General features: G+C 42.6%; 1 protein-coding gene across 3 annotated transcripts; it reads left to right on the top strand.

Annotated features, from left to right (window-relative positions):
- Positions 1 to 21284: 21284 nt before the first annotated feature.
- TBX20 (T-box transcription factor 20) lies at positions 21285 to 68628 on the top strand. Of its 3 annotated transcripts, none has more exons than XM_030010289.2 (8): positions 21285 to 21657; positions 23808 to 24042; positions 25295 to 25459; positions 30691 to 30799; positions 36375 to 36533; positions 40200 to 40276; positions 52062 to 52171; positions 55076 to 55560. In XM_030010289.2, exons 1-8 carry the CDS (start codon positions 21531 to 21533, stop codon positions 55123 to 55125), a joined length of 1032 nt encoding a protein of 343 aa, XP_029866149.1. In that variant the 5' UTR covers positions 21285 to 21530; the 3' UTR covers positions 55126 to 55560. The 3 variants fall into 3 exon arrangements, with proteins under 3 accessions (XP_029866149.1, XP_029866150.1, XP_029866148.1); XM_030010290.2 differs by lacking the exon at positions 55076 to 55560 and adding an exon at positions 68401 to 68628 and having other exon boundaries at positions 21286 to 21657; XM_030010288.2 differs by lacking the exon at positions 55076 to 55560 and adding an exon at positions 56103 to 61767 and having other exon boundaries at positions 21288 to 21657.
- The last annotated feature ends 3094 nt before the right edge of the window (positions 68629 to 71722 follow it).

The following is a 71722-nucleotide window of genomic DNA, read 5'->3' as shown; positions in this document are numbered from 1 at the left end:
GGGAACAGGTATACCAGGCATGATGCTTTGTGACCTCTCTCTTACATGCCTTTTTTTTTTTTTTTTAAAGAGTTTCCTGAAGTATATTGCTAATGCACCTATTGATAAAGTTCTGCAGTAAAGTCTCTTGCAAGACTGTGCTGATGTGAATGTGGAGGAAGTTGTTGATGAGATAATATTCCCCTATTTAGAATATTCCCCGAAGTCTAGACCACAGAAGGTTGAAACCCCATCATTTAAATGAAAATAGGGCCTACTGCAGATGCAGACAGTGAAAATGAAGCTGTTCTGCTGCTAATGTGCTAAAATAGAAACCCTGTGCTGTCAAAGTATGAAAGCAAGGATGTTTTATTACTTCCAGTGTTGTGAGTGAAAGGTGCCTGAGGTGAATTTTCACTTGTGCTATTCCTTTTGTTCCAGACCAGACAATCATCCATAGCAGGGCTAAAGATGGTAGCAGGAGAAAGACTGCATGATCTGTTATATGGTAGCCCTTAACAGATATGCTTGTAGCAAGTTTGAAAGAGTCTGCTGTTACCTTGAGCCCCCAAAGTTTGAAAGACTGAGATGACATTTTTCTCTTGAGGTATCACAAGAAAGCAAGACTGGAGTAGTCACCCTCTTACCCACACTGGTAGGCTATTAAAACAGCAATGCAAATTCTTTTGAACTGCTCTAGAGAAGTATTAAGAAAGGTTTGGGGGTTTTATATGCATTAGCCTCTACCTATGTCACAGATTTTAAATTGGGTTGGTCCCGCGACAGTGCTTTGCCTGTCTGGAGTCTCCCTCCTTTCTCTGGCTTCTCCCACCTGTTTGTGGAGTACACTTTCTCTCTTCCTTACTTGGCCAGTCTCACTGAAAAGGGAAGCATATCCTAAGCAGGAAATTTTTTAAATGTCGTAAATTGAAAGAAAATTTGAAAATCACATTATGAGTGCTGTTCAAAGCTCTAAACCCCTTGTAACTTAGCAGTGACTTTTACCAGAAAGCTGTCGTTTAGCATACTGTACTGATTAGTACATGTTCTTAGCATATCTCAAAGACATTTCAAAGGCTGGAATTTCATAGAACTTCAATAATTGCTTAATTCTTGTCCAGCCAGTTGAACTTCTGCAGAATTAATTTCTTGGGAGGTTGAAATGTTCTATCTGTATCCCTCCCACTTGGTTATACCTCCATGCACTAAGGTGAACAGAAATATTATCTGAGCTGTGTCCAGAAATAAGCTTTCCAGTTGTCCAAATTCTACTGAGCAGCAAATTAAGAACTGGAAGATGTATAGGTGTGTGCATATGTGCCTATGTAGAATGTATTTAATTGAAGGATGATGGACAAAAGCTGCTGAGCAGATGATAATCACTACTTTTTCCAGTAGAGATCCAACAGAGATTTCCAGTAGACATGATTGTTTGGGGTTTCTTTTCTTCTTGCTGTTAACATCACAGCAAGGTCTTGTTTGATCTTTACCTCCAAGACACGCTGGATAGTTGAAATCTTCCTGAGACCATCGTGTCTGAAATCAGACCAAAAGAGTCCTCATTTGGCTGAAAAATCTCCCGTTTCCCTCAGATGTCTATGTATAGTTTGGTGGGAAGTCTGTTAGTTAAAGTTGCACAATGCCAACTTTTTCAAGTCTGCTTCCGAGGATGCTCATACACACACACACGCGCGCGCACACACACACACACACGCACGCGTGCGCGCGCACACACACACACACACACAGAGTGTTTTCCAGGCTGTCTTCCCCTGAAATCAGAAAGCTATGGCTCTGCACTCCTGAACTCTTTTACTAAAATTAAAAGCATCAGAAAGAAAAGGACGGAAAGCCCAACCAACAAAATCAAAATATTTCTTCCCTCTTTTGAAGAGTTGTCATGGCTCGATTGTAAATTACAGTTGTAGGACTTTAGAGGGGAACAGAGCATTTGGCTGCCTCATTTCATGCTAAATCAGAAAGAGCATAAGAGAGTACTTATTTTGCAAAGAACGGAACAGTGACTACTGCCCAGAAAACTGCCAGTTTTCTCCTGCCTTTGCAGCCAAGCCCTTGGGCCCCTTTCATCTCAGACCCTGCTGTAATTGTAACACCTGCTCTGGAGCTACACTGAGAGCTGAGCCGATGGAGGTAGCAGTTTGCAGACCTGTGCACGCCGGAGCGCCTTAGCTTTTTGGAGGGCCCTGCTTTCTCTGGCCCAAATCCAATACACCACTTAGACATCTGCTTAACTTTAAGCATTTGAGTATCCCCTTTGAAGTCCTCTGTATATTGTTTTGCTGGACTGAGGTCAATGAGCTCAGTACCTTGCAGGACTGAGCTCCTGAATGTCGGATTTGATTAAATGCTCCCCTTTTCTTCCCTACCCCCCCCCCCCCCAAAAGCCTGACCAGAGCCAAAACAGCCTCAGAAAAAAAGGAAAAAAAAAAAAAAAAAAAAAAAAAAGGCAGCTGGTGGGAAGTGAGCCTGGCTCAGCTGTGGTAGCTTGGTCTTAAATTGTTGCAGATCAAACCAGAAGAAAAGCAGAGCAAAAAATCCAGTCGAAGATCTGGTTAAAAATTAAACCATCTACACTTTCCTAAGGGAGCTGCAGAATCTCAGCTAGAAGTGACTGCTTATCGATCATGCTGCTTTTTCCTCCTCAAACTCTTCATGCTGTTGCTTAAGGGGTACGACCACCCATTTTATCTAACTGCTCCCTGTTAATTGTGCTCCTGCTTCTTTTTTTTTCCTGCGACTCCAAAATGCACTCTCTCTCTCTCTCCCAGTCTGTTCCTTGTCAGTTTGCATCAGTTTAAGGTCAGGAAAGCTAACCGGGAACAAGGCACTGCAGCATTTGAACTCAACCTTGCTTTCCCAAGGAACAACCTGACAATTAGTACAAGGATCAGCATCAAAAAAGAGCAACCCAGCGTGAAGCCTGTCTAATTAGTCATATGAACGGAGGGCTTCCCCTCCACTTCCTCAGGAACACATGCCTGTCAGATCTGATACAAAGAGACTTCTCTCCCTAACATAATACTGAAATTAGGTTGAGAGCAGGTAGCCCTGGCTGAATCGCATCTTTAAGCTACGGGAGGCTTAGCTGCAACATATAGTTGCACACCCGTATCCACAGTTGCAGCGTGCTTAGGACCATGTGCTTTGCAAGTGATGGCAGGATGTTTCTTTCCTTGCAAAACACAGGAAAAAAAAAAAAAAGAAAAAAAAGAAGTCGATCTTGTTGCTAATCTTCTCGATTTAATAACACTTCTGTTTTAGATGGAAAAATGAACAAAGGGAAAAATTAGAAATGAAAGCTGAATGACAATCTCTTAACCTGAGGGAATTGTGCTGGTTGAGACTCCATGTGTCTGACTTGTCTTTTTTCTTCTTTTTTTTTTTTTTTTGCTTTATGAACCAAAACATTCATTTATCTCCTACAATCTCCAAAACAAAATAAGTAGCAGTAAAACTTTGTGATTACTGTTAATTTTGCCCTAGTATCTGGGTAGTGGCTAACAGCTTGAGCTGAAATTAAGATCCTGTTGCATTTGCTCTGTGAATGAAAACAATGACCAAAGCTCATGCAGTCTAACAGTTTGTCTATAGAGGGACACACAGAAAAAAACAAGCCAAACAAACTAGAAGTATATATTTTATGATTAGTTGAACTGCATTTAAATTCCTGAGTCAAACTCCTAATTTAGAGTTTAAAAGTCCTTAATCTGATTTTGTTGAATTTACTTTGGAAGTGAAGCAAATGAGATAAAATAAAAGCTACTTTAAACATGTCCTGGAACTTTTATGATGTGGGCTGCAGAATAGATGTGGCATGCTAGCAATTCTGAATTTTCATTTTGTTCTTGAACATCAGGTATGTTTTATACTGCATGACTTATTTCTGGAAGGAAAAAGGAATAAACTATTCGGACATAACAGGCTTTTGCATAGAGGTAAAGAAACATCTGCAGAGGGGCATAAGTAAAGAAAAAAACCACCCCACCGCTGCCACAGTTTTATCAGTGCATTTGCTGGGTCTTCATGATGGTGATGTGTTGCAACTGGTTTCCATACAGATTATAGCCTAGATTGGGCTTTTTTTCCTTTTTTCTTTTCTTTTTTGTTTTCTTCATTTCTTTCTGGAGCCAAAGTGCTTTATGCCTTGGTTTCACTGACACGACTGTCCCATCAGACAGAAACTCTCAGTTCCCTCTATAGGAGCTGCCGAACAGCCATCAGAGAAGCTTTGCTCCTGCAAGGTACCTTGGGCTATTTGTTTCTGACAAGAGACTGACAGCTGCATCTCCAGATGTGGATTTCTAACATGGCAGGAGAATGTCAGTACCAGTCCAAGCATCTGTATTCAGGTGGCTCCTTTGTTTATATACCAAAAAGGACCATAGATATTTTCTATTTGATATTGCACTGGGCTGAGTCTCAGGAGACATGCATGCACTTCTTATCGCGGCATTTACCTTCTGGTACTTCAGAAGACAAAGCTGAAAGAATTCATGTAGGTCTTCCTTTCCTACCTATCACAATAATATGCTTATTTGCAAAGCACTTGATTTGTACCACTGAAAAGTGCGATAAAAGGCCTTTTCATCATTACTGTTATTACTGTTAACGCAGAAGCACTGGCAACTATAGCTTGAGCTAAGTATTGGTTCACAAGGAGCACCGCTGTGCCTAAGCAGAAAAGCCCAGAAACTGAGACTCTGCAGCTGAGGTCTTTGTTTCCTCATGTACCAGAGAGAGGGGGCAAAATAATGATTCCTCTGATATACTGAGTGATGCAGAAGCAATGCCACATGCTTGCCAGTGAAGCTGCATCTCTGTAGTATTCAAATGAGCACTCTCTGCTTCCTTCATGCAGATTCTCCATATATTAATTAACTGAAATCAGATGCTTGGTGCTTCTAGCAGCTTGTGTTTGAATAGACACTTGGTGGCACACTTTCTCTGAAGAGTGCTGTGGGATAATGTAGCTGTTTTGCTGGAGTCCCTTTTTGTTATCTTCCCTTGTCCTTGGCATGGTGTTCTTACAGGCTGTCAGCCGTGTCCTCTGGCTTTTGCAGCTTACCTGGGGAACATGGGCAGCTGCTTTTAAGAAACACACAAACAAAACGCTTCCCCACAGATCTCTCTTCAGCTCCCGGGAAAGAGAAGAAAATTGACCGCTACAGTATTCTGCAGGTTTCAGTGACCATCTGCATGGTCCAAGCTCAAATGAATTTCACTGTATTCTGGGGGTGCTGGAAACACAAAGTCCTTCTCTCACGGGCTTCTTGGGCGTCCTCCCCTACTCCTGCATGGCTGCTTTCTAGAAAGCACAATAGTAGTCAGTATTTGCATATACTCAACAAAATGCCATCAGCTTTTGCATTAGCTAGTCCTGGTGATACGTGATTACATTCACATGTAAGGAAGAATCTCACCGTATTAAAAAAAAAGTACTTGTACAAGTAGTAAGAAGGTAATGTGCTTTATGATTTTTCCTCAGACGAATATTCATGGCTCATGAATGGTGTTTATCCTGCTGCCCTTGTTATATGAATACTTGCCTAATACTATTGCTCAACCATAAAGCTCACATTTGCTTCCAGTAGAGTTCAATGGTGTGAGCTGGCTGATACTGGCATAATTTCTCTGAATCTGTGTTAATGAGTCATTAAAAGAAGAATTGTGCGTACATTGCCCTGAAATTTTACAGTTTTACATGGCACACTGTTGCCTTCCTGTGCTGGTTGAAGACATTGGTTGAAGTGTGAAAAAAGTATGGGCAGTACCCAATATCTGTTCACCTTACAGCTCTGATCATCTTTTTTTCATGCTGCTTCTACTAGCTGGTGCTTCAATAATGCAATACACTGCACAGGATTGGGCACAGGGCCCACTAATGACCCGCACTAATGAACACTGCCAAAATCTACTGCCATTAGAGCACAAATGTGGAGAAATGGCCATGGTGGCAAGCCTTGCACATACTTAGTGATGGACAAGAACTGACGGGGAAAAAGAACAGCAGGACAATAGTATGTTACATGTCAAAGATGCCTGTCATATGATGATGAACTGGTGACTGGTTCCCTGGTGCTTTTTCTGCAGTTCCCCCAGCCCTGCAAGCAGTACTTTAATTAACAGGCTAGTTGTCCAAAGCCATCTTTACTTTTCTGCTCACTCTCCTTGCTCAGCGTATTACAGCATTTGCTGCTCTGCAAAGCCCTGAGGACTCTGTGAGTAGGAAAAGAAACAGCAGATTCTGTTCCCAAATGCTCTAAAGCTTCATTTGAAACCAGAGAGCAAGTCAAGCCTTCCCATCATTCGCATGGGAAGGTTTCGGATGATATAATAGTGTCTTTTTCATCCTTTACAGCTCTGGTTCAGGTCTGTTAGCCATTTCAGCAGTGTCACTCTGAAGGAACACTAGCGATGCTGCTGACTCACAAAAGGCTCCACTTCCTTGACGCATCGCAGTGACTGCAGAGAAAGCCTTTCTCCGTGTGAGCCATGCTGCAGCTCAGCCTGGTTCTCATTATGTTCCTCTCTGTACCATTATACTTCTGCATAGACACAGTACCCACCCAACCGGGGTCAAGTCTGCTGCTAACAATCTGCTGACATATTAGATAAGTTATATGGGTTTCTTCACTGCTGCGAAGGGCAAAATATTCCCACTTCTACAGTATTTCATTATCTTTTTTTTTTTTTTAACCAGATGCTAGTCAAGCTGCAAAAAGCAGGGAAAGTTCCTGAAGTACTGTGATCTTACCTTATTAATGCTGCCTGTTTGCCTCCCCAGAAGTGTAGGATATGAAACAAGTAGGAAGTAGCAGCCAGGATTTCTCCACTTGGCTTGCCCAAGGGGTCTCTTGCTTTTTGCGTCTTCCTACCCGCACCTGATGTGGCCCCTCTGCAATTTGCTTTCAGTATCTCTTTTAACTGATGGAGATCTAATGGAATGAGTCACCTGCAGGACCTTCATCTTCAACACTGAACACATGGGCAGTTTGCAAGACACCTTAATGTCTCTTCCATAGTTTTTTGACCCCAAAGCACTGTCTTTGTTTATAAAACACAAAACAGATACGTTTTGTCATTGGAATATTGCCATGAGGGAAACAATGCTAGTTGCCTGTTTCTTAAAATCAGCTTCCTTAAGCAAACAAGGCTGAAACAATTCTGTCTGTCTGTCCATCCCACCCCTCCTCCAACAAAACTTCTGAACTACTTGGCCAATTTCAATTTCACTTAAAAATAAGGATAGGATGTCAATGATATTAAATGTATACTTGTTTTGTGAATATAGATGGACTAATATAGGAGGCGGAGATTCTCTTTATGCCTCCACTGATGGAAGAATCACAGCATGACTTGGTTCTCTTGCTTATTAGGTAATTGCTGACATAGCATGGGTGACCAGCCTTCACAGATTCTGTTACTTTATGCAAAGTATTTCTTTTTTTTTATGTCCCCTTCAATACATGCTCTTGAGAAATTGTACCTAAATTTGCACGTACTGCCCACTCCATTGCATCGTAGAGGAATGGCCTGGTCCTCAGGAAACCCAATATGGGGTAGATGTATGAGTAGGCTTTTTCCTCAAGCCTAGGAAGTGAGTCCGGTTTCCCAACACAGAGTTTTGTGAGATCTGACATGTTCTTCCTTGCTTTGATTACACAGGTTTATGCAATTGTTTCATTTGTCATAAACTTCTGTTAAAAAAAAAAAAAACAAAATTGGTAAATTCAAATTATACCAGAGGGGGTAAAATTAACTTTAGCTGTGTTGCATGTACTACTATCTCATATATAATAGCTTAAACCTCTTCCAGTCCCTGGCACTTGGATAGCTAAACAAGCTTGTTAGGAGCTTCCCCATAAGCCTTCAAACAGGACCACACCTAGACCCGTCTAAAGTTATTTGGTATCAGTGTGGCACATTAATATAAAGTCTGCTGAACAGATAGTAAATCTGGTTTCTGTCTCTCTTCTGAAGATGGGAACCCAGCTTTTGTAAAATCTGGGTTCCATATGCAGGGCCAGCTATGAAGTCTTTCCTTTCACAGGAAAAGCCTGCACCAGTGTCCTCAAGTTTCAACAGCTCTCTTATGTCTCTCATGTCCCTTCCTCCCACCCCTCCCCAGGAGATTCAGAGTACCAGTGCTTTGGTCAGGCCTGCCTCTTCTTTACTAGAGACAGATGATGATAAGTAGGTTTTATGTCCCCCCTACCTGTTAATAAACAGAGGCTCAGGGATAAAAGTGATGGGCATGTTGCAAGGACCTAAGTAAAGAGCCTAGCAAGGAACCGCAGCTTCTGGTGTCAATCATATGGGTCAAGGGAGAAAATGTGACCAGGTTATGGACAGCCTATGAGTATAATTTGCTCTTAGTTTGGCTGCAAAAGAGTTTGTTGCAATCCTTCGCCCTTGATTTATGGCTCTGAGGAGAGGTTATTTTAAGATACCAAGAATTCAGTTCAGGAATATGGTTAACTGCTGAAATGACCCCGTCTTTGCTAGATCGTGTATGGCTTGTTTCCTGCGGATAGCTGAGCTAAGTTCACCAGTAACTCTGGGTGTTAGCAAAGCTCAAGCTAAACAGCGGCTTAAGAATATAAAACAGTGACACACCGCAGGAAGAGCATTGCAGAATGATCACTGTTTATTAACTCCTCTGGATCTGGGGGTGAATGTGACGTTGTTTCAGCTTTACCTCAAAGCTTATGTGCTCTGAGAGAGAGCTGGCATTTCACAGCAGAAATTGGTTTTCCTTTAAAAAACATTTAAAAGTAAAATGAGAACCAAAGTGAATTACAGATGTCAAGGACTGTAGGCTGCCAGTGATGGCCATGAGAGCATTCAGATGACCTAGGCAGTGCTTGAATAAACTGAAAATTCTTTTGTTTAAGACAAGACAGGAAAGAGAAAAGATGGCTTTCAAAAGGGCGAACCCTTCCTTTTTTTCTCTGTGTGTACAGCCTCCCTTCTCTATGCCTGTAGCCCATGCAGTTCTCACTTATGCACTTCAGATCCACTCGAAAGTTGGTTCTTTTGGTTCTCGATTACCTGTGAAAGCCCTCATTCCCATGACAGGTGGTTTTCCAGCCTTCAGCGCGATGCAGCTTTAAGAACACACACTTGTGTCAACAGAAATAAAACAGGGTAAGTGGCAGGGATACATTAGAAATCCCACTCTCTGTGCAGTCTGCTTCTCCAGCCCTCATCACTACCATCTACACCGCTGTCGGTGAGACAAGTGCATGCTGCCCTGTCATTCCACCATCACAGCCACTGAAAGCACAACAGACACAAATTTTCAGGCAAAAGAGCACCGTCTAGAGACAGACAAGAAATACCAAGGTTAACATGTTATTCGAAACTGTATATGCTCTGGTTTTAGTGAAGAAGATCAGCAAAATAATGGTGACCATTGTGTTGTGCTTGTGACTGTAGTCTGTACCCATTCAGTCTTCCAGTGCTCAGGTCACACAGCAGAGAGGGATCGGTCACTGTAGATTAGCACATGTCATCCATTTTAGTGACAGCAGATCTAAGTAATACTCCCTTTCCTGCAGCAGTCGGTGGCTTCTCTAAAGACATTTCCAAATTCAATTGCTGTTGGGTTAATTCCTCTTCTCTGGTATCATACTGCAAACTGGACAGCTGCCTCAGCTGGTGTCTGAATCTTCAATAGAGAAGAGGTCAGTGAAACTATTTTTCAACATTTAGCAGAAATCTACTGAAACTGTCAATTTTAGAAAGCTGATGGCAAGTTGTTTGACAGATGCCAAGCGGTGAGAGCCCAAATATACTATTGGGAATGTTTATTTGTGGGCATAATCTCTCCTGTCAAACTGAAGAAAAGGATACCATGCAGGTTGCAAATATTAAGTGACAGATTTCATACAGCCTTTCTTTTGCTGAAAACATGAGTGCATGTTAAACATAGAAGTACTGTTCCCAGTCCCTAGGAACACATCAGTGCAAAAGGCTCACAACCCTTGAAACTGAACTTAGGAAAGAAAGGGTTCAAATATTAGTTGCTTTGATAACAAAAATATTTTAAAATGCTCTCTGAAATCTGACCTAATTGAATACAGTAGTGTCATCAGCTGTTAGTGAGTGGCAACACCAGCTTTAAGAATAGACTCTATCTTCTCCTTTGTGAAAGATCAGACAGAGTGTACAAATCAAGCTGTCTTCCAAATGCCCTGTTTTACAAGCGGTACTAATACCAGCTCTCTATATGGCGCTTTTAATCAGTGAACTCCAAAGGCTCTTACACATCAGGCTGGTATGATTGCGCTTGGTTTTGGGCAAAGCAAAGCAGCAACATAGAGCAGTTGCAATTCTGAGCTAGAGTCTACAACTAGTAAAGTCCAGTTTCATGTTCTAGTTACCATCTTGTACTGATCAAGAGTGAGCAAATGCAGCATTGCCAAGGAAGGGTGGAGGCATCACCTGAGGTACAAAGCTGTCATTACGGCTGTAAAAGTTTAGCTGTGCTTAAGCCACTCTTTTTTCCCAGCAAGTATTTCCACCCCTGGGACTTAGCACCAAATCTTCTTTCTCTCAATCCTTTGGTCTTAATTTTCTTTCCATTACCAAGTGTCAAATATATATGTTTATTTTGCCAGAATTAACCTTGGGTTTCCCTTTTTGATATAAAATACCTATTTCAAAGTGCTCACTAAATTATGACCAGGCTTTCCCCACCACCACCTCTGCTACAGCCCACTGTACACCATTATCTTTCTTTACAGTGCTAGCCTCAGTTTTACTACCCGCTTAGTAAATCCATATAATTCATTCTGGTAGGCTAAAGGGAATTTTCTTTTCACTTGTCATTTATTCTAGGCCTTTTAAGGATATCCACGCTAATCACAGTGAACAGTTTTAGTATTTTGTGCACTCTATAAAGGTTAATATCACTTTCCACAGGATCACTTACATCCAGGTGTTTCAAACCTGAGAGACAAGGTTTGTCTTAGCACCAACACTCATAGCATTCCTGGTGCTAGAAAGAAAAATTTATTAAAACTTTATTTCTTGTATAGTCTCTTTGAAAGATGCACGATGAGGTTCTGTACTCCATACTTGCTCAAGAGTTCCTGTGAAAGAAAGAGGAATATAGACTTAGGTATATAAAAAGGGGCTATGCCGTGGACTTTTAAAGAGATCCCACTCATTTCAACTTGTGTGAGACCTAAGCTCTTGGTCAAATCCTTAACTTGCCAAAAAGTGACAATGTAAAATATGTTTTTAACTTTAAATATATTATTCTAACTGATTTTAAATAATAATTTCCATTAATGGAAAAATGTTACAATTAATGAAAGGGATTTATTATTTGACAAATATTTTTTTACTTTGACTCCATGTACAGATGGAATTACAGCCTATGGCTTCAGGCTGATTTTCATCAATCCCTTCACCAAAAAAAGATCTCTTAAAGAGAAAAAGAGAAAGTGTTTAACCCTAAATTTAAGACACTACCATGGAGGCAAACTAAGTCACTGGTTTAACTGGAGTAGGCTTAGCCCCGACCTCAGCAGTGGCTAGGGGTGAAGACGAGGAAGGTAATCAACTACTAGCATCACTCGGGGCTGCCCTTGCTACTAATCATCAACTACATTGCGGTGGGATTTGGCTGTATTGGGTAACTATGGAGATACAGAGAGGCCAATTCCTGCTCCAAAGACCTTGCAGCCTCGGCAGCGGCAGGGGTAGGGGCAGGCCAGCGATGGGTGGAGGGTCAGGTACGCCGTCTTCCTTCCCTGATGGCCGCCTTGCACAAGAGGAATCCCTTCTGCCTGGCAGTCTTTAAAAAGTTCCCCCGTTTACCTTCCTAATGCTGCGCCAAATGAGCACACTGGACTGCAAATGTCGTTCAATCCTTGTGTACCAAAGAATCGTCAAAATAAAAGCCTAGGACAGGTGATTTCTCTGCCATGGAAAAAATAAGATGGAGGATAGGAAGTAAGTGGTGTCTCTTTTTTGGTGGAAAGGAGCTGGGTTTACACCTTTATACTTCCTGTTGTTTTTACCCCTAAAATACCCAATTTACATTGGCATTTATGAACTGTATCTATGATTATATTTATTGGTTATTTAGTCAACATGTACGGCAAGATATTATTCTATCGGTTATGTGTGCTTCATCAATGTTTCACAATAACAGCGTCACAATTCTGTTGAATTTTGTAAACCTTTCCAGTATCTCAAAAAACGCAGCCCAACTTTGTATCCTGTAAGAAGGCTTGAAGCTAACACATTAGTTTCTCTCATTTAACCATATTTTAAATTAACAAACAGGTTCGGGCACTACAAGATTATAAATGTTCTTCATTAGCAAAAACTATGCATTCATTTATATTAAATATAAACCATTATAATCTCACATCTGTCATGGGGAAATGTTAATTTCTATGTCACCCAGAAGCCTAATTGATTTATATTTTCATTACCACAATCATTAGTGCTGAAAGCTTTAAGATCGACCATGAATACTGTACTACAGTCAACAAGTTAAGCTCTAAAACCAGCCTAAAAATCCCTGAGAGGCTTGGTAGGGTTGAACTGAAGTATTAGTTCAAGTTCTTCTCTGATCCACGCTAAATGAACTGTTAACTTTAAAGGGGCCAGATATTCGCCTCTGATCGCCTGAAAGCTGATGGCAACCTACCTGGCTTTTAGCCACGTTTTATGGTGCAAATTCCAGGTTGATTGGTTTCCTCGCTTTGATATAACTAATGGAAGCAAGCTGGCTTCTTCTGCAAACCCGCTTGGGCAGGGCAGGAAGGGCTTAGCTTGTATGGTTGTCTTCATGCCGCTGAAACTAAAAACCCTTTCAGTGCCAGCCTTCCAGCAAAGCGTATGCCGAGAATTACATAAACTTGTGAATTGCTTTCCCCCAATGTTATTTACGGCCACGTTATTTCAAATAAGGTTAGTTTCCCTCTACAAGCTTAACCGTTGCCAGATAAATGAGCAGTATGTTATGGGTACTGAAATATGTTTTCCAAGCCCTAATCCTGAATACTTTCAAAATTGCAGGCTTAAAAAAAAAAAAAAAAATCCTTTTCATGCCAGAACACCCCCAATCCTGTTCCCCATACTGTTAAAATAAGCAAAAGCGATGCCTTTCACCACGCCACGGTGTGGGAATGCTTCTCCCTCCATCCTTACAGTGTGGAAATAAGCCAGAAATATCTGGCAGCTCCGTCTGCGGTGCCTGATGGGTCTGGCAGCGTGGCCCTATCTGCGCGCGCTAGGTTTCTGCAATCATGGCTGTGAGGTTTCAGGCAGCAGAAGGCTGCTAGAGCAGTTTCTTGGTGACAGCAGTGCTGCTCCCAGACCGTCTAACACACTTTATTACAAGCTGCTCTGTATGATCTGGGAAAGTTGTAAATCACGACGCTTCTTCTCACTTTCCGAGCTCACTAGGCCAGAAATGAAATCTTCTTTGTTCTACATTCACCTTATATCTCCTTGTTTTCTAACTTTTTTCTTTTTTTTTTTTTTAAACAACCATTTTCCTTTACATCTACCAGAAGAGATGTGAGACACAAAATGTAGATGCATCACTGAGTAAAAATGGAAAAGCATCTGCTACAGAAGTTTTTTGAAAATGGCTGATAGTCTTTTTTTAATTCTTTCTACCAACAGCCCTCAAAGCAAAATTCGTTGTCTTTGGGCGTATTCCTACTGCTGTATGTTCACAGAGGGAAAATATGCAGAGGTCAGCAGTTTCAAAGGCAGTCTCTAATTTTAGGTTCTTAGCTTTGGATATTTTGGGACAAAACTTTGGACACAACAAAAGAAGTGTCAAGGAACTATAAATCTAGATGAAGTAAGTAACACCCAAGACATCTCAAACCGGAGACCCAAAACCAGAGACTTTTCTATTTAAAAAAAAAAAAGTTTTAGCATTTGCCAGAAAATGTTTTTTCTTAGGTCTTGAGGTTTCTGTCCTTCCCCACACTTCCCGCTATTCCTATTTTCATATCGCCATTACAGGCAACTCTGAAATTCTCCTACCAATCCAAGGCCTGCAAAAGTTGAGGGAAAAAATTGCCCTTTCTCATAAAGTGCATGTGATCATCTTGGGATTGAGTGCCGTGTAAAGTCTGATTATTTTTTTTTAAACCAAAAAAATGCACCCTGAGACTTTTATTTAGCTGAATTTGTTCTAAATACTTTTAATTGGCAATGTATTGTTTATTAACATCTCTTAAATATGCAATTTTCAAAAATTTTAAACAGTAAACGAAAGACCTATTTAAATTCCAGTTGCTTAATAAAGCTCAAAAATGCTGATTTATTAAATAATTTTTTGAAAATTAAATATGAAATATGGAAAAAGGCCAGAAGGCCTGGAAGAAAATTAAATTAAAACAGGTTCACTTAAAAAAAAAAAATTGTTTCAGGAGCTCGAGTACATTTTCCAAGCAGTCCCACTGCACAATCATGTCACTTGGTAGGCAGAGATTTGCTTCAACCAACAAACAATTGCAGGGACAGCTCACCTGGAAACTGCAAGCCCAAAATTTCAGAAGGACTGCTGTACCTGATCAAAGGAGAGGGAGCCATAGCAATCTTGCAGTCTGCCAGGAACTGCATCTTGACTTCCACCTTGAAGTTGGAAGTCAAGAAGGAGCTTGGTCCTATCTCTAGGACAGACAAATAGACAGATGTACATATGCCTGTCAGGACATGACAACTTCAGTGAGACTTCAAAACTCAGGAACTAGGAGAGATTTTTCAGATGCTTCAACAAACACCTTCCACATCATTGACACCATTTTTACATCTTTCAAACAAGCACTGAAATACAGAAGTCTTTTCCACTAAAATTTTGGTCCAAAGCAGTGGGTTCAGCTTACAGTAAACATTGCACTATGGCAGATTGCGGGTTGCTTGTATTGATTCGTGGGAGGCAACTAAGAAAAGCACCACTGGGCAAGTTTAAATGTATGGTGCTGTGGATGTATATGTATAGATATGTACACCTACATGAACATATTTTTCATGTTGAATAATATTCCTGTTCACTAAGTAAGCAAGTCACATTTTATGATTTATAAGATTTTGAAGACCGTTCTGAAATGCTTTGTGGGTAAAGAAATTAAAAATGCTTTTTGTATAGAGAAACCAGGCAAACAGATCCTTTCACAAACCATTGAAACACAGTCCCCTTTGACGAAATAGCTCGACTGTAAACAGAAAATTTCGTATTCTCTGATTTACTTTTAAGACCCGTGAAGGAGCTTTTCTGAACCTATCCATCCCTCCAACATGCCAGCTTTTCTGCTTAGTTCTGCCAGTTAATTCAATGCATATTTCCTCTAACTCTGCAAAACAGGTGGAAGGGCTCTTAAGGACCTTGGTTTGAAATTGACCATGAAATGGATGTAAAAAACCAGAGTGTTAAAGATAACGTAGGTTTTCGTAACATTGCTGACTACTGTTTTAAACCCCAAAATCCAAAGCAGGTGCTTGGTCACCGCAGGCGGGTGCTGCATTGCACAGGTTTTGCCTGTTCTGGGTGCTGGTGGGGATGAGTTGTTTCACTTTGGTTTTCAATTAAATGATGTTGCAAAAGCTGAGCAAGATGAACTTGCGTGTTAATTAATTTTTAATTTTTTTTTTTTAACTTTAAAAAAAAAAAAGGCTTGTGACTTCTGGTACATGTGATGTGAAGGGGGGCAGAGGTCCCTCACTGCACAAACGCAGGAAGGCCCTACTGTCTCTCCCTACCCTATCTCGCCATGGGGAGCCCAACCTTGTCCTGCACCCCCCCTCCGGTCCAGGACAGACTGCCCCCCACCCTGCAGTGGAGCATCCCCTTCCCAGGTATGCAAGAGCCTGTCCCCGGCGAGAGGGGGGGGAGGGAGGCTCCCCCTGCCCTCCCTGGGGCAGGGGAACACACACACACACACACCACCCGCGGGGACAGGCACAGCATCGACGGTCGCAAACCCCTCATCCTCTGCCCGTTTTCTGCCTGCACTCGGGAAAACCAAGCCGGCTGGCTAAAATGTGCTGCCCGCCCCCGGGAGATGTAATTTGCCTTCCTTGGATAAGGACCTTCGTGGATAGTCGGGGTACTCATGGGGGGGGGGGGGGGGGGACGGGGACGGCGACAGAAAAAGAACATTTCGTGCGTTCGTTGCAGTTTTCTCGATCTGAAAACCCTAAAGTGATTTTTTTTTCAATATTTCAATTAAATTATCAGGTCCGGAGTCTTGCATTGCTTGGTGCAGAGCGTTAAGAGTACAAACCCTCAGCTTTTAGTGACGATTTTAAACCGGGAGGGGGGGATTAAAATAAAATCGGTGAAGCGCTCAAGCTCGGATTTTTTTTAAAATAAAAATGTCATCACTCCCACTAAGCGTAAACTTTAGGTTTATATGGAAACTACAGTGTATTTTCTGCACATGAAAGGGGAGTTAATGTTTAATCGTATCCAGCTGAGGTGCCGATGTATATACAGTATGGCACGTTAGAATAGGTGTTTATACGCCTATGGATGCATCTATACGCACACGTTTGTAGCGCCTGTGCGTGCGCTCGGAAGCTTGCACCAGAAGCAGATTTGCTTTATGGTTTTGGATCAGGATGGATGTGTTTAATGATCCTCCCGCGTGTGTGTGTCTGTCCGTGTCTGTGGGTTGAGCTATGCCCGGCCGTTAGCTCTCTCCGTGGACAAAGCCGTCTCCCGTTCAGGAGTGCAGCAGCCTGCAAAGTGTGAATAATTTTCAGTGAGGAGTTACACTAAGTGGGAAAGCTTTTAGCACATTATCCACTGGCAATTGGACTATAATCTAATTGTCAGCCCTCGGGTCTTAATAGACCCTTTCCCTTTCCACCATTGGATTTGCATCTGGGAGATGCCTAATGGGTTTAAAATGCCTCGCATTTTGCTCCAATAAGCTACCTTCTCGGTGTAGGTGACATTGAGATGTTTTTGTTGTGAAATTGGATCTCGGGTACCTGGGCTTCTGCCTAGAAGAAATAGCGCTGGGAACGGGGCTTGCTCCGAAATCGGGGAGCGCAAAGAGAGCGTGAATCCGGCAATATAATTATGTGCAGCACAGGAGAAAAAAAGCCTGAATGCAGAGCTGATAACCGCGTAATCTTGCAGAGGAGCAGAGCCGGGGAGCCCTGCAGCCATCGCTTTGTAAAGTAGCGATGCGCTCGCAAAACGTGAACGGCCGCTCTTGCCACCCTGCCCGAGCGAATTATTTACTTAGGACAAGCTGTTTTCATCTACGAGAAGGAAAAAAAAAAAAAAAAGAAGAAGAAAAAGATTTTAACTCCTCCCCTCCCCAGGCGGGTGTGCGTTCAAGCCAAAAGCCGCCCCGCAGGGTTATCCGTTGCAGCGGGCTGTGAGGGCTGAATGGTCGGGAACCGGCTCCGGGCAGCACCGGGCGAGAAGCGGGGTGGGGTGGGAAGGCAGCACGGAGGGTCTCGGCAGCGGCACCCCGCACCCGTAGGCTCCTCTCTAATTAAATAGCAGCCGGGGCCGGTTTTAGGGCACAGCCACCCCCCACCCCCGCCTTGGATCCCACGGCGGGGCTGCGTACAGATTTGTCTCTACGGCGTAGGGGGCTTTTGCGAGAGAGAAAAAAAAAAAAAAAAAAGTGGTCGCCCCTCCATCGCTGCGCGAAACAGTTGCTTAAAAACTGAGCGTGGTCCCCCGCCCGGTCTGAGCCCCTTTCCGCACACCCCGCCCGCCGGGGGGGGGGGGGGGCGCTGCGCGGCCGCGCAAAAGAGCGCAGGGTCGGAGCTCATGTCACCCAAGCAAAGCGTCACCTGAAATCATCCCCACTGCTCGGGAGGTTTCCTGGCGGGTTTCTGCAGCTTTCTGTCCCTCCTGTCTCCTTCCCGTCGTGATTTTGGCTAGGTGAGAAAAGGGCCGGGAAGAAGCGGTGTTCGTTGTTTTCACGGGATCAGCTTTTCACTTTTTGCTTTTCAGGGATCAGAAAGAGGTTGGGGGCGGGGGGGGCGGCTGCAGGCTCCCTGTTTGAAACCTGACGGTGAAATTGAGATCTATTCCTAATTAAAGCTGGTAACGGAACGAGCGCACCGAGGGACGCAGCGATTCCCCGCACGCTGGTTTTTGCCAGAGCACAAGAGAGCAAGGAGCTTTTTAGGCAGAAGAAGGTGGGAAAAAAAGGTAATTTCAAAGCATAATGAAGCCTAATGAAATGGCTCTGCCGTACCAGACTGGCACTAGCGACAAACACATGGATTTGCTAGATAGAAAACAAACTCTGCGCTGTAGACGGCGTGTTCCTTCTATACGGATAAAGAAATAACGGAGGATTTAATTTAAACGGGTTCATACAGGGCAACCGCCCTGCTGGGGTGCAGCAGGGTTTGTCACCCTGCCCTTGGCGGCGGGGACAGCCCCCCTGTGCCCGGCTGCGGCGGGGACCGGCTGCTCCGGCTGGCATCCCCCGGGAAGGGCGCGCTGGGTGGGGGCTTATTAATTACATCCCCTCGGTTGGGAAAGCGAAGAGGGGACCAAGAGCACTGGGGTAGTAGTGGGACACGCACACACACCCCCGCCTCTGAAAGCCCCCCCCCCCCCCCCCCCCCAATCCCCGGAGAGGGGCATGGGCAGGGGCGGCAGAGCAGCCCGGGGGAGCTGGGGTCTCCCCCCCTTCCCCACTCGGGTCAGCGGATCAGCGTGTCTCCCCGGCTTGGTCCCGGCGGGGGAGGGAGAGGCAGCGAAGATTAGACGGCCGGAGCCGAGCCCCGTTCATTGCCCACGAGAGAGGAGGTGGCGGGGGGGACGGGGGGCTCTGGACGTCTAGACAAGGCTTATTTCTTTATCGGAGGCGGAGTGAGGGGAAAACTAAGAAAATAAAGATTCTCGTGGGACAGAGCGAAGAATTGCATGACTCACTCAACTGAGCAAAGAAAAGCCGTCCCGCGTGGACGGCCCCCGTTTAAAATAAAACAAAACGAAGCCCCCCGGTTTCTTTCCACCCTGGTATTTCATCTCCAAGGTACGAGCAGGGACCCACACGTCCCCAGGGCCGGTCCCTCTCCCAGGGGAGCAACCCCTTGCCCGGAGGCGATTGCCAACCCCGTCCCCGCTCCACGGCAACCCCCCCCCTCCCCATGTCGGTGTTTTCCAGCCAGGCGCGGTCAGCACCGAAATATTCCCCGCCGCCCCCCCCTCCCCTGAACTCCGACGGGCCGGGCACGCCGGGGGCAGGCCCTGCTAGGGACAGGTATGTTACGACCTGGCTGCTCGGGGAGGGGGGGCGGGGGGGGGGAGAGAGAAGCAGGGGGAAAGGGAGAGGGGTTTTGGAGGGTTTCGCTGGTTTTTTTTCAGGATCTGCTCCGTTACTTTGACGGGAGCTTGGCTTTTCTATTATCCGTATTTACACTGCGCATAGAGGAAGTAGGAAAGCAAAGGGGACTTAGGCATTCCCCCCCAACACAGGAAGGGTGAAGAGAATAATTCCCAGGTTTTGTACCCTCCTTTGTCTTTCTTTTCAGGCAGGCCGGACTCTGCTTTTCAGGTAGAGCCGAGGGAGCGCAGGGCCGGGACCCCCGGGACCCCCGTCCCGCCGCCCCTCGTACGCCGGGAGCGGCCCCAGGAGCGGGGCTGTCCCGCAGGGAAACCGGGCTGTTAAAAAGAGGGATGTCCCTCGGAGTAAAGGGGTAAAGCGGTTTGAGGACTTTTTGTTAGGTTTTGGTTTGGGTTTTTTTGTTGTTGGTGGGTTTTTTTGGTTGGTTTTGTTTGTTTGTTTGTTTGTTTGGGTTTTTTTTTCTTTTTTGTGTCGGGATTCATGTCGGGAGAATCGTTCGTCTTGTTTTCTCTGTGGCAAGAGGCGATGTTTCCTGAGCTGACCTTGCAGCCGCAGGGTCTCCTGGTTCCCCGGCCGGGGAGGGGGGCTGGCGGGGCTCTTCCTCTGTGCCCCCCTCCCCCGGCTTACACCTTGGGCAAGACCGGGCCCCCAGACCACCGCGGGCCGCACTGAAATCTTCAGCCCTCTGCCAAGCACTTCGGGCGCTTCTAAGTATGCACGCCCTGTTTGTGGTAGAATATATATATATATATATATTCTATTCTATCTATATATGCCACCTATTAGTAAATTTAGGTAATAGAAGGGCAAACCGCGGTTGGTTCTCACTCATTTCAAAGCGATATCTCATGTTGCCCTCTTCACTGGCGGTCAAGGGTAACCCAAATAATTGTTTCTCCATTTTAATTAATAAAGTTCAGCAGGGACAGGAGTGGCACAGATCTGGACCTGACCGCGGGTAGTCCTTCCAGCAGCACGTCTCTTGGCACAAGCCTGCATATTAAAAGCCCCTCGGATTCTGTTCTAGGTTTAGGAGTTGGAACTTTAGGGACAAATTTGTGTGTCCTCTTGAGTCGTTTTAGGGAGCGAATATTTTCAGTCCTCTTTTTATTTAAAGGACTTTAGTTAAATTCCCCGCTTTTTTACTCACGGGACGATGCCTACACGGTGCGTTGAAAAGAGTACGAGTGAGCAACTTCCGTAAATCCCTGCCTGGGAATAATCTGCTCGTTGGCACCATCAGCCCGTCCTGGTTTTCTCTCCGTCTTATGTGCTTGATCAATACGGCTTAGTTTGGCGGAGCCGATGGAGACGGAGTTGAAGAAACCGGTGCAGTCAGTGCCCCACGCTGGCTTGGCTGGGACGGGAACCCGGGGAGGGTCTCACCGGGAGGCGGCGGGGTCGAGGGCGCCTGGTTGGGACGACAATATTCGGGAGCCGGAGCGGGAAAACCAAGCGCACCGTCAGCCTTCAAGAGCCTTCTGTCCCAGCAGAAGGCACACAACGACGGAGACGGCTGCTTTAAAAAGTTGCAGTCTTTTAAAATTTGAATTTAAAGCAGAAAATGGACACACGCACGAGAAAAAAACCAACAACGCCTTTTCCTCCTTTCAACCATCTACCCACTGATTCTTGCCTCGACAAAGCGAATAGCCTAGGGACCTTCTCGGGAGCATCCCCGGCCCTGTGCCCCCCCCCCCCCCCCTTCTCTCCGCAAAAGGGCTTAGAGGAGCGCCGGGGGGGGCACCCCAAACCGCCGCCGGGGCCTCGGTGGGGCACGGGGCTGGGTTGCCCGAAGGCGGGAGCGGCATCGGAGAGCCCGTCCGAGGGCCGGCCGCCCCCCTGCCGACCCCGCGGGCGGGCAGAGCCCCCCCTTCCCCCTTCCCCTCCCCCTCCTCCTCCTTCTTCTTCTTCGTCTTCATCGTCGTCGTCGTCTTCGTCTTCGTCTTCTTCTTCTTCTTCCTCCTCCTCCTCCTCCTCGCCTCCGCCCCCTCCTCCGCGGCCGGACCGGGGCCCTTGACGTGTCCCGCCGCCGATTGGCCGCCGGCCGATAGGATCTCCGCGGCCCCGCGTTAAGGCGGGGGAGCGCGCGGCGCCGGGCGCAGAGCGCCTCCCTTATTCCCGCCCGGTAATCCCGCTCCGCTACCCCCGGTACGGGCCGAGCCGAGCCGAGCCGACCCGGGCCCAGACGAGCCTCTTCTCCGCCGGGTGGCCATGGAGTACACGCCGCCCCCCAAGCCGCAGCTCTCCTCCCGGGCCAACGCCTTCTCCATCGCCGCCCTGATGTCGAGCGGCAGCTCCAAGGACAAGGAGTCCCCCGAGAGCACCATCAAGCCGCTGGGTGAGTCGGGGATGGGGATGACCGCCGGTGTCGGTGGAGGGCGGAGGTGCCGTCCATCTGTCCCCCGGAGGGCTCACCCTCCTCCGAGCTCCGGCAGCCGGGTCAGGCAGCGGCGGGTTCCTCCCCTTGCCCACAGGTTTCCCCTGCAGAAGGAAAAAACAAAAAAACCAAAACCCCCCCCCCCCAAAAAACCCCACCAAAAACCGCACGGCGAAAACAAGTTAACTCTCCTCGTTACCCACCGTCATTTTCAGGCGAGGCTGTTTATGGCTTAAACCATTTTCTAAATTCCTCCGGCTTAAATGACGCCGTTTATTTATCCAGCTTCGCCATTCGTAGCATAACCTCACACCCTAAGCTAGTTACGTTTCTCTTCGCTGGTGTGAAATGAACCTCTCCGGTGGTTCTTGCAAATCACCTACGTTTTTGAAGTCAAATAAGAGAATCTTATTCTGGCTTTACCAGGGGTAGTAAAACTTGTACGTAGACCTAAAAATCCCTTGGCTCTACAGCTACTCGATGTAGGCTCATATAGACTGTTTCACTCTGAGAGGATTTTCAATCCGAGAGGATTTTTTATAGTAATTCCTCGCGATTTTCGGGTAAGCGATTTCGCTTCTATTCAGTCGCCTCGATTCAGATTCGCGAAGGCTTTTTCAAAAAACCCTCTTCCCCCGCCCAATTTCTGCGGCTTGTTGTCCTTGCATGTACCTAAGAGTTCGCGGAGAACTAAAATAGTAATAATAATAATGTATTCAGTTTTCAGGGCGCCGATGAACAATATTATATTCAAGCGTATAAGAATTTAGAAAAGGCAGCGCTCTCAGCGTCTGCTCCATCAAATCAACTGACTCGATAGATTTCACATAGTCCAGGGATTCATTGTAAACTTTATTTTTCAGTCTAGACGATAACGTAGGCCGGGAATGTTGCACTATTCCGGTTTGACACATTTACACGGTCTTGTGTTAAACGCAGCTAGTTTTCTTCTTTTTTTTTTTTTTCTTTTCTGAAAATGCTCGTTCGATTAATTTAACTTTTTCTTTTTTTTCCCCAACTCATCCCCCCCACGCCGTTCAATTAGAAATCGAAGGGAAACGACTGCCTGTATCTCGGCTTTTATAAACCAGAGATGTGGGCGCAATCTTTCTCCGCAGGGGGAGGGCGCGTTCGCCCACCCCCCGTTCGCTGGCGCCGGGTGGCGGATCCATCGCCGCATCCCGGTATCGTAGCTCGGGGCCGGGGCAGAGCACCCCCCCGCCCTCCCCGCAGCCCTGCTCCCTCCCGTCTTCCGGCTGAAATTCCCAGAGAAGCCGCTGGAGCCCCCAAAGCCTCCCGAGGTTTGCGGGGAGCGGGGGTTGGCGGGTGATGGGGAAGCGCCGGCGGTAGCTACCGCACCCGCGCAAGTTTGGGTGGCCGCCGGCAGCTTCCCCCGGAGCCTGGATCTCCAACGGAGTGTGTTCGGCCTCAGCAAACCAGCTGGGAGAGAGGGCAGAGCCGGCTTTGCGGGCGGGTGAGCCCGCACCCGCCGTGGAGTTACTTATTAGGAACTCCCGTCCCCGCGGAGGAAGCACAGAGCCTGCGCGACCGCGCTCGGACTCCTTCTGCGTTACGCTCTCTGCCAGCGGCCCGATTTAGGAGCAGCCGCCCGTTGTCCCCCAGCGTGAGCCCGGCCCTCCTCAGCTCCCCCCGCCCCGGAGCCGAGCGCTCCCGTTTTAATGAGAAATAGTGACCTTTCCATGGAAGACCCTCGGTTAACGGGGGGGTGGGGGGCAGCGCGTAGGGTCCTCCTTGCCCCTCCGCTCCCCGCGGAGCGGAGGAATAGCCGGGCGGCGATGCGGCGGGGCCGCGCTGCTCCCCGCCAGCCCCCCTCCGGGCATCTCTCCCCGGGGAGAGGGGCCGCTCCGGGCTCATCTGCCAGGATCGCCACCCTCGCCCTCAAATGATGAGCTGACGCCTAAGAAAGAGCGCGGATCTGCGGGTGTGCTTGGTCAGAGAGGCGGGGGCAGCTGAGCGACAAATGCCCCCCCCCCCCTTTTTTTCTTTTGTTTGGAAAATAGTTTTTCTCGTCCTGGCTGAATCCCCTCTCTCTTTTTTTTCCTCAAAAAAAAAAAACCCACAAACCCAAACCAACCAACCAAACACTGCAGAACAATTCGTTGAGAAATCCTCTTGCGCCCAGCCTTTGAGTGACTTATCCAGCCTGGACCCTCACGGGGATTTTAGCACCAGCCCTTCGTCCCTGTGCACCGAGCCCCTCATCCCCACCACCCCCATCATCCCCAGCGAGGAGATGGCCAAAATTTCCTGCAGCCTGGAGACCAAAGAGCTCTGGGACAAGTTTCACGAACTGGGTACCGAGATGATCATCACCAAATCCGGGAGGTAAGGCTTTCTTTCTAAAAATGGGTTTGGGGGGGGGGGAAGGCAAAACACACAAAATCCCCACAGTTTTTATTTTGGGAGAGCAGCGCGGATGGCCTAAGGGGAGGAGGAGGAGGGTGAATCCCCTTAATTGCCGCCGCGGTGGTCAGCAGCCCCTCGGCGGGCGCTGCGCGGTGCTGCGCGGTGCGCGGAGGCGAGTGGGGGGCAGAGGGAGAAGCGGCCGGCTCAAATCAACCCGGAGGCGGCGAGGGGGGGTGTCCCAGCGGCTGGGTAGAAATATAGTTTCCCTAATAATTTGGTCCGTGGCTAAAAGCTGCTTTGTGCGGTGTGGTGATTTTTTGCGGGGCTGGGTGGGTACAGACACAGGGAAATAGGGCGGTCGTGGGGAAATCATTCAGTCAGGGCTCGGTTCGGTTTGGTTTTCTTTTCTCTCGGTTGCAGAAATGTGCAAAAGAATCCCAGGCTTTCTCGTCACCTCACACCATGTCGTTTCTTCAGTAAGGCTTTTGGGGTTTGGGCAGTCCGGAGGAGCCCAGTGTCTTGTCGGGTTTTGTAATCCCCAAAGTTACTTGTTATTAATGTAGTTCCCTGCCTATTTTTTTTTTTTATTAACGAGCTCTACCAGCAAGTGCTATAAAAAATTATTTTTAAAAGTATGTATAAAATCTACAATCCGGAGTTCAAAATTTTAAACTGTTTAAAGTTATTTATTTCTGGTCTACGGCAAAACCTTACATTTTAAAGTTGTGTTTTGTCAAAATTTAAGTGAAGAAAGGAAAGTTTACGTTTGAAAATTCCTCTCAGAAATATCCTGAGCAGGCTTAAAGAACATGCATCTAAAATATGTGAGAATATTAACAGAAATAATTTCTGCAATATTTCCCTAACACTTGTATGGATCCCATTAAAAAAATCCACATTTCTAAGGATTTATCTACGACTATTTTCTGAAATTGTAGTGTCCTTTTAACTAACAGCCAAAAAGTACATTTCTCCTTTACTCTTTCACTTTTACCACTTTTTCTTTTTTGCTTCCAAAAAATCGTTCTGACTTCAAGCTGCACTTTCTGTCTGTATTAGAGATACACACAGGATTTAACTTCTGTCATGCTAAAGCAGAACCAATAGATGCTTTAATTTTTTTTTTTTCCAGGTGGTTTAAATGCAATTCTTACTTTTAGCAGCTTTTCAGAAGCTCTCTTATTTCTGTTCTCCATCCATGTATTTATTTTCTGATTTGCCTTTATTTCAGGAGAATGTTTCCTACGATCAGGGTTTCCTTCTCCGGAGTGGATCCTGAAGCCAAGTACATTGTGTTAATGGATATAGTTCCTGTGGACAATAAAAGATATAGATATGCATACCACAGGTCTTCCTGGTTAGTGGCTGGAAAAGCTGACCCTCCACTCCCTGCAAGGTATGTAGATTTTACTGCTGGTCTTTCTTTTACCTACTTTACTTTTTTTTTTTTTCTTTTTTCCTTCAAGAAATACCTGCTATTAATCTTTCCATACTGTTTGCAAACAGTGTTCTGAGACTTTGCGTCCATGCTCAACAAAGTTGTTTGCAAAACTCTGATTAATTTCTGTGATGCAGAATCGGGCCTCAAACCTCTGCTTGAGGCTTGATTTATACTGAACGTTCCAAGCATGCAGGATTTGGCCAAATGCCCTTATATATATATATATATATATTTAAATGTAGTTTGCCTCAATTCAGATAAGAAAGCTTTAAAAAAAAAAGAGAAAAAAAGATACTGATTTTTCTCTTGGGTTTGCCCCCCACCCCCAGCATTTGACCTCATAATTTAAAGCAATCCAAGCACCACCAGCCAAGTCCAAGTAGAAATACTACATTACAGTTCAGTGCTGTTTATGCTTGAACTGATATTATTTCTTGATAACATATCCAGCATTTGCTAACGGATAATTTTATCCTTGCTTTTAGTCACCTCTTAGACAGCAGGCAAAGTATGGATCAGTTCTACAGCACACAGATTTATTTTTTTCTGTTAAGAAATCATGACATTTTCTGAGACATTAGGAAAAAATCAAGTAAATCTGTCGTTCCCCCCCCCGCCTTTCAATACAGAAACAAAATGCTGTAGAAAACTAATTTCTAAAATCATTCTGTTAATGTAATTAATGACAGACTCCTTGCAGCATTGGGAAGCTGAGGCTACAGCACTAGGCTGTATGGTAGGAGGGCACTTCAGCAGAGACCCACACTTCACTGTATTCAGCCCAGCACTTCAGTACGTACTTAAGTCCCCAAGTCCAGTTAAGACTGAAGCACATGTTGAACGACTTTGCTGAGTCAGAGCCAGAGATATGGAAATAACACGAATGCCTCTCTGGCTTCAAAGAAACTTTTCGTGGAGGGCTCCGCGCAGGCACACAGATCCGCTCCAGGTGGCTCAGCCCAGGGTTAAGAACTTGCTTATTACAGGGACAGAAATTAGAAGTGAAATGCAAGAAATGGAAGCACATTTTTGTGTGTGTGTGAGTATAGGGACCGAATCCTGCACGCTTTCCTCATATAAACAGTTCCACTGAAAGCTTGCTGACTGCTGATCTCTGGAAGGCGGCTCAGGGAAGTAAACAAACAAAAAAAGTGCATGCAGAGAAGTTGTGATTAAAGACAGCAACCTAGGAGTTATGTTGGCTTTGTTTTCATGGCCAAAAACTCCTTCTTGCAATGTGGTGGTTAACGTCTGAAGGCTTCATTTGACGTATTGTAATGGGCACTGATCAAAACCCAAAGAAAAAATGTGGATTCTGCTCCAAAGGAGTCAGCATCAAAAGAAGAAATAAGGGAAGGACAGAAATAGTTTTAAGACAGGGTTCTCCCCTTCTTATTTTTCTGTTCAAGTGCCTTTTGGAATACCTTTAAACAGATTGCTAATTCACACTGGCATAGACTAGTTCAATGAAGAAATACAAGAATATAAGGCAAGAGATTGATCCTTGGAATAATTAGCAACCGCCCTACTGAGTGTTTTAGAGCTGGGGTCAAACCTTCTTGGAGTTTATTATCATCATACTGTGGTAGCTCTTTAAGGTCCCCATCAGATCAGTGCCCCTGTGCACAAATGTATACCTGTGCTGTTTCATTTTCAGGATGTTTTCAGGTTGTTTTGCCCCTGTGTGTAAATGTATACCTTTCATGGTTTGTTTTCAGGATGCTTAGCCAAAAGACCATTGATCATAGCACAGGCACAGATTACTTTTTCTTTGTATGAAGGGGACTTACAAATACATTTATGCACTTTCTCCTTTTTATGCTCCTGTTTGGTGAGAAAAAGGATGTCAAGAGGTTCAGCGTGCTGACATTTGCATTACTATTGCTTTTTCTGAAGCATTAATGCATCTTTTGAGGTGGGATGCCACAGTCTTGCTCAAAGAGATTAAAAGTAGTACTCCTCCTGTCTTGAAACGGGTTTGATCCTGCTCCAGTAACAGGAGCCCTTAATGAAGTTACAATTTCTTGTCCTCCAAACACACTGTTTTAGCTCTCCTTACTTGAGGAGTGTCAGCGAGGGGCATATGTGCACCTAGCATCTGGACGCTGGTACCAAGGCGCTGACTCCCCACGCACATCACTGCCTGCATCTGCATAGGCATGACAGCATCAGGGGAATTAGGAGTCATGTTGTGCATGAGTGTAAGACTTTGCAGGATCGAACCCGTTAAATGTTTTGCTCTTTCCATTATAAAAATAACTTTCAACTATAAGACAGCTTTTTTTTTTTTCAAAATTAATAAGTATTCTGTGATTCTGTTTGAAAGATTAGCCCTTCGGGGAACTTTCTATAAAATCCAGTTTTATCCCTGTCTTCCTACTGTCAATGTTTAAGACAAGTTTATGTTGCAACAAACACTTAAATAAAAATACTTTTCAGAGAGTCTTTTGTAAATCTTCTAAAGTGCTATCTGGGGAGAGAATTCCTATGTGATACTTTATGTTTGTTCTTCCAAATTGCTAAGACTGTGTGAAACATCAGTTTAATAAGTTTCAGCATGTACCTTTATTTGCTCTTCCTTTTTCACCTGCTTTCTTTCATTCAAAAGTCTGTCTTTTTTTTTTTTAAATTTTTTGGGGTTTTTTTACTGTATTTGGCTACAATCATTTGTTTAATGAAGTTAGTGTTTACATGCTTACAGAGAACTCTAGGTAGGAAATATTTAAGAGGTATATTTTGCAAATTATTCAAGACATTAAGGTAATTAAAAGCAGCATGCACAGGGCTTGTAGGACCAGACCAACTGTTAAACTAAATAGAAGGAGAGCGGTGTCGCATTCCAAAATATGCCAGAAGGAAGCAGTACCCAAACCTCGCATATATCATGAAACACTATATACTGTGGAGGAAATTCACATCCAAATATGGCTCCTAAAGCCTTTGTGAATTGAAGCGAGCTGCTCCTGGTGTCTGGCCGGCCGTGGGCAGCAGAGCCCCTGGCAAAGTGCTGGGGGAGCCTCGTGTGCTGCGCTGCAATGTGCACGTTTATTTCTCTAACCCGTTTGCTCGCAATCTTCTTGACGACTTCTGCTTCAGAGGGCGATATGTCTAGTTTTCAACCTTCTTCTCCGAGGTGTACAAGCTCAGGCCATAGGAGAAGTGTGCGGATAAGTGTAGTTCACCAGGTGGGACCACGTGTTGCAGTGGGATCGATGGCGCGTAGCAAATCAGTAAAGAAAAGCAGTGTCTATTAATACATTTATGTAACCGATATTCAGGTGCCCATCCTTCAGTGACTTTCCCATTAGCACTCCGCTGACATCCAGGCACTTCGCAGTTTGAGAGCAGTTACACCTATGGTGTAAAATGATTGTGCTCAGCTTTTAGACACATGAAGATCTTTACTCGTTCCCCAGCACACATTTGAAATAGTTCAGCTTTTTGGTCCCAGTTAGCCAAACCTTGCTGAGCCTGACACTCTGTGATCACAGTAAACATTAGTAGCTATCCAGACATTCAAAATTAGGAGTGTGGCTCAAAAAAAAAAAATATCACAAGACTAGCTGAAAACTTGCAGGACATGTTTGGGACTCTTTGTTTTGCCTTCTCTAATTCAGGGCTCTAAAGATTGAGATTTTCACAGCTTTTTATAGGAAGGCAAAGTTAATTTTCATGAGAAGTAAAATTCTTTTGATATAACAGGATTCCAGGTCTTGGGTTTTCAGATACATCATAATTTTTCATGAGCCTTGCAGTGCAATCAGCAGAGTTGATAGCAGTGAGGATGCTTGTATGCTAGGAATATTTTATTGCTACAGGAACCCTGGCTCAGCATCCCTCCCGTGGACATAGCTATGCCAGCCAAGCTGTGTTTTGGATCAGTATAAGGAAAACATCCTCCACATCTGAAGCAAGCTGTGCCGGTAAAACTTTAGTTTCACTGTGTCTTGGGGATTATGCTGGCAAAACTGGAGAGTGCAGGATCAAATCTCCTTCCTCTTTGAGCAACAGAGCTGTGCTCCCTGGAGTCTCTAGTACAGGCATTCCTTGATTAGGGATCAGCATAGTCTATCAAAGAGTTACGCCCCATCATTCAGTGGTTTTTCCATTCTCCTCTTGCCTAACCAAAACCGGAGCTCAACAACAACAACAAATGTTTATCTTTCTAACCCAGCATCTCAGCACTGCCCCACCCACCTAATGGAAGAAATCCATCCGTGTGGCCAAAGACATCACCCGAAATGAGAGCCAGGCCCTCGGCGAGTGATAACCAACACTGGCAAAAGCAGAACAGGTCTGGTTTTCACTAGCTGAAGGTCTAGTTCAGCCCTTAATTCACTATCACAAAAGAACATTTGAGTTAGTTAAATCATTTTCAGCAATACATTATTCCTATAAAATCATTGTTTTTAAATAGCCTGGCGCTTGTAATTAGTCTAGTCATAATGTATATATCATTATATCTACATGTCTTCTGTGCTTCCTTTTCTTCTGCTTAATTTCCCAAGTGGCGGGTTGTTAATTACAGAGCTGCAATTAATTTTTCACGTCAGACCACTGTGCTGGACTGCAGCCTTCAACCTCTTATAAACAGACGTCACCACAGCTAATGTGTGATTGAGTGCAGGTTAAAATCATTATCACGGCTTAATGTTACATATAAAGAAAAATGCATTTTTATCTACATTCCCCCATTATCTCTCTAATGACACCATGTTTTTTCTCTCGGAGCTGTAGTCATTGTTATTTTAAGTGCTTGTTAGTACAGCTGGGGGCAAAGACATGACCAATTTTTCATTTGGGAAAAGACACAACAGTGAATGTTAGTTAAGTCTCCATTTTAGATAACTAGATAAAATAATAGGTATGGTTAGAGAGCAATCTAGCACTCTGACACAGGATTCTTCATTACGTCCCAGTGAATTAAACAACTCAAGTCATCTGCTTTACTGTCTTTCATTAATGGTCGTATTTCAGGTGTTCATTACTTTGGGGGAGCTTGTATCTTGTTTGAGTAGCAGATCTGTATTACCCTAAGCTCTCAGGAAATCCATGTCTGTGAAACCACCGCATACCCCAAAAGCAAGATATTATGGGCTTTTTAATTACATATGGATGTGGTGCCCATGCGCAAGCTGAGAGGTGAGATTTTTTTTATGAGCAGGCCTTTTCCCTGTCTTTTTTAGGTTGTACGTGCACCCTGACTCCCCATTCACGGGAGAGCAACTGCTGAAGCAGATGGTGTCCTTCGAAAAAGTCAAACTCACCAACAACGAGCTGGATCAGCACGGCCACGTGAGTAGCTCTCCTGGTGGGAAAGAGTAAAGGAATTGCTCACTTGTGCCATAGGGCTAAGGTTGCGGGAGAGAGGCTGCGACGGGGAAAGTCTGCCGTGGCCCCCACGTTACACCTTTCTTGGCCGGCCCTTCGTACCACAGTGGAGGAAGATGCTATGTGAAGCTTTAATGTGTTGGGTTCTAATCTCTGTTGACGAGAAACAGGTGACTTCAGAAATGAGTTTTTTTCACTTTTCATAAGGTAGAGCCCAGGTCAACACAAGTGTTCAAATTATGCTCCTATGGCCATCAGAGGCAGAACATCCACTGGGGAGAAGTTCAGGGTGGAGTGGAGCATCAAAGTATGGGAGAGAAGGGAAGGAGGGGAGCTTTTTGTCATGCTTCTGCCCACATTTTGCTGTGACATGGCAGTGTACGCTCTGCCACGTGCACTGTTTAGCAAGCTCACATGCTTTTCCATGTGTGCTTGGAAGCTCCCTCTCATTACAGGCAACCTCTTGGGGTTGGGTCCTTCAATAGGGGCTCTTTTACTCCCAGACTCAACGCAGCATGGGCACAGAGTCAGCAGAAAATACTGGTGCGACACCAAAACAATGGCTGTTGAATTATAAAAATAAGTGTGCTTCAGCTGCCCTTGAAATAACTGTAGGCTATCTGCAAGTTAAGGTGCCACAGGGTGGGCTTGGGCCTCTAAAGGAAACAGGTCCCCGCCCTAATCAGTACCAGTTTGTTGTCACAAGCCCTGCAGCTGGAAGCTGGTAAATAGGACGCAGAGCTGCTGGCCATGGGCTCCCACTATGCTCCATCAGTGGGGGCAACCCCTTTAGCTACCTGACTGTCTAATGGTAGGTGGTAAGAAAAAGTGTTGTCTGTCCTGTGCCCTTCCCCAAAAGTGGCCGTAAAGTGCAGGAATGGCTTGGTAGTGCCTCCAGATTGCAAAGGAAGAGCTAAAAGCATTGTCTCTGGACTCGGTGAGTCTCCAGGGGAAGGATGAAGGAGCAAGGGGATGGATCTGAAAGGGTTGTTGGCTGAGAACGAGGCAGTTAAGAAGAGTGAGTGTAAAGGCAGTGTTAGTAAATGAGGTGTCAGGAAGAGAAAAGTGATTTTGAACGCTGAAGCACAAGCACGTCGGGGTAACTAACCTGTAAAGCTGAACAATTGTGGCATACACGGTGTCAGAAATCCCTCCCCTAGTGTGGTATTTATTGCGTGTTCGGACTGTGTGAGACAGTGGCCGTTTGTCTGACCTGTGTTCTCTGCAAATGCTTCTCGTCCGCAAGAGAATTTTTACTCATTTCAAGACCTAAGAATTGAACCACAGCCATGATCATTTAAAATACATCCCAGAAACAACAACAAAAGTAGTTTAAAAAAACAGAAAATGAAAGAAAGCCCAGATAGATGCCTCTGTGTGGTTCTTTGTAAAGATCTGTCTGTGGGTATATTTTTTCTTGAATCTGGTTCCCACCGTTGTTCTTCTCCTGGCTAGCAGAGAACGTCTTCTTTTTTTTCCTTCTCTCTTTTATTTCATAATGTGTAGAAGGGCAAAGCTGAAGATTTGTGGGCTCTATCACTGAGTGATGATAGAGCAGTATATGTGAGCATTTAAAAAGAAGCATTTTTCATCATAACAGGGGCCATGTGTGCCTCTAATAAAGGGCTCGCAGCAGTATATTGCAAACTAGTTAGGAGCGGTGCAGTTCCCAGAAGCCCAGACGAGTATAAAACTGAAGTAGGTCTGAGAAGCTGTCGGGAACAGAGACATGTGACAGAGCAAGAAGACGTAATTGTCTCAAATACAGGCAGTGGGAGAAAATGATCTGTAGCGTTTGAGATACAGCCTCCCAGTTAACTTTCCACGAAGCAGCAGAGGTGGATCCCATTCTGTACGTGAAAGCTTTGGACAGCTGAAGTCGATGGAAAATTTTGCATGTTCAGTTAAGAATAAGCCCCGAAGGCTTGATCCCATGTTGAGATTTGCATGGCAGGTGTTTACGCCTTCGTGGAGCACTCCCTTTTTTAATATTTTGTGGGGTTTTATGTTCCAAATTAGGGTGTCAGGTTTTATGTGCTGCCTTATTGAAGCTATGTAAATACCATCATTGGATGCTCAGTAGAATTAAGAAAGAAAGTAATTCTCTGGAGCCTTTAAGGAGGAGTCACTGTGCCATGGTCAACGGCATTTCTGAGCTCTTGTGTACTAAGAGAAGGGGAGAATCGAAATGCTTCCTGAAACCTCTCCCTTCAGTTTGAAAGAGCCCTTTCTCACTGAAAAAAAAAGTTTTTAATTGACCTGCTAAAATCTCAATTATGTTTGATAAGGCATGTTGGTTCCCAAGGAAGTTTTAATGATCTAAAAGACGCCTTTAAGTACTAGTTATAGGTAGAGAAGCTGGATCCAACCTGATTCCAGTTTGTTCTAGTTGCTTGCTTTCTCCATCCTCCAGGAGACAGTTTTGGTTGTTAAGATAACTGTGGTATTTTATTTGTAGGGTGGTTCATTTCCTGAAAAGGAATCTGAAGAGAAGAGAGGCATTTGTTTGTGCTAGCATTTGTTTGTTTTCTCTTATTCCGAGACTTTTGGAGTTGGCAAGCATCTCTGCTTGTGTATCTTCAACAGCATGCATAACCCCATAGCTATGTACATATTCTCCCCAAGCATCAAGCAGGAGTCTTATCTCTGTGTGCATGACATACGGCTTGCTCCATGGAAACACTTTCAGATCTCCTTACCAGAGGAAGGAAATGGCTCCTGTCTCTGGATTTTTACAGCTGAGCAAGTAATTCCCATTTTTCTGGTCATGGAACATTTATGAACGTGATTTTTTTTCCAGATTTCACACAGACTGCTTCTTTTAGGACTTTCGGTTGCATTTAGTTGGGGTGGCATAATTTCTGGTTTATGGTGAGGTGAACCATGACTGTATACATTATCGTAATTGCTTTTCTGGCATTTATGACAGCAAAACTCAAACACATGAAAGTTTGCAAAAGCAAACACAAAGGTGTGAATGTGGCCAACAAGTAACTGTGAAAGCAGGGGTTTCAGAACAGCCACAAGGAGTTATGCCCAGGGTTTTATTTAAAGTCAACCTGGCAGAAGTTAGGAACCTCCCTGCTTTTAGAAAGCAAACTTTGCCTGGTAACGCTCTTCTTCGGTGAATATGGAAGCCGCATTCACAGCATAGTTCCTGAATTTAAAGCCACCTCAAGGGTTTTGCAGCTGGCATCCAGATTGCCTCTGGTGACCAGTCTGTAGCCAGTGGGAGCCAGATGCCTAGAAACCTGCCTGACCTTACAGCAAACAGGATCCCATAAGGACGGATCCTGGTCATCTCCCCTGCTGCAGGCTGTCAGCACAAAGGATGGCTGGGGGCCTGTGACCATGCTGTACTGCCGGTAAGCGTGTGCCAGGGGGCTGCTGTAAGTATATGTGCACCTGATGTTTCCCTTGGGGCACACCAGCATGAGTATTGCAGAGCTGGCATCAGGGATTTTCTGATAGCTACACCGTGCAGGTAGGGGACTGCTTGGACTGTGAGACCACTCTCAGGGGCTACTTCAGAGATGCACCCTGTATATGTAACTCCTTTAGGCTGTTTCGATGGTCCTAATGTAAGAAGTTGCATGGATATTAAGGGGTACCTTTGTGCAGCATCCTGCAGACTTTAGTATCAGTGAGTATTGCAACGTTGGCAGCCTGTGCGGGGATGCAGATGGAGCACTACATACACACACCCACACGAAAAGGAAATAGTGGCCTTAACTTTGGCCTTGGGTCTTTTGTGACCTCCTGACTACATTCGGTACTTGTTTTGTAGCTGAATGACCCGACTTGCCTCTGGTGGGAATGTGTAGTGTAGAGCATCGTGGCAGGGGATGTCATCCATGTGCACTTTTGGTTTCGGGAAACTTTCATAAAGGATTACGCGGTCTTGTTTGAGAAATGGAGTTTCTTTATTACAGTTTGCATTCATAGAGGAGTGAAAGGAAAGGGCATGTGTGGGAGCTGCTCTGTCACGGCTTTTTCCTCCTCCTGCTTGGCTGCTGCTCAGATGTAATGCCTTGGTGTGGATATTGCGGCCATGAAAGGCAATGGGAAGCGCCGAGCTCTGTGGGCCAACCCTTCACTAAGCTCATCACCATCCACGCACCGTCCTTTAAAATGTCTTTTCCAGCTGCTTAGAGCAGCCCAAGTGACTAGGATGGTAGGACAAAATTTTACAAAGAGAGGGAAAAGTGCTAAGGATGTTAAACGCAAGGTCAATGGCCATTGTGTGTCTGCGCACATAAAATGGTGAAGTGATTTGAGAAAGGACATGAGCTAGTAAAAGCAGACATGCAACACTTTCAGGACGATGGTTCCCCATCACTGTTTCTTGTTGCTGTATGCCACCCACAAAGTCACAGTGCGAGTCTTAGCAATGTTTGGACCCGAAGGAGCAGCGAAGAAAACGCTGATGGAAATTTTAGCCATGACAAAGCTGTCTCTAAGCTCTCCACTCCAATGCGACGTGCAACCTTTCTCCTTGACTGAGTTAGCATGAAACACTGCACCACTTCTGCTGTGTTTCAGCTGAAGTTAACGCTTCCTGAGGAATGCACATTAGCTATTCCAGATGTACAGAGCTGACTGTAACGTCGTTATGGCCCCTGCAAAATAGAACCACCCACACCATTGCCAATTTTGTCTTGTGACTGTGATTATATCCAAAACAAGGACTGGTGCGAGCCGAGCTCTGTATTTAATTCTTATATTGTAATACTGTGGTTAGAGACAGCCAAACAAGCCTCCAGCCAGTGGTAACTGAAGCAAATGGGACTCTTGGTTTGACTCCAGTGAACGTTGAAATTGGTTAGTTGGTACATTAGGTTTAGAACTGTTTGGGGAGCTTGCAAACAATTATTAAGGAGGATAAAATAGCAAACCCTGGTTATCTGAGGGTTCTGTACTGGTTTCTCTCCTTGCCCTAATTTTTGGTAGTCTGTGGTGAAGAGCATCTACAAAGTAGTTTGCTTTAAAGGTTTGCCACAGTAGAAGGATCTGGGGAGTTTTGTTTTTGGTCAGCTGGTTTGTGCTGCCAGTGGTGGTGGTTTTTTGGTTGGGTTTTATTTTTTTCTGGGTTTTTTTGAGGGGTTCCTGGCTGTTTTCATTCTGCACCTGCACATTTTTGCAAGTGTGGATTCTTGGTCATGAGCTTTCAAGCGTTACATATTTACATTTGCAGCTGACACCTGCAAACTGGGGTGCACGCTAGCAATAACAAATTCTTATGTAAAACACCTCACCTGCAGGAACAGGTATTTATGCTTCAAAAAGCATGTGCTCACCATTTGTGTAGGAGGGAGAGGAAACTAGCTCCTGTGATGCTTGCTTTTCCACCTTCATTGTCTGGAACTGCCTGAAGGAGCTGGAGAGTTTGCTCTGAAAATCAGCCCCTGGCTAGTTAGCTCTCAGATATCTCCCCTGCAGTGTTAATTAGATCTTCCCCCCAACCCCCTACGGTTTTATAGCCTTCGAGGGTCCTGTTAACCTCCATCTCAGGACAGTGCCTTGTCACTCTTTCTTGCAGATCATTTTGAACTCCATGCACAAGTACCAGCCAAGGGTCCACATTATTAAGAAGAAGGATCACACGGCTTCTTTGCTGAATCTGAAATCAGAAGAGTTCAGGACATTTATCTTTCCAGAGACAGTTTTTACTGCTGTTACCGCCTACCAGAATCAACTGGTGAGTACAGTAGCTAATTTCCACAGATTGAACTAAATTCCACCCTGCTGAAAACTTTCTTTTCCTCAATCTAAACTAGGAAACTTTCTGATATAACCTACCTTTCCATGCCAATGTCTGTAGTGACCATGCCCAATCTAATCCATATTCAGGAGTAATTCTTATGTATATGGATAGTACTACTAACTTCAAAGAGCCATAAGGATTATGCATGGGAGTAAAGATGGCATGAAAGAGGCTTTCATTTGTCTTCCCTTCTGTCTATACAAAGCTGTTTGCATATTGTCATTCAGTGCTTTTCTAATTATAGCTCATTAAGGAGCTGTTCGTTCTTGCCCGTGATCTTTCACTCCACAAGCTGTTAGCTGAGAGACACTCTGGTTTGCACATGATGATTTCATGGGCTTAAAAAGTTGACTAATTAAGCTGTAAGGCTCAAACGTAAGGGAAATCACTCAGAGATACGCTTTTCAGAGGCTGCCCAGATTACATCCAGATGTTCGAATTTCAATTTGCATGCCAGTGAATAATATATACAAAATGGAGGAAATCATAACAATGGATTGCTAATGAGTAATTTTAGGAAGTATATAAACAAACAGAGAGCAGAGGCTCTGCTTGACAGTGGATAGGGCTTTAATATTTAAGTCAGTGGAAATACGTTGTTGGCTTCAGTGTGACTCAGAGTGTGCTTTAAGGGCTTAATGACTATGGTGCTTCAAAAAAATACCTCTTTCCCTCCCTAATTCCCTCAAGTTAAGAAAATACAAGTACTGTCCAAACATGTGGGCAGGCAGCATCACAGAGTCAATGTACCTGCTGGATTATTTAAAGAAGTCTGCATTTCTTAATATGAAGCAAAAGTAACTAATTTCTAAATGCTGTGAATAAAATGAAACTACTGCATAGGCAGCCAAGGAAGCTGTGAAGATAATACTGGTAGTATTATGTCAGTCCTTATGACAGACCCCACATCCCACTTTAGGGCTTTAATATCAGAATGTATGAATTTGAAACTCAGGTTTGTATCTCTGAATGCTGCAGAAAATACATTCAGTACCTGGCACTCTCAAGAATACAATGTTCGGACAGGTGGTTAGATTTTTCCACGTAACTTTCTGTAGAAACCAGCAAAATAGTAACAGGCACAAAACCAGCTAAACCTGGAATTTATTTCTGTAAGATGGATTTGTGTTTACCGATGATATTTACACCAGAGATGTTTCTAAACTAACCTTCCCAAAGCACATACACTGAGTCCTGGAAAATTTCTCAATGGAACATCTCCGGAACCCCTAGAGGTTGATGCTGTCATTTTATTTATGACTAATGAAAATGGAGCCTTTTTTCGTTTTTGCCATTTCTTTTGGAACTGTTTTAAGGAGGGATTGATTACATTTCTGGAGGTTATTAGATAAAAGCTAAATACATTACACTTTCAACAAACTATCTCATAATTTAAGATTTAAAGGGCATGCATTTATTCAAACAGTCAAACCACTGCCACAGAGTTGAATTGTAGGTCAGGTTTCATTTTAAGATGCTTTCTAGCAGATGTTCTCTGATTGTTTGTAAGACAGTCTCTCAGGAAAAATATGGCCATAAATGATTGTGAGTCTCATCTGGCTTCGGTGGATAAAAAAAGTTTCTCTTGTGATGTCATACCAAATCTTTAATATTAGGAAAATGGAAGTTTGATTGGTGAAAATATGCTCGAGAGATGAATCGACATCCGTATTATTCTGCAGTGCAGTTGGCTCGGTGTGTTGGTGATCTAAGTCAATGGAACTAGTTAGAGCTTGTCTTTTTTCAAGGTAGTTTTCAGAATGCTGCCATAAAAATGTTCACTGTACATGAGGCACTAACCTGCCACTCCTTCTAACACCACTGTGAGTCAAGGGCTTACGGATACCTTGGGAGTAGAATGAGACTGTAACTACCTTGCTGAGCTGTTGCAAGGTCCTGTGACAAGGCTAGCGTTCAGGCTAGTTTCCACCAGTTCTACCTGTGTGAGGAGACAGCCTCAAACCATCAGCCAGCACTGAGGTCCCATGCTGTTTGACTAGCCCACAGGAACAACCAGGGAGTTGCAGCACCTCCTATGTAGTGCCTCAGAGCAAGGACCTTCCCTAGAGAGGTCTCCCCCTTCCCTGTATGGACCCAAAACGCCGGGCAGGGAAGGCAGCAGCCCCGGGGTGCAGCGAGTTTCTCAAGATTGGCAGAGCAGGCGGGTGGCAGTGACAGGAGCAGCCACTCAGCACATTGTTCATATACTGCAGACCAGTAATTAAATACTCAGGTTTTGTCTTTGTAAGCCTGTCCCTCCCTCTCTGTGTTTCCCTCCCAGAAGACCTCTTTCTCAGAACGAAAAGTTGTCCTCTTTTAATTTTGGAGGAGAAGCCACCCCATTTTGAAATACCTTTGTTTGATGAGAGCATTTGATTGTTTGAGGATTTGGAAAAGATCCCTTTTCTTTCTGAGTCTCGAGGGCCAGCTATTACAAATGAGATTGAGGCCTCTTCAATACACGCTTTTTTTGAGGAAAGCCAGGCTGACGTAGCCACTCAGTATGAAACGCTGAGAGCTGTTGATTTTCATGGGCTTCAGCTAGAGTTGGTGGCATTCACTGCCTTGCAGGACAGGTCCTGTGTTGTCCCTTGTCAAGCTCTAACTCCCACTTACAGTTTTATTTTTAATCCTTGGAAGAAGTATGGCTGGAAAATCTGAATGTTACAATGACGTTTCAGGTTTTATTCACCAAATCTCATTTGGTTGGACAGCTAGAAAATTTCACAAGGGCAATGGTGTATTTTCTTCCTGCTCCCAAAAAACCACAGTGGAAGCCACCACCTATGCCTGAGAATTTTCACTGCAAAGTTAAGGGGAGCCCTGATGCATTGGGGCAGAGGGACTCCTGATCAGCAGGTTACTCTGGCAGAATGGAAAGGCTGACAGGATGCACTGGGCACGTTTGTAGCTGCATTTGAAGAAGGGAGGAGAGTTTTCTAAGATCTCTGGTTTTCCAGGACTGTGATGGTTTTAATGGGGTTACTCCATTTACCCAGGCTCTGTCACTTTAAATCTGAGTTCTCCCCATATTTTTCCTCCCTCCTTCCCTTCCTCAGCCTCTTTCCATGGAAAAACAGTTAAACTGCCCCTATGTGATGGCTGGTAAGTCTGGCTGAGAACATATTCATCCCAGTTAAAAAAAAAAAAGGGGGGGGGGGGGGGGCTGAACTGAAGCACTCTTCAGGTCTGCAGGCAGTGGCTCCTAGTTTGGGCTCATATTAGGTGATGTGCAGCTCCACTTACGAGGCTCAGATGTTAGCAGGGTGCTGTGCGTTGCTCGTGGAAAAGGCAACCTGATTCATGCTGTTAAAGTATTTGGAAGCAGTAATGCTGTACGTGGGTGGGTTCCTCCTGCTTTGGGTGACATGAAGGCTGAGCCCACTGTGCCCTTCAGTCTTTGCATTGCCATATGTGTATTACACCGTGGTTTGTCTCGCCAGCTTTGCAGCATCTCAAGAGTAGCACGCACACACGCACACACACAAGGAGCATGGATAAAATTAGCAGTGAAGTCAGGAGGATGGATTGGTTAACACTTTGTGTGCTGCAATACCTTAACACTGTATTCATGTTGCATTGCTCTTTCTGTGTTTCCAGATAACCAAGTTGAAAATTGACAGCAACCCTTTTGCTAAAGGATTCCGGGACTCTTCCAGACTCACTGATATCGAGAGGTAATGGGGACTTTCTGTTTACTTTCCATGCAGATAAGATAAAGAGAAGAGAGAGTTTGTAGGAAAAGCATCCTTTCAACTCCTGAGAAGCTGTGCATTTTAACGTTATCTTGTTGCATATAGTAAGCCTCCTCCACCTCCTTTAAAAATACTTATAAACTTTATGAAGAAAGAGCTGTTTTGAGTTTTGACATCTGTTCCAGTTGGGGCTGATATATTCATCTTCCTGAGGGGGCTTCTTAAAGCGGGGAGAGGGTTGGTTTTACAACTTCAGAATGAAAAGCTTTTTTCTTATCATGCCATTTAATCCTATTGAGGGCTGTGAATTGGGTCAATGGGAAACAAGGGCAGTGGTCCTGTGAAAAACATTATAGCTCCCCACTGCTCCACACAGTGGAAAAGAGAGGAGGGGAGCTTCCCAAAATACACTTCAGCAGTCCCAGACACTGAAGTCAGCAATTATTGCCATCAGGACGAATCCCATAACTCCCTCTGACGACAAAGATGCCATTTTTGTTTCACCAAAATTGTACTGCAGGCTGCATCAGGGGAAAACTTTATCTGGAAACTGTTGAGTTTTGTGTGTGTACAGGTCATTATAAGCAACTGCTGCCATAGGGACAGAAGCATTAACCTGCAGTTGAGTAGGAAATAAACTTCAATCTCTTGGTAGCTCTCCAGCGTGTCACATTTTTATGATATCGTGTCAAATAGTTTGGCAAATGAAGCAAATTAAGCTGCCTGCATCCTTTAGGCTGGAAGAGAACTTGATGGAGATGGATATAGCACATCCAAATTTTCCTATGAGCACACAATTATGAAAGAAAGTTTGGAGAGGCCAAAACCCTCCAAGCTCCTGTGTGGGGATATCCAGATGTATCTGTGAATCATCTTTCACGGGTGCATATAGGGGACAAACTGCTCAATGAAGTCATGTCCATACAGCTAGAGAAAGCCTTTACAGCATTTCAAAAGTACATCAATCTAAGCAGGTCCATGGATGGGAAATAGTGATATATTTTATACCTTACTAGTGACTGGATCATTAGTGATCCTTTGAGTAATTGGGTAAAAGAACAGTAATTGGGACAGCAAGCTTGTGGACTGCAGTGCACACTTGCAAAGTTGTTAAAAATTGCTTCCTAAGTGAAAGCCTTCATTGAAAATGGAAAACTAAACCACAAAGCAGATTTACTTAAAGTAGCATAACCTGCTGTATTGACAGACTGACAGAATGACAGAAGTCATTCAGGCTGCAAACTGAGAATTCATACACTTTATATCCTGTTCTGTATTTTTTTTGGTGTTGAACTGAATGGCCAAATTGACAGACAGGTAAACAACATCCAAAGCTCAGGTTTGTATGCAATAAATAGTCCAGAAAGAACCTGTAGGAAGAGAAGAGACTTTGATTTTCACCTTTCAGTTTCCTTGTTTTACAGACAGGTGACATCTAATGACACAGCTTTGCAAGGGCTGAGAGAGTCTGAATAGATAAGCTGGGAGAAAAACTTAGTTACCTCGGTGCAGATGAACTGACTATTGTGGTGCTGGATATGAAGGGAATTTTTCCAGAGGACATCTTATTATAACAGCACATGGCATGGAGTCAGAAATGCTGAGCATAAACCGCAGTGCCCTTTTGTTTATTGATAAGTGTAAGAACAGAGCCTGAGACAGGCAGCCTAGCCTAGGCACAAACATTGCCATGAAAGATAAGGTAGCCAAATGTGAAACTTACAATAAATGCAAGAAACAGAAAGTGAAAAGTATTGAAATGACATTAAAACTCTGGATTTGAGAGTCCAGGTTTGCTTAAGGACTTGTTTTGACTTAGATTGGAAAGCTTAGCCCTGATTAGGGAACAATGGTATTTAAAAAAACCAAAATCTGCTGCACAACACATCAAGTACTGAGATAGTAAGAGTGTGACACGCAAGAGGGCTGGTAAGAGGCTGTTTGAGAATTTCCTAAGTTATCTGATATGGTCCAGAAATACCAAGGGTTTTATTCAGTTCCAGCATTAACATATTCAGGCAGATGAGAATGTCATTCTCTAAGTACCCACTGGTTCTATAGATTTCATCTTAGCACCAGCAAAATTGCTTAAAGAAATCTGATATAAAGCAAAAGAAATAGCAAAGTAAGATACGACAACAGGAAGAATTTCTTGCTTGGTGTCCATCGCGACAAGCCTTACAACATGTAGGTGATACATTAAATAGTACAGCATGACTCTTGCTCAGTCTAGTTGGAAACTTAGTTAAGATCACCGTCTGAGAAAAATATTTATTTGCCAGGGAAAAGACTACGCAGGCAAAATGCATGTTTGCATAGCTCTTGAAAATTGAATAGTTATCTAGAAGCTGTGAAAAATACCTTCCATGCACTGCTTCCTAAGCAGGCCTGCATGCAGCACATGCATGCATGATCTGCAGTGCTGTGGGGTGATCTTAATGGTCTCCTGTAAAAAATCCTGTGATGTTAGGGCCAAGAGAGCACTCATTTATCGCGAGTTCCAGCTCTTCCGAATGACCTAAGTAGTGTGAAAGTGTACAGAGCTTTGTATTTCATTTCCAGGTATTTAAGCCTGCTTTTTCCTAAACAGCCTTCGGGGAGGGAAACAAATCAGATCAATTGATCTTTAGAGACCTAAAGAAATTAAATTAGTCTGGAGTCAGTTACTGCACTAAACCATCCAGTAATTGGATTGCTCCTTGTAACTGATTGAAAACAGCCTCTATCTGTAACAATATAGGGAGCTTTTCTTTATAGTAGATCTGAGAGAAAAACACATCTTTTTATGACATGATGACAGAAATTGCACTTTTTTAATCTAATTGAATATGATTTTATAAATATGTGACTTTAATGATTTCAGGCTTCCCATTCTAGATTTACGATCCTTATGTAGGAAATTCAAGCTGCAAATGCCTTTAGGATTAAATCTGTTTGCATTATATGTGATGGAGTTAAAATAATATATGTAAAGGTAGCAAAATGTGCAAAAAGGTGGGAGGTAGGCAACAGCAAAGCTATTGAAGTGCCTGTATTTTCTTTTATTCCTGTCTAAATACCTTACAATGGTTTTCTTGTACTCATAGCTGTATATGCAAAGCTTTTAACCATTAAAAAAATCTTTGGTAAGTTTGGTATACATCGAATTTTCAGTAGGATGTGAGATTCCTTCCATAATCAACTCTTTCCATACATTACTTGTGGTAATCTATTTATGGCAATGGGGCAGACTTTTTCTGGGGCTACTGTGATCTAGATAAGTTGCTGATTCAGCTTTTGATCTTTTTACGTGGTATTTACATTTCCTCTATTATATAAAGGCTCCCACAGTGGTTGCGATTGAAAAACTGAACATTTAGCAGCAATTGTCAGAATGTGGAGCTTAACATACTGTGGAGTTGACTGTGGGATGTGTAATGCAGTAATGTGGATGAGCGTGACCTTTTTTAATGGTAACCTTCGTGAAAAAGACTAATGCAGGTTTTATAATGAGCAATTCACTCTGTGGAGGTAGGCTTTAAGGGAATATCTTTATGCTTCTCCTTAAGAAAAAACTGCCAGAGCCATAAAGGATGCAAAATCAGAACCCAACAGATTACTTTTTTTATCCTGAGCCTGAATTTATCTTTTGAGTTGTTGTAAAGTATTAGTCTTTTAAAAATAGGTAAATAAATAAAACCATCACAATTAAATATCATGCAAACAATCCAATGAAAAAGGTGATCGTTTCAAGACTGTGAGTCCACAGAACTACTGAATTGTAAAATAATCATCAAACAAGAATCGACAGATCATAATCATGATTTCAACATTGCTTGTCTGTTCGATCCAGTATGCGATAGGCAAGTTCAGGGTGTGGACTTACAACTATTAAAGAGAACAAAGCAAGTATACCCATCTGCAAAGTCCAATAATGCTTCTGAGAGGTAGATACATACTTCAAGAGGCAATATGGAAAAGTACAGCTGCACACCCAAGTAATTTTTAGGCAGAGAAAGGAAGGATTGGGGGATGGGAGAAGCAAGAGAGCTGCATCCCAGCATCCTAGCTGGATTTGCATGGTAATCAGATTCTGAATTTTCCCCTGAGGAACTTCATGTCTGAGATGTGGAAATACATTGTACTGGCTGACAAGGCTGTAAGTGAAATGGATGCGAATGCCCGGATATGGGCAATGCCCTGTTGAAGTAGTAGTCAAAGCCATGTGCTTAATGATATGCTGTCCGCAGCAGTCCTCTCTTCCATCCCTTCCCAGCTCACCCCACAGAGCTGCCTTCCTCCCTATCTCCACTGCTTATTGCTGGTCTAGAAGAACTTCCCTGACTCTTGAAAGCCACCTACCAACAGCCAGAAATATATACTCACTATGACCTACTCCTATGTCCATGGTTAAGTAGAGCTTTGTCATAATGCTCCAACAAGTCAAACTCCCCAGCTGATCCTTTATCTTCAGCTAGTTCTCAGTCCGCGTATGTCAGCAACCAGCCATTGGAGATCATCTCCGATGTTTAGGTTGGAAGAAGTGAAGTCCTGAATTTAGGGAGAAACACCAGGGACACTGGTGCCTAAATGCCTGGTATCTGGTGCCATCCCAGATGTGCTGAGGTTACTCCAGCCTCCAGCTGCTACTCCAGAGGGGTAGATGGATTGTCTGTATTTTCTGCATCATCCCTTCCAGACCACTGCAGATGGCTTGGATGTCTTAGGACATGTAGAAAGTACTACCTGCCTACATTTAGACACCTGAAGCAATCCCTTCAAACCTGGTTCATCTGCCTCAGCTTACTGTTAGCCAGGCAACTGTTCCTTTTCCCCAGCAGAAAGCCCTCCATGCCGGCTGAAACCTCTTCAGTTCCCAAGCTTTTAAGCACTCATACCCTGGCTCATTTTCCACTTAGGTATTATGTTATCTATCTTTTTACTTGTGCAAAAGGGTATAAAAATGTTTTATTTTGCTAGTGTTTTCCACTCACCTCATGCAGGTGTAGTGCATGCATAAGGGGAAAGGATGATGTCAGATCAGACCCACGGTTTCCACCCCCAAGGAAGTTTTCCAGTGACTTTCCAGTAGTTTCACGGTACTGCTCTGTCCTCACCTCTCATCCTCTGCCTGGCAATCAGAAAGAAATGGTTGCAGTCACTGGGTGAAGTGGAGCTCTGTGGGGTTGGCTATGTTAAGAGTTAAGTGTGTCACTATAGTTGGTGAAAAAAGATACAAAGAGCTTTGACATAACATTGCAAGTGTGTGCTTTTTTCCAAGTCAGAGAAATGTAATTTTATCTTTTTTTTTTTTTCATTCCCTGTATAAAGATAGCTGTTTTTCTTATTTTTATTTGCAGTTGAGAGGAGTGGAGTGGGTATATTTAATAACCTCATGCTCCTTCTTCGTAAGTGTCATTACTTTTCCTATGTCATGGCTTCAGCCAGGCTACGTCACCTCCATGCATATTAAAGCTCTTCCAGAATGGCCATCAGGGTGCCAGTAAACACCACTTTAGAGACACACTTGTTCTTTCTTCTGCAATCATCAAAACTTAGTTTTTCAGAATTTAATTCTTGTTTCCCTTCTTTCTTAAAATCATATGTATTCTCAGAGTATTGCATCCATCCAGGACTTGCCCTGTAGTTTTGACTTCGTGTGAAAGTGTTTGGTGGCTCTCTATTAGCTTTTGGGCCAAATTAAACTTCAGCTCACATGAGCCAATGTAGTCTGATGGGCCCTGGTTCTTCCCTGGTCAGAAGTGGTTCAGTTTTAGTCTAAGCAGTGGAATGGAGCTACTTTGTTCTGGTCAAGGATTTGGTTCGTACCATGTCAGAGCTGAATTAAGTTCCTATGGTCAGCCTGTAATATTCATCTATCAGTATAAGAGCAACTATATGTAGCAAATTAATATGTCTGTATGTTTGTGCATGTGTAAAATAGCAACTAAAAGCCACAGGAACATGAAGGCTAAGTGATATCTGAACAGTGGTTCTGACAGTGTTTATTGTTCATTCTTAGCTGCTGTTATGGAAATGTATTTGTTCCTCCTGCTGTGTTGGGTTTGTTGTTGGGGTTTTTTTGGGGGAGGGGGTTGGGTTTTTTTGTTGTTTTGGGTTTTTTTACAGACTTGTTTTTAGCACTTGCGTCTTGGACAAATTAGTCATCTTTTCCCTTAAAAAAAAAGTTCTACTACACTGCAACTTCCGACAAGTTTATTTTTGTGCCTTCTCAGCCCATTTATTCCATCTGTCTTCACCTCACCTCACTTCTGATGTCTTCTGTTATCTGGGCTTTCTTCCAAACATACTAACTGGCAGCTACAAAAAAAGGAAACCTTTGAAATGCAGAACTAAAGAAGTCATTCAGGCTGCAAACTGATAATTCATACACTTTATATCCTGTTCTGTATTTTTTTTGTGTGTTGAACTGAAAGGCCAACCAAACATGGTTGTCAGTTTTATTATTTTATTATTTTCCTTATGCTAGCTTTTTTTTTATTAACATTGCATTTGTCTTGTAAAGAAAAAGACAAAAAACGTAAGAAAAAAACCTCATGCCACCAGGAATAGGGTGCGGATTCTGAGGATAACCTTACCTTTTTTCTCAACTAGCACTTGGATGGTAAGGGGAAAAAGAGAAAACACTTAACAGGTTGCTCAACTCCACTCTGAAATTTGTGCCTCTTGCAGCCATTCCTGAGACAGTAACTTCTGCAGAAGATAATGAGTTCAGAGCGCCTGGCTCTGCCAGCTGTTCTTTCTCACTGCAGTCTGGCTTTTGCACGTTGTCTTCAAAGGAGGTTGAATCTGGCTCCCAGTGGAATGGGTGCCTGCCTATTACATCAAGTCCATCCTCTTTGGAGCCATACTATAGTTCTAAGATGGATACTAACCCAGGCCTGGCTCCAGCAAGCTAGTTCTGAATTAGCTTTTCTAACACTTTCTACCAAAACCAAATATATTGCCCCTTCATCCCAAAGGGAGAAGGTAGGCTTCCCATCTCCATCCCCTGGGTGCACTCTCTGCCAAATTCAGGGAAATCCATAGCTTCAGGTGCATGCTGGCATGTATCAGCATCAGTGTTGACAGTGCGTTGTGGCCAGGTGAGCCCCCTTCCATATCACCAGCGCTCGTGGTCATGCGCTTCAGAATCAGGGTCAGGGTGATCACCAGGCTGCTGTGAATGCACAGCTGAAGCAGAGTAATAGCAAAAGGAGCAGAAAAAATGACAAGAAGAAGCATCAAAGAGATGCCTGCTTCTACCTACAAAGAAGCACTGTTCTTTTCATCTTGATTAAAGATCCTGCTCAGGGTAATCTGGGACTTTACCGTCTCCTGAGAGAATTTCTGTAATCTGGGTTGACAGCAAAAGGAAGTGAGCATCCTCACGCAGGGCCTCACTCCTCAACTGCTTCCCAAGTCAGCTCTGTTTTCTGCCATCTCCCAGTTCATATCCATGGCAAGATCTTGGGTTTAGTCCATAAAGTGTTAGTGAATTGTTTGTTGGCTACATCAGGATTTTCCTATCTACTTTTGATCCTCTGAGACTACTTTGTACATACAGGGCACTGTTAACTAAATAAGGCCAAAGACTCAGCTTGTAGCTGCAAGACATAAAGCATCCCTAGCTGGAAGTTTAGTTTTGGAATCAGATGCCAGCAGGGACAAGAGTGAAATCTTCAGTCAAGACGTTAAAACCTGCCAAATGGCAAGATGCTCCCTGTGCACCCTAAACCCTTGCTAATTGATAAATTCTCCCAACCCTGTGCTTCCTTCAATTCCTGGTTCAAAATTCACTGTTTTATTTCTTGCACAAAGGAGAGAAGTGCTTCGTTCATAAACAGAGGTTTATTGACAGGGCTGGGCTCAAGGTGTGCTTCTGTGAGATTGCAGATCATTGGGATCAGCCTGAGCCCCTTTCCCTTTTACCTCTCCTCACACTTGTCCTGCCTCAGCATCTTCTCTGTGGGTGTGCTAGCCAATATGAGCTTAGTTTTTTCCACTCCATTTGGCATGTGGTTCCTTCTTCTTTTTCTTGAACAGCTTCAGCCCCTAACTTGCCCTTCTCCAGCCTGTCATCTGCTACTATTATCCAGTTGTACACATAGCACAGCTTAATCATAGCAATATATTATGCCTATGTGTGCTTTTTTCCCCTCCTCTGGGTATTTACAAGATATCTGTGAGTTAAAGAGCAGTCTGGAAGGCTGAAAATTGTTAGTAGACCACACAAAAGAGTTTGACAGAAAGAAGATGTTGTTCCTTTTTCCAGCTGGCAGCTTGTCATCTCTCAAAACAAAGTTTATTGCTAACTTATTGCTAATAGAAGAAACTGTGGAGTTCTAAGATATATTAAAAGGTAAAAATTGTTAGGTCCAAGTATTAGATAACAAGTGTCTGATCACAAACTAAGTAACAGAAGTGCAGAAGTTGAGCATTGAGTAACTGGGAGTCACTTTGTTCTTTAGCCAGTTTACTGTGGATCAGCTCTGAAAAATACTAAAGGAAAGCTTTAAAAAGCACCATACTCTTCACTTGGTAATTTTTTTTTTTGTTGAGCAGAATCATAAAATGGCAAATATTGGTTTATTGTATGGTAATTTATAGATTTATTTCCATACATCCTTTGAACCACATTGAGATATCTGAAGATGATGCATACAGAACTATAAAGCCAGAAGTTTAAATTAATATCTTGCCATCTTAGTAGTAGTAGTAGTAGTAGTAGTAGTAGTAGTAGTAGTAGTAGTAGCAATAGTATAAAATTCTGGGACTTTAAAAATTTTATTGGTCCACTCTACAGAGCACCATATTCTGGATATTCTAAACAGTTCACACTTCCATAAGCAGAATTTTCAGGATGATTTTGAGATTTAAGTCCTTTCGTCCCCAGCTGAAAAAAGGGTATAAGCAGGAACCCATGTTCCAGATTGCCAGCTTTGTTCCTGCATTTTGAACTGGACTTGACAGTGACTTAAATCTTGTTGTTAAAGTTTTGCTTCCTCCTACACATCTACTTTGGAAAAAGTCCTAAAGCACCTCTGTCTTTAAAGGGTGGAGGAGGTTGGCCTCCTCTTTCCAAGCTATGTGGGAAACTCCACACGTTTCCATAGATTAGATGAGTTGCAACGGCTTTGTTCCCCAAGAAGACTTGATCTCCGGGTGGTGTTCTCTGAGCATGAAATAGTTGAGCATGGTGCAGAGGCCACCACCCCTTTCCTTTGAAACACAAAGTGCAGGAAGAATTATCCCTTAACTTAGGTCACTTCTCTAGGATGTGGATCACTTAGGTCACTTCTCTCAGGGGGAGGCCTGAGTGCAGACTTTGTCTCTTGTTTTTCTAGGTGGAAGAAACAGTGCTTGGTGGGATAACTCAGAGATATACTTCATGAGTGGAGAAAATACACCACTTCTTGTTTTTCTTTGTTTCCTTTTGCACACTTAGGTGGTTTTCTGCTCAGCCTTTTGCATTTTGTAGGTCTGTTTTGGAGGTTTATATGCAGCATGTGTTGTATATGGAAAGAAGAGTGTCCGCTTGAAGGCTGTGGGGGCCAGGTGCCTAAATTCTGGTGTGAATCTCCAAGCTTTGTGCTCATGATGTGAATCACAGCCTCAACCTCTAAAATGAAAAATTAGTAGACAAGTTGTGATTATAGCGTAAACCACCAACACGGTTAGGCAAGATAAGCATATACAGTTTTGAATATGAATTCCCAGCTGTGCAAAAGGAACTGCTTTTGTGAATTAGTTGCTTTCCCTGATCCAAGTTTCCTCATTAGACCGTTCCCTCTGCCATAAAAACCTTTGCTTCTTGTGCCAATGAAGGAGATTAATCTTCTAAAACCTTTAGCATACTACCTGCAACATTACAACATTAAAAATAAATAAATAAACCTACCACATAGTTCCCTGGTTTCAAACTTTGCAGATTCAAGGTTCACTAAGAAGTCACCTCTCTTTTTCCTTTAAAAGAAGAAAACCATATAGAATAATAGAGTTCTCTGTCTAGCTTACAAACCCATCTGGAAAGAATTTTGTCTGCAATAATTGTGGGCATTTGATTTAGCTTTAAATCCCTGTAGGTAATTCAAATGTAAATTTATTGGGGTGAGTTTATCCCCAAACCGCCATTGGATCCAATGTTTTAGAGATTAATTTGGCCCACTGCACGGAAACTAGAGCCTGCATTGTTTCTGTTGCATCAGAATATTATTACATGCTGTAATGTCTGTTGTTATAAGCAGACCTTTACTAGAAATAAAGTCAATACAGGCAATCACCTGAATCACATATATTTTTCAGACCTTTAAAGATTAGTAACTCTTTGGTTAGGAATATGTTTACAGACTGGTACCTAAATCACTCAGACAACATTGGTCTAATCCATTATTCAGTTATTCTGTACTTGTCTGAGATAGATAGTCTTTTTGGTTAAGTAGAATTCTTTGCATTTCACATTCTGCTTCAGAAAAAAAAAGTTTCAAGAGGCATTCAGCACATAATGTAAACAATGCCATCTGTCTTTTTCTTTGTAAAATCTTCTTCGAGATAGCACCGATATGCCTACTGTTTTCAATCACTTAAAAGGCAGTAATTCAATTATATAATTCTCTATGTAGGAACTGCCATTGCTTTCAGTCCACTTCCAATCCTGACACAAGTAAATCACTTTGATAAGATCCCCTTTTTATTTATTTTTTTCTGAGGAGACTAGCATAAGTAATAATGCCAGTGATAGACCAAGGACAAAATGACCATAATGGGCTTTCTGTAGGAAAGAAAAACATGTGCCATTGTGATTTGTCAAGTTACTTGGAAAATGTTTTTCCTTGGAATTTCTGCAACAGCCACACTCTCCAAGCGAAGGGCATTAGCAAGTATGAATGGCCAAATGGTAAATTCAGACAAAACCTTCACCCAGCAGCAGATTTAAACAGCTATCACTACCTAGATTTCTTAAACGGGAACAGAACGTCAAAGCCATTTTGGAAATGTGCCTAGGTCATATTCAGCTTTAGTATAATGCCACCTACTTACATGGAAACGCGCTCGGAATGTGTAAGGTTGGATCTTCCTTACAGACTGCTGTGGCTTATCGTGCAGATATGCCTTCCTTCTATTTAAAAATTGTTTGGGTGACTTCAGTGCTTTGTGCCACCAGCAAGGCGGGGGCCTGGCAGACACGTCTAACCTCCCAGAATAGACACGGCACGAGATCGGTAGTATCTGTAGACTTCCTGCTACGAACTGGTTTCCATTCTGATGCTGAGAAAGCATGGTTAGACCTGAGCTGTCTCTAGACACATCTGTCTCTTGCCCCTGATTTCAGAAAAATGGGAGAGTGCCAGATGAGGTGGTCAGGTGTGATGTGAAAGCTTGTTTGGAAGGAGCTGGACCACAGGTGTCTCTTTGAACCCAGATTGGTCATTCAGCGTGAATAACCCCAGAGCTTGCATTTCCAAATTTGTGAAGAGTGCTGGTCTTATATTCCCCGTCTGAGACCACATCCAGGAAAGGCAGTGGGAAGTTTGCTGTACTTCATCTGCTGAAGAAGCAGTACAACGCAGGTAAGAGGTGATGAGCAATGTTAAAACACCGCAGGCCAAGTTCGGCATTTCCAGTGACATGCTATGGAGGTAACCCTTTTGTTAAGTAATTTTGGAGATTCTGTGTGAGAAAGCTGTGATCTGAACAGGGAAAAGGCAGCATGTTCACTGTATTTAACCTAATGGATTAGTAGGCTGTTTAGGATGTTATTGATATGGTGTGTTGTTTCCTTTCACAGAGAAAGTGTGGAGAGTCTTATCCAAAAGCATTCCTATGCCCGATCTCCCATTCGAACCTATGGAGGAGAAGATGATCTCGGAGATGATAGCCAGGCAACACAAAGCAGAGGTAGGAAAATGTGCTCATGAGGTAAACTGTGGTGACGTAGTTATGCTTGAGAAAAGGAGGACCACAGTCAGTACTGTGTTAACTCTGAAGCATTTCTCTGGTGTGTCTTTCTGCCATGAGGTCCTATAATGAAGAATAATACTTGTTACCTTATGGCTCTTCTGGACACCTGATATGCCCATGGCACTAGTGTGGGTGGCTAGTTCAGGAGGCAGATCTAGAGATGCCTATACAGCCTTTGCCAACAGAAGAGAACTATCTCTGCTTCTTCTTCAACATGGCTGAAAAACAGGCGACTTCATTACCATGGTGCTGGGAACAAGCTAAGGCTTCCCATCCCTTGGCACGACTTACTAGCTGGGGCTCAGCACCGTTTGTAAAGTACCATGTAGATGTGCCATTTGCTGCCCCTCCAGGCTTCTGTGAACAGAGGACTTGGTTCTGACCATCTTCAACCAGCCTGTGGTTAACCTGCTTTGGTTCTACAGGAAGAAAAGTCCATAGCTCCCTGGAAAAGTGGTGTTTAATTGTTATCTCTTGGTCTCTAAAAGGTGCTTTTCCCGCTGAGGCAATTCACTTCAAATGCTTTATCAAATGGTTTGTCTACTTTAGCAGTCGCAAGAGTAGGAGCAAAGCAGAGCTGTTCTTTGTGGGGCTACTCACTGGACAAATTGCATCTGTCATAATTTGCCACTGGAAATAGATCTCAAACCCATCCTGTGGGATCTCTGACTAGCGTAAACTTGTGGTGCATTATACTTTGCATGTTGACTTTGTGACCTGCCTGACATGCAACAGCCACTTGAGGTAAAGCAGTTCTATCTGCCTTGCGACTGGCAGTGCCCTTGTCTTGTCCTCTAACTTCATACAGTGTTGCTAAGATAAGAGCATTATTTCTGTTCATAAGCTCTTTGGACTTCTGCAGGGAAAACACGCTTATTTTTAACCACAAGTTGCTCTTCAACAAAATGTGATTAGGTGGGCTTGTTCATACATGTCTATTCCGAGAGCAGTTCCTTAGATTGCAGAGTTTCTGGAGCAACTCCTCAGCTGGTACAATGCCATCCTTTCACATACTTCTGGGGGATTACCTTGCTTCACGTCAGCTTAGATCCTAGGCCAGTTATTGCTGAAGACAGTGCTAAATTTTCCCTTGCCAGAAGTGCTCAGAGCAAGGCACCTTTTCTCCAAAAATTACATTTCTCCCTGGTATGATGTCCTGCTTTGGGAGTGACAAAGTGAATGAGGTGAACCTCAGTATGAGAACTGGCCTTTAGAGCCTTTCTTTTCTGAAGAGAATCCTGAGGAAGGTGTCAGAGGATGAAGGAATTGTTTATTAAAATTAATTTTATTTATAATATGTACAGGGTACAGTTCTGCATTTACTTGCAATATGGCAAATGAGTAAGTGAGGAAGATGATGAGTTGTGGCAACCAACTTTTTTCTGATCTGGGAGCCATATGCTAACATAGGATGTGGTTGTTCTGGGCAACCAGAGGCATGCACAGAGGGTAAAACATACTGCTCTTGCAGATGACTACCTTGTACTGCCTTCACTCTCTGTTTAGGTCTGGTGTCCTTAAAAAAGAAAAAGTTGTCCAAGACACAAGGAGAGAAATAATGACCTTACTGAAACTCCACAGACATTTTTATTTCTTCTGATGCATTTGAAAACTACCTTGCATGCAGAATTGAGGGGTGTCCTTCTATATGTGTGAGAGCTGACAGCCAAATACAAACACACTGATGGGTGGTGTGTGTCATAAGCCCTCTGAGGCCTTGACTGCCTTCAGAATTACTACAGCACATTTCCTTGGTGCTGGCAAATGAGACTTTTTGGAGTACTAAGTTGTAATTAGAGACCATTGCAGTTGGAGGAGGAAAGGGCACTTATGGAGGTTCCTCATGAGAAGGAATCACATCCTTTATTCTGTGTAGAACAAGGAAAGTCTATCAATGCTATTTATTTCTAATTACATCCAGAGCGTTCTCATCTCAGCCAATTTCAGCCATCTAAAGATGGAAGTGGCTAGCCTTCAGTAGTATATTTATCACAAGAAGTCTGTTTCCAAAGGAATTAACAGATATGAAATATATAAATCCAATTAAAACTCTTTAATGCATAATGTCTGGGTGCCTGTGCTCCAGCATTCGCACATGGGATTCATGGTAGCCACCTGGAACAGAGCCAAATGTAAACCTTCTCGTCAAATCCAGATTCACATCCTGCTTTCCCTGAAGCGCCATAAAGCTCAGAGTGTGGTGTTATCCTTATAGTTTGGCTCTGGATCCTAACTCCCCAGCAGTTAGGATTTGGTTCAGTGGTGGGGTCAGGATTTGGTTCAAGTCCATTTTTACTGCTGAGCTGACACAATTTCTCTTCCCTGCTACTGGGCTATTTTACTTGTTTCATTAAGCAGAGAAGGAGTTAATCAAGAGTAGCCCTCTTTCTGATTTGTGAATATATCCCTAAAGAGAGTTATGATTTTTTTAAAATAATAATCTGCATTTTTTCTTTCTATTGTTGTTTGCTTATAGTTTTGTTTTGAGTACGTGGCTACGATTGGTTAGTATACATAATTCCAATATGTATACCTTGACAGATAGATGTCGTCATATTTTTTCTTCTCACAATTTGGATGAACCTATCTTCTAGAATCAGATTTCTGAAACTAATACCTGTTGTAAAATTTGTTTTCTCAGAATGTTTTGCAATACTGGCTTGGTGTTATATTTTGCCAAATATTCTTGCCAGTAAATTTATTTCTTAAAGAAACATTTCCTCAATGGACAAAGTTGGACAAGAAAGAAAATACAGAAGGGACATGAGTTGGATTACTGTTTGAATAGGAATAAAAAATAAGAGATTATTTATAGGATTTTATTGCATTCCCCATTTCTAGAAATCAGATATCTGATGATGACCAGATGCGTAGAGGAACTGCAGAGGTGAGGGGCAACATCATCACCAGATTATTTGAAAATGACCATGTATAATTATCAAAACAAATTGTTCATTGGTTTCCCAAAAATTTTACTGTCAAAATAAAATAAGTAATTAGTTCTAATTTAAAGATACTGTTTTTCCTTTTTTTTTTCTGATTTTTCAATCTTCAGAGAAAACATGTTCTGAGAAGGTGGAAGATTTGTGAAAAGAATTATTGGAACTTTTAAGATTAAAAAAAATACCAAAGAAACCACTTCCATTTGATCAAATAGTAGATAATTACCCCAGGAGCAAGTTTTTAATACTTTTGTGCCTTTCACTTAAAACCCCACACCTCTTACTGTGATTTAGCATTAGTGTTGTTTCTTAGAGCACTGTACACAGTTGGAAAAATAACAAATGTTTTGACATTTTGGAATTTTTTGTTCTGTATTTTGGAAAAAGCCAAGTTGAGTGAAAAGATGTGGTATTGGCAAGTTTTACTGAGGTAAAAAAAAAAAAAAGGAAAACTTGTAGTGCAGATTATGTTTTTCTGCATTTTTGCCAGACTGAAATTTTAGAAAAAAATAACCAGTTCTGCTGAGGATCTGATGTAAAAAGCTACAATCATGTCTTCAAAACAGGGCTGTAATGCAGTGAGATTCCACGTCGGGGCAAATGCTTTAGTGCTTAGTGGCAGCATTGCAAGGTTCTTCAGTGTTTAATACCAAAAATGTCCAATGTGCAAAGCTGATTTTACCGTGCAAGCCACTGCAACCAGCTTCTTAAAATGGAAATTTGTCTAAGATGCAGTGATAAAGGACAGCAAGTGGCCAATAATATTATAAAGAAAGATATAAGGATAAGTATTTGAGAAGTATTTCCATTGACAACTTGTCATTAAAATTAGCCTTGCTGTGAAAGACTTTTTTTCCCTTTTTGCTATTTTACCAGCTTTGTGTGTTGCAGTGCAAACGTCAGGCATTCTTTCTGTTTGCTTGCAGGGTCAGCCTTTACAACATCTGATAACCTGTCTCTCAGTTCCTGGGTATCTTCCTCAACCAGTTTTCCTGGATTTCAGCATCCACAGTCTTTGAGTGCCCTGGGTACCAGCACTGCGTCCATAGCTACACCCATTCCTCATCCAATCCAAGGATCTCTGCCCCCATACAGCCGCCTGGGAATGCCTCTTACACCCTCTGCTATAGCCAGTTCCATGCAAGGTAGTGGCCCCACTTTCCCTTCCTTCCACATGCCTAGGTACCACCATTATTTTCAGCAGGGTCCTTATGCAGCTATCCAGGGACTGCGTCACTCCTCTGCAGTGATGACACCATTTGTATGAGTAATGTAAGACAAGAGAAACATGAGATTTTAAATGTGCAAGTTCGGTATGAAAAATACAAGGGACCTTCCTGAAAGGCCTGTGGCAGGACTGCTGAACTCCTAACAAACCAGCTAAGAAAATGCGTTATGGATATAGATTCCTCTATTGAGGGATCACAAGAAGAGAGCGTGCAGCTTGGAGCTGCTCACAGATCTATGTGTAACACAGCCAAAATGGATCCCAAAGTTCCCAGGATTTTTGGTCGCGTGCAGCTTGTTCCAAAGGTGCATTATACCTAGTGGAAAGAAATTGTGTTTATGCAGCAGTGTACAAGTTAATTGTGTATAGGTCTTTTTTTCATATGCTAGAAGAATTCTGAAAAAGGCAATACCCTTACTCATCTTCATCTCTTGTGACTGATAAGCATCTCAGCAGAAAAACATATTGCTATAACTTTGAGCATGTTTTAGGCTATCTCAGCACGCATTTGCTGGGAATGGGACAAAGTGGAAAAGTCCACTGTCCTTTTTAAAAGACTGGCTTATATTCACCAAAAGCAGTATTTCTTAGTTGCTACTATAATCCCAAAGAGAAAATTATTAACAAGTCTGTCTGTTTCTTTCACAAAACATTTACCAGTTCCAAAAAAGAACTGTGTTACAGGACTGTAGCAGTAATGATGTATTCTGTCCTTCAGTCTAAAAAGAAGTTTGTCCTATATCCTAGGAGGAGCAATTTAACTGTCTATTGAGGTATGATGAAGGAAAATGTTGATTTGGGAAAATCTGTTACTTAAACGTAGAAACCCAAGATACCGAATCTTTAAATCAGTGCTTGTTTGCTGCTGCACTTGCCACCACAGACCTGTTTCTAGCTGCAAATGTGTACCAAGTTAACCGAATTTCAGGCTAGATCAGTCTATAGACTCTCTGGATCAAACTGTAATCAATGGGCTCATATAAGATGAGTAGCATTGAAGTATCTTTCTACTTGTTCTGATTTCTTGGGTTTGGTCACGGCTGTTATTATACAAGCTCTCTGTCGAGGAAATTGAGGGTTGTACTGTCTGTTTTTCCTTGTCCCAGTAGAATGGTGGAGTTTCCCTGGGAAAATATCAGTGCAGAACTTCACATGTAATTTTTTTAAAATTCATATCTGCCTTTTTTCAGTTAGTAATTAGGGTTCTCATTCAAAGTACTGTCCACTCTTTCTAGTATGTTATGTCTGATGCAACAGAAGTATAAGAAAAAATGTCCTCTCTGCAGAGAGCTAGCATGAATCCTTTGCACTGCTGAAAAGAGTACCAGTGTGGTGCTGGTTTTCTGTGTGGTGGGAGCTGGGATTTCACCGTAAATAAGAAGTCAACACAGAGTTTCTGTGTAGAGTTGCATCCAAGTTATAGATGATAATGCATCTATTGATAAAAAAGAACTAGCAATCCAATCTCATATATTAAAGGTCTGTGTAGAGCTGGAACACAGAATGGAAAACAGACTTTTTTGGTTATTTGACTATTCTCCTCTACTTTTGACCAGTGTGTGTTGGTATTGTATGGTAAGAAGCGGAGTACAGTACACTGAGTCACCTACCTCCCACCTCTGTGAAGTGCAAGGCAAGTCATGCACCTTTTTCTGTCCCATTGCCTCGTCTTACATGCCCCATCACACAGAGCAATGACAACTACCCAGGCTTTTCCCAGTTTCTACTGTAGGCCAGTACTTGCATCCCACAGATAAGGGCCATCTTTATGTATTTCCCAGTAGCTGACTTTAAAATCTTGTCAAATTGGCCATTTCAATCACCTCAGCTATCTGCAGTATCATCCTAATTTCCTTATACTCACTGTTGGACCTGCTGATAAAAAATGACCTGAGGCAATTTGCAACTTCTGTCCTCTGTATGTGAATGAAAATGAACTTTTATTTACAGTTTCTGGGTTCAGAGCTACTACAAGGAGTTCCATAAATGAATATAATAGATCAATCTCTGCAGTATTTAAATAGCTTAGAATGAGATGCTGAATTTGGCTTGATGTATCCAAATACTATATTTTGCTCCAGGCTATCAGATTCACCTGAAAAGTGCATGTTGCAAGGTTGTGTCTACTTATGACCCATTTTGATACAAACCCCCTATTTTACAGGAAATTAGATGATACTGGCCCCACAACAACATAACTCTTCACGTACATATGTGATTCCACAGAAACGAGAATTTCAGAGGAGATTTGGAAGAAAATTTTAATTCCTCTCCTTCAGTTGCTTGACTTCTGTTAGAGTTGTATGAAGGCCCTATGACGACATGCACTAAAGCCTGTGGGGAAATTCTATTTATCTGTTTCCCTCTGCAGCTCCATTAACTTATCTGAAGTTGCAGGGGATGTGGTTAGGTTCAGAATTCAAGCCAGTAGCTTTAATGCTGATACTTCCATCAGGAAATGGTCAAGTAAGTAGGCAACTTTTATACGACTCCAGAAATAAGTTTGGAACACATAGGCAGATTTAGGCATGCTTTACAAGTCACATAAAGCCTGCTTATCCATTGACCTGTCCTTCCTTCATGAAGCAAATTCAGAGAAATAAACTGTACAATCTCTTTAGACCTGTCCCAGTCCCTGTTCTGAAAACACCAATATTTGACGTGCAGAAATGCCCCTGATACTGTTTCAGAGAAAATTCTCCAGGTTCTTCCTGGATAATGAAACTGGATTTTGGAAACATCATTTACAAAAATATTAAATGAAAGACAAGTGCTTTTCACTATGAATAAAATATGATTCAGATCTGAAAAAGTATGGCAGTAGACTGTCCCTATATAAAAACATAAGGCCAATTCCTCATCCAGATTCTCTGTGATGAGTTTCATATTGTAGATGATGCAGAACTATCTGTCAAAATCCACAGCTTGATTTTTCCAGTCAGATCAAGTCTCTCTCAGTGGGCTCATCCCTCCCCACACTGCTCTCTGGCATATATGCTGCTCTCCGACAGTTTAATTCCTTTGCATCAGAAACCCACTGGGTTCCCCACTAATGCAGAATCACAGGCAGATCCCAAGCAAGGGAATGAAGGCAGCTTGTGAGAGCCTTCCCCATGAATAAGGTCAATAGGTATGTCCAGTTCTCACCTCTTCTTCTTTGCCCTCACAATGCTACCTCCAAAACCTGTTGCGTAGAGTTGAGATTGACAGAGACCACAGGATGTCTAACGAAGAGGTCTTGCCACCTTGCAAGGTTTCTTCTCCCTGTCCCTCTCACGTCCCTGTGGGCAGGGGGCAGCATGGGAGGGATTCCAGGGATAAAATTCCTGCCCCGCTGCAGTCAGCCACAAATTTCTTGACTGTAATGGAGACGGGATTTTATTCAATGTTCTCACCTAAAAATAAAGTCCACTGTAAGAACAGTGACTGTAGCGACAGCAACAATATAGGAATTCTACAGAAAGGACTAAAACCCAACAACACGATTGGAAAGAAAATGAATGTAAACTTGTAATTAATTGGTTAAAGAGTGAAATCGCTTTTCCTAAAAAAAAAATTATCTGTACTACTTTGACAATAACTCCGTAATTTATTTAAGGAGTTGCTGTACTGCTGTCAAAATTATATCACTTTCAGGACAGAACATCTGTTGCTAGTAGACAGTCTAGGAATGCCAAATATAATCTAGAGTTTATTTTCTAATATAATTCACATTTTGTATCCCATGAGAAGTGCTCTTCACCTTTATGAGCTCTCTTGGCTGAGCAAACTGGTGCTGGTTTATGTTGTTGGGTTTTTTTTAAGAAGGGTAGAGAGAACATGCCTGAATATGCTTTCAAAGAGAATAATAACATTATCCTCCAAAGTGTTACAAGTACTTTTGGGTGTTTTCTGGATTACCCTTTTATCCATAGTTAACAGCCTCAGGTCTTTAATCCAACAAAAGTGTCCCAAAGACTAACAAAGCTGATTTAGATGCATTTGTCTGAATTTTTCTCTTCTACTTTTGGAGCTCTGAGAGAAGCTAGACTTAAAAAACATTTTAAATTTGGCTGCTTGGTTTGCAGTATTGCTTTATATGGCCTGAGGCAGTGTCAAAGATAGAAATTCAGTGCCACTGGGTTTCAATGGTACTATTCTAGGTATAAACTGACAAACAAGCATAGACCAAGTGGATGAAAGTACAGAGTTTCTAATGGAAATGCTTCTTCGTGAGTTCAAAGATGGTAAGTTGTCTGATCGCTAACATACTTGGTAGTACAATCTACAAAATGCAATTGCAAACTTTCTCCCAGAAGGCTTTATCCATGGAGGCTGGGGCACTGCATGAGCCACTTCCAACATCCAGCAAACACTGACCAGCACTTGAAAATGAACCTCTTTAAAACTGAAAACATTTGGGCTGGCAACTTGATGATGAACTATATCCTCTTTATGTGTGTGTACTATAGGGAAACAAAAATGTCAGTGAAAACCATTGCAAAAACTTGGGGAGCTTTCCAAAACTGTAACTTTATATACATTGTGGTAATTTACCCCTAGATAAGGTGTAAAAGCAACAGTGAGATCAGTGTAACACTTAGGGCTCTTTATCTGGGAGGCAGTTGTGGCCACAGCACTTACACTCATCATCTGCAGAGGGATGACGTTCACTCACTGAAAGATTAATTTTGGCTTTAGTGAGATCCTATTCTCACTATTCCTTACAGAGCATTTTCTGCTGCAGCAGTTGTGGTTTCTTTACTAACCACTTACTTGCTGGCCAGAGGATTTATGTATTACTCTGTAATAAACTGCCCTTGCGTATCATCTGTAGTTTATCAAATGGCAACTTCTTTTTCTTTATTTTATCTTTTTAAAAGAAAACTAAGCAGTGATTTAAGTAAACTCTGAAATAACTTTTTATGATAGTTTAAGGACAAAAAATACAGTTTGCTGTATTTTACCTTTAGTACATTTAAACAATCTTTTTTTTAATTATTATTATTCAGAAACATGAGGAAGGATTTGGTTTAAAAATAAGGAAGGCAAAAAACTGGATGTAACCTCTTTAACAGAATGTACCACAGTTCTGCTGTTTGCTGTGTTGACTTTGTTGTTTATAATGCATTGCTGAGCACATTCACCATGTATTGAAGTGTGTGTTTGTGTGTATGGGGTGGGGGTAGGGGGAAATCTTTTTATGGAAAAAGAAGTTATGAACGTAAACTATGAAGCAACACCTAATGAAAAGTTTCTTTTTAAGTGCAATATATTTATTTCTGCTAGAAATATAATATCAATATTATGTAATATTTGAAGCATTAAATGTTATTTGTAAACAGCTTAAAATTATATATATATATATCACAAAAATTGTACAGAAGTGCAAATGTGTGGATATTCAGTTTCTTTCATTAAAATATTGGGTGTTTTGATACATCATTCTTATTTAGCCAAATCTTTCTGCTTCTGTTGTTTTTCCTCTAACCAAGTCACTGAGTGCAGTGGAACTGTAGACAGATTTTTCTGAGAGTGCACAAAGTCCAGTAGGGCTGCTCATCTGCAAAAAGTGGTCTAAATCTTGGATCCACATGGAGTGATAGCTGTACTGTAGTTAAATACGATTGTAGTTTGCATATAGTTACACAAATTATTTTTTTCAAAGCGCTTTGCAGTCACGTTCAGAAAAATTGCTGGTTTTGCCACCAGACAAATAAGTGGCTGAAATATGGGGTTCCCAGGATCCCCAAGATAATAAACAGAGACCTAGTAAACATAGTCTAAGACGAAAGTGGAAAGGAATTAGGTCTGTTTAGTCTGGAGGAGTGAAGATTGTGGAAAGATATAATAAAGTTTTCAAATGTATGAAGAATGTAAAGAAGCAAGGAATAAATTCCTCTCCATATCTGCTGCAGGCTTTTATTTAATAGGATTTTATTTCTATTTTAGTAGCATATATCAAAGTAAGGGAGAGTTACCCCAGACATCTAAGATATTCAAAGAGGGTTAGTGAAGCACAGCACTAGATTGCCTAGAGAAGATAAGGAGTAATGTCTATCACTGGAACTCTTTAAGAACAGGTTGAACATGCAGTAGTCAAGAACGATGTGATTAGAGCTAATCTTGCCTTGGGACAACCAAATGATCTCTTGAGGTGCTTCCAAGCTTTCTATGAGAGACGTTTTCTGACAAAATCCTCATTTGCTCCTAAAGTTTTTGTTACACACCTGTAGTTCAGCTTGTCCTCAAATCAAGATCAGCTGCTGGGTCTTTTGCAGCTAGTTCACAAGAGTTGCTGGCTGACAAAGGAACTCCATGTGACAGAAGAGCTGCAAGGTCCTAAATGAACAGCAGCAGTATTGCCTTAATTTGGTTTTGTCTGTGACTGCAAGCAAGGAGAGAACAGCCTGAGGTAGTTCAAATCCACTTTTAACTATGCTGAGTTGCAACCATGCGTTAATATATTTCTTTTACATTTGGAATATACGAAAAAGAGAACAGCTCACTAAGTTGGTAGCTGTACATGAAGCCATTTGTCTCTGTATTATATTTTTATGCTGTCTTGGTAGCAAAAAACATGTATTAGCTCATGGATATTCAGTGCTGTGAAAGTCTTTTGCTTAACCTTATGTAGAATCAGGACCTTTGGGAACAAGTCATCTGTGCAACAAACACCTGCATAATTGGAGCCTTTATTTGCTATTGTCCAAAGAGAAAGCAGGGGATTAAATAAAGTGAAGATTCTGAACTACCTCCCAGTAGGGTTAATCTGAAGAGACTGATTAGTCATGATGACTGTAGGCTGCCTTGTGTTTCATATTTAGAAAACAGATTTATATCCAAATTATCTATCTTGGAGATAAGCAGTGCAGAAAACAAATGATTTGGAGAGTGGTATTTTCTAAACTTCCTGTGCAGAAGCACAATCAATGCACAGATCTAATGGTATGCTAGAAATAAGGAGCAATAAATGGTATTTTGAATCATGAGTAAAAAGACCATTTCAAGTACACATAAAATATTTAGATAATACACCATCTGTTCAATATATATAAACTAACAATAATCAGTCATGATAATTCTAAGAGTAAAGAATTAAACTGTCCATCATCTAATGCCCTAGATCCTTATTAATGTTAGTCATTGATATCAGGCTTGGTCAGTGAGGCTCTAGGGATTTTTGTGGGAACTACAGAAGCTGATCCTTGTTCCCCATAGTAATAACCAGAGGGACTAAGAAAAACCTATGGGGATGCCTTCCAGAAAAGTTTGCCAGGGAGGTTTTTTTGAAGAGTAGGATGATAATTTCTCCCAATGCAGAGAGTATTAGATAATTCACCACTGCAGCATTTTTAGCTCTGTTAATATAAAATACAGTTTTACAGGCAAACCCAGCAAAATCTGGTATTTTTAAGGATTTTTAGGTTGGAAAGCAGGCTTAATACAGGGACTGCATTAACTAAGTAATTTGTTGAATTAAAATCATCAAGCAACCATGCTGAATCATTTTGGTCTATTAGTTGACTTTGAATTGTTTTTATTCTCATTGTGAAGCCTGCCAGACATGTGTACAGTAACTTTTGAGTGGCTTTTAGGTTTCTGTGTCCTAGAGAATCTCCTGGTTTTGTGTCATGTTTTCACTGACCTCATGAGTACCTGCTTCAAAGTTCTGTGCTCTCCTGTGTTTGGAGAACGGTGGTTAGCAGAAATGGTGATGAGATGAATAATTGTCCTTCAGATATGCAAGGGACACCCAGCTAGCTCTTTGTCTGTTTAATTCAGCCAACCATTGCAGGGGAATAGCTCAAACAGTAAGATGAATTAAAGAAGGGCAAATGCTTGCAGCTGAATCTGTAATTGATGATATTTACAACAAATAACTCCCCAAAAGGTGGAGGTGTTATAGTTCTTTCACGCTGCAGCTTTTCTTTGCTTAGATGCTTAACTTCTGGTCAGTTGTTCTGAAAGATTCATGGAAGTGATGAAGTATGTAGCAAAAAATCTGTGTCTTTTACCTGCATCAGAAGTCTGTTATCTACTCTTTCAGAGGCAATGCATTCATATATCTTTGACACCTCAAACCAGAATTATTATTGTGATTTTTACGTTGGTCTCTGTCTTAAGGCATCTTAAAATGTCCTGAAAGCAGTAATATGGAATTGGAGAAGTCTGTGATGTTCTTATAGTCTGCGCTGTCTTTCAGTCAGCTTCTAGGGACAATGCATACCATAATTTTAACTATAACATACTAAATCATTCGGGTATTTGGTGTCATCAGAATCCATTCTCTTTCTCTTTGAGTTCTTACAGAGCTGGAATCAGTTGTGATTCTGAAACTGGTAGTCCGTGCTTAACGGGCTGCAGGAATTGGTCTGCCTTCAATCAGGGGTCTTCCTATTGAAAATCACTCCTCCTGTTCTGCCTGTACTTGCATTTTCATATGCTTTTATGAGACTAAGATTCTATTGGTCTTCACTGGTGTTCTCTGGTGTGAAAGCTGAGTGTGGGAGTGAGCATTTTTTTCCTGATTATCTTACTCCCCATCTTAAAGTCATGCTGATACACAGCCACTTACAAATCTGGTATTATTTCTTCCTGTGCTCTTTCATGGATTGATCCCAAGGCAGTCAAAAGAAGAATTAATTTTTATCTTGATGCAAATTGTTGGCTGTAAAATTTGCATTGATAATATCTGAACATGTACCCAGGGCTCTGGAATGGCAGGCTTCAATTGCCTTCCTCTGAATGTCATAGCTTTTAGATTTGAGACACCAGTCATACTACTCATCTTCAATGATACTACAAATAAGTTAGTAGTACTCAGGAGATTTATCAGCCTGACTTTATTTAATCACTCCATTTTCAGTTAACATAGTCACCCCAAACAGTGCATTTCCAGAGGATGATTAGATTGTTTCAGATGGTTGAAGTCTTTGGCCTTGTTTGCTCCTTCATTTTACAATGCACTAGGAACGTCGTGCATTTTTCTATGAACATAAAAAAGTCTAACACTTGTGCCCCTTAATTTCCTTTACAAGGCTTTAAACATTTTTCAGTTGTTCTTAAATGAATTAGTATGTACTGTATAGCCTGCCTAGCACTTAAGACAACTTGGCATGGTTTCCAGTAGTTCTGGACAACTACTTGTGTTTTCAGTCACAGAAAATGTTTTCCTTCCTACATGCCTGATGAGGGAAAAGACTAACAAGGAATACTATAGGCTGAGATTTCAAAGCCATTACAGATGTAGATGCACAGCTCCCACTAATTGTAGCAAGAATCATGCTTCTAAGTCCTGTTTTGAAAGTCTTTGCTATAGTGTTTGCTATTTTGAAAGGTTTATGTTTTTTTCATATACCAGCCCAAATGTTTCATCATCCCTTCCTGAAACAGTATTTTAAAGCTTCTTTTGCTCCATGCCATAATATCATGCCTTTGTTCTCCTGTTCTTTCAACCTTGGCCAAACTATTAGAGAACACATGGATACTTCCTTTTTATTTTCTACCTCAATAATAAGAGCACTCATCTAAGTTGCAGAGGTTAATTGCTTTTTTTTTTGTTTGAGGGGTTTGGGACATGTTTGCTTTTGTGGATCCTCTTCCTGGGATCTTAGGTCTCCTTATGCTTTGCAGAAGAGCAGTTTATATACCTGTCTCAAAGACAGAGCTGCCATCTCAACAATATAGGCAAAACTGAATTTTATTGTCTGAAATATGATGGATGGGCTAAGAGCTATCTTGCCACAAAAGAAACTGGGAGAAGTCAGAAGGTAAAATTACATGAAGAAGCATAGGATCAGCACACTCCTACTGCAGCCAGCAAGCAGTGCCTCCAGCCCTGCTCCTGAGCAGCTGCTGCCCTGCATGTTCAAGTTCCCCCCACAGCAAAAGCAATACATTTTGCTCTTCAGGGCTTTGGTATAGGCAGCAAAGCAGGCAGCAGGTTTGGGACTGGTCTTTCCCCACCTTGTCCACAAACATATAAACACACAGACTATTTGATGTTGAGGAACTGTCTTGTCAGCTTGTGCCTAGAGCCGCTCGAGGCTGTGGATTCCCCTAGTGATCTAGAAGCCTAGAAACTAAGATCTGCAATGTTCAAGTCTCTCTCACGCATACAAAAACTTATGACTTAAAATATTTTTAAAACTTGTATTATTCTGGAAATGTGAATCTGCGATGCAGCTGTGATGAGATGGACACTTTCACCAGAATGAACACACTGGAAAAACTAGAAAGACATAAATAGCAACTGTCCGGATGCTACAGTAGAAATAAATTGGACGCTGATCATAAGATCCAAGTGGGTGTTTAGAGTTAGTGTAAATAGAAATACCAAATTAAGCAAATAACATGTAATTTTGAGATGAATTGCTCTATGTGCCAAGCATATAACTTTGCACTGAGTATGCACTATATGATAACAGCAGACTAGGGGAGACATTTTAAAACCTAAAATCACATGAGAAATTGCAAACCACAAAAAAGAATACTTTACTAAAAGTCACACGTGCATATGATCATAAACAAAACTGCAGTATGGTTAAAGACAACTCTAGCTTAGGAAGGAGGTTTCCGTTATCGTGTAACCTCAAGAAAAAACAGATCGTACACCCACGTTTCAGCTATACCAGATCCTGATTGAAGAAAATGTTAAAAATCATCTGTATAAACATGCCTAAGCACAGGAGAAATGAATGCTTATCCTAATTTTTGTGTTAGAATACACTGCTAATTCCCTGTTTACTGCTTTGGTTCTGGAGTATGTCCACATAAAATAAGTTGCGTGGCTAGCGCTAAACCAATTATTCAAACACAAAGACAACAAATGGGACGACAATAATGGATTTCTGCTTTATCTGTGATTCATGAGAAGGGCTGAGCGTGCATCCAGATGGAGAAATTATTTAGAAAAGACGAAAAAGACCCAAGAAAAGGAAACGGAGAACTCTATATCATCTTCGTTTAAATAATGAAAGCCATAAGAATTAATAAGTACACCAAGCTGTTGGAATAAAATTGAGAAAAGAAACAGAGCTCTGCAGAATTTCCCCCGCCATTGAATATGACATAAATAATCTTAAAACGAACAATGACTTCATTTTTGTTTCGCTCCACACTTTGCTGATGTTGAATTAACAAATGCCTTAAAATAGATTTCTCCATGTGAAGTCGCTTTGAAAAGTAGCACTTGCAAGAAGTGTTTTAAGCTAGTGAGGAAATCACAAGTTTAAAAAAAAATAAAATGCAAGCCTTTGCAAAAATGTTGTGTGATGATCTGCACTTTTGCTAGTGAGGAAAGCAATGATTCTTAAACACGATAAAGTTCAGGCATAAACCTGGTTCTGTAAGTGCTATGTATCTCTGTGATGGAAAGGACCGTAGCAGGGAGCTTGTTCACGAGACACAAATGTGGCTTCAGCTATTTTTACTGGGTTTCCTTATTTATATCCACAAGATGTTATAAACTAGTGGTTCTACTTTCCTCCACCCAACCTCACGTGTATCAGATATCCAGATGTAGAGCTGCAAGGTACAAGACTCATTTTAAATTTGAGTACGGGATGCCTGCAATTCTCATAATCTAATTTTAAGACTAAAGCATTTCATTTCAGCATTAGGGTACCCCTTTTCCCCCCAGGAGACCTTCTGATTTTTCTTTTGTAATGTTATTGTGAATTTTGTGATGTTTCACTGTTTTATTAAAAGCATGCCCGTGAGAAACAAAATTTCATGAGAACCTCAGCTTCTATTTAAAAAAAAAGGGGGGGGGGAATAGGTGAAATAAATCTGCTTCAAAATTTGGGATAATAGTATCTAAAAACACCTTATGATTCTCATTAGGTCATTACTTTTTTTTTTTTTTAACTATTTGGGATCAGAAACAGCAGAATAAATTTTGCTGTTGTTGGTATGCCAGCAAATGCATTTCTTTCTAATACAATTTATTCCAGTTACATAACCAAAATAAACAATGACAGCAAAGTGACTTTTCACTGTCATTCTTTACGCAGCTCTACTTGGGAATCTAAAATAAGGGGCTTGTGGATGCTTCTTGGTTGGCTGATGAGCTGGAAAAATAGGGAAAAATTAATTCAGAATTAAATGAAAATGCAAACAGTCACATTTGGAGGAATATAAAGTGCTGATTTAAAAGACGAATAAGAAGAACCACGCATTTCAGGTAAATGCGCAATGTTGTATTCACTGAAAATATTTGACTGTGTCCTCAGGTCATTTACCACTCCTCCTTAACTCACTTATTTACATTGGTTTCAAAATGAAATATTAAAACACTTTATCAGCTATCAAAATAAAATATTTTTTTTTTACTTGCGATATAGTTTCCTCTTTTTATTTCCAGCTGAAAATTATTTGGTCTGAATTAGAAACTCATTTTGGTTTCCAGGAACCAGATCTTTCTTTTGACAAATTTGCTTATCACTGAACTTCTTGGCCATGTGGGGTCCTAAGTCACAGTCCTTCATTTGAATATCTAATCTCTACATTATTATTATACACTGCCACTCCATCATACTTTTTATTGTTAGGTGCCAAAAAATCGCAGCAAAAAACCCCACCCTAACATAGCATGGCAGTCCTGACTACTGTAAAGGCTGAGGAAATGTATAATTTCACACTCCCTTCCGTAGCTTGGGATGCTGTGATAGATTTAGACCCTTTTTTGCACATGCAAGGTCAGTGCTTCCAGGACCACTGCTCCTTCCCCACTACCCCGTATGCCACAGCATCTTGCATTCTGCTGGAGAATGGAGGTGCCCTACCTACAGGGCTGGGCTGCTGCAGCCCTGCATTTTTCCACCAGCCTCCTTTTACGGGTAGAAATGTGGTCCCCTCTTGCATGCTCTGCTTGGGGTCAACAGCTTACACCACTCCATGCCCCAAGCCTGTTTCTCTGCTGTGCCACGGTGGTTGGAAGCTTTGCATTGTACTGAGCCCACCTGATGTCCATGCCGACGTCCACGTGTGCAGGTATACAATTCCTGGCACTGGTGTCCCCTCATAGCACAACCTTGCCGTGAAACCTCAAAGCTCGGGGAGCTGCTTCCAGCTCAGGTGCCGCCATCGGGGAATGTTTTAAGGGGAGTAACTCCCCGAGAAGGCCACTGTAGGGGAGGGAGGACGGAGCATGCTGCACTAAATGGAGGGCAGACACCTTCAGAATTTCTTGTCAGGCATTAGCGAGTTTCTCTTTTTCCTAATCTGTGCCCTAACACTCAGCCTAACCTGAAGCTACATAGCCACAGGAACAATTCCCATCTTTGTTTCCAGTCAAAACCTAACGGGCTTTGGGATACCATCTGATCCTTCCCCTCCTGCACTTGGGTACAACTGTAAGAAACCCGCCACCTGGAACAGAAAAATGTCTTTTTTTTTTCACGCAGGGGACCGCAGTCCTGCATTTCACAGGCCTTCTGTGCCATCTGCCGACGGCACGGCGCAGTCGGCTGGGTCACCACGGACCCCCTCCCCGCCAGCCGCTGGCCGGGCAGGGGGGGGGGTGTCCGGTGGCTCTGCGGGTGGTCTCCTCGGGGAGGCATAGGAAGGTGGGAGAGGAAACAGGGAAAGGGAAAAATCAGGAGGAGGAGGAAAAAAATATTTGGTGAATCCGAAATTTTCCACGTGCCCCTGATGCTGCTACTGGTACTCCCCAAATTCCCTTGTTCCTGCCAGCCTCCATCCTCTGACCTCGAGCCCCTGCGACAACAGTGTTGTTCCAGTTCTTTCCCCAGGAACCTACTTGGCCACTGATGCAAAATTTCCTTGTACTGCTTCAACCCGTTTTCAGGCAGCAATATCCATTTTTCTTCTACACAATAAGTAACCTACGGTCTGCCTTCAGTATATCTTCTCAGATTTTCTACCAGGTCCTCAGGTGCAAAATCCACATGGTGAGTGAAAGGGTGCTGGCCTGCATCAGCTATCTATTTATATTTCTTAAGTTGATTAGGCTTTTCTCTGGTTTGTTTTTATCTCAGTATTTTTGTTTGTTTGTTTTCTACTTACTGGTTGGATGGCATCCAAGCAGTTGTAAACTGTAATGTCTTTTTGGATTATGGATGGTAAGATATGTATTTTTTTTTACTCTCTTCTTTTCAGCAAATATTAGTGTTGTCTGTAATAAATGCTATCTCAACAGGAGAAAATAATAAGCTCGTATCCACATGCACTACTTCTAATTTCTTCCCGGTAGACAAGTATACCAGTCTGTACCTTAACAAAGAAGTTATCTTCAAATACTTTTGGAACATGTACTCAACACCATACCAGCAATACACAGCCTGATTTTCACTTACACAAAAGCCAATTTATAATGCTCAGGAAGCCTTGCAAGGCTTAAAACAGATGTCTGCACCCACTTAAAGCTTTCTTTCCACACCGGAGTTGTGTACCTGAATAGTTGCTCAGGACTTGCTGTTGGTGAACCAGGTTAAGTGTGCTGCACCTAACACCTTAGGGCAAAAACTATGTAAGTTGCATGTTTGCATACTGATGCATGTATTTTCTTTTGTGGCAATAATTTTCATACATTTGCAGACCTTCACTTCAGGTCTCAGAAAGCATGCTGACAGTGAACTATAAAGAGGCCTTGTGATTTATTCTCTTGCAGTGGTCTCAACATTTTGTCCTCTTTTCCTTCCACTGTTTGCATAGATCTAAATTGTTATTAATACAGAAGCCATCCGAATACAAAAACACACCCTACTATTGTAAAGTGTGACTGTTGAATTAAGCCAAAATTGGCTAAATAGTAAAGAATCACTTGGTATAATTAGACAAACTCACATATGCATATACAGAGACTTAGTTTTGTAGGTAACTGAGTGAAAATCATGAGCTTAAGGACTTATTCTCATATTTAATCTTCATGATTTTGGATTCTATATTCAAGTGGACACAATGAGAGAAATGGATTCATCCCCTGAAAGGGATGAATACAGTCTCTGCTGGAGGATCAGAATGCCTCAGCTGGACTCCCTAGCCAAATGGGAATAAATCTCCAATGGAAATGCTGATGTCCAGAGCATGTGTCTGCCCTAGCTCTGCCATCTCTGAGAAGTAGACACATGCTTGACTAGTCATGGAGTTTGAATTCCTCCTTGTTCTTCCAAGCCATATATGGGGACCTTTTCAGAAACAGGAGGGCTAAACCCCAGGAAAGAAGATTCCAATTACATTAGTGCTAAAATTGCAGGGACTGTAAGACAAGGATAAGGCATCTGTGAAGAGTAAAGTAGAGAGAGAGGACAAAAACCTGACATTATTTCTTGAGGTAAAGCTTACAACAGGAGAAATATAAGAAAAACTTGAAGA

Source organism: Aquila chrysaetos, chromosome 3 (assembly GCF_900496995.4).
Source record: "Aquila chrysaetos chrysaetos chromosome 3, bAquChr1.4, whole genome shotgun sequence".
NCBI lineage: Eukaryota > Metazoa > Chordata > Aves > Accipitriformes > Accipitridae > Aquila > Aquila chrysaetos.
The sequence above is the reverse complement of the archived record's forward strand: the minus strand, read 5'-3'. Positions and strand labels throughout refer to the sequence as shown.

Excerpts from the sequence above, each read along its gene's own strand:
- TBX20 (XM_030010288.2), top strand. The coding sequence starts at position 21,531 with ATGGAGTACACGCCGCCCCCCAAGCCGCAGCTCTCCTCCCGGGCCAAC. Across the intron at positions 25,460-30,690 it reads GACCCTCCACTCCCTGCAAG|GTTGTACGTGCACCCTGACT; the intron begins GTATGTAGATTT and ends TGTCTTTTTTAG. Across the intron at positions 36,534-40,199 it reads CCGCCTACCAGAATCAACTG|ATAACCAAGTTGAAAATTGA; the intron begins GTGAGTACAGTA and ends CTGTGTTTCCAG.